General features: G+C 36.0%; 2 protein-coding genes across 6 annotated transcripts in view; both read left to right on the top strand.

Annotated features, from left to right (window-relative positions):
* LRRC9 (leucine rich repeat containing 9) overlaps window positions 1–4,366 on the top strand; it is a 121,996-nt gene extending 117,630 nt beyond the window's left edge. Inside the window, 3 exon segments of the mRNA XM_066272555.1 lie at window positions 1,814–1,958; window positions 3,537–3,609; window positions 3,611–4,366. Coding sequence (XP_066128652.1) covers window positions 1,814–1,958; window positions 3,537–3,609; window positions 3,611–3,701 — 309 coding nt within the window. The 3' untranslated portion in view covers window positions 3,702–4,366.
* A 22,840-nt stretch (window positions 4,367–27,206) lies between these two features.
* On the top strand, window positions 27,207–70,605 carry PCNX4 (pecanex 4). Of its 5 annotated transcripts, XM_066272549.1 has the most exons (12): window positions 27,208–29,693; window positions 41,986–42,730; window positions 47,093–47,137; window positions 49,577–49,756; window positions 49,839–50,353; window positions 50,620–50,720; window positions 50,838–50,960; window positions 55,680–56,040; window positions 59,252–59,355; window positions 60,819–61,846; window positions 62,199–62,385; window positions 69,956–70,605. In XM_066272549.1, exons 2-12 carry the CDS (start codon window positions 42,042–42,044, stop codon window positions 70,205–70,207), a joined length of 3,585 nt encoding a protein of 1,194 aa, XP_066128646.1. In that variant the 5' UTR covers window positions 27,208–29,693; window positions 41,986–42,041; the 3' UTR covers window positions 70,208–70,605. The 5 variants fall into 5 exon arrangements, with proteins under 5 accessions (XP_066128648.1, XP_066128646.1, XP_066128647.1 ...); XM_066272551.1 differs by lacking the exon at window positions 50,838–50,960 and having other exon boundaries at window positions 27,207–29,693; XM_066272550.1 differs by lacking the exon at window positions 47,093–47,137.
* The last annotated feature ends 1,484 nt before the right edge of the window (window positions 70,606–72,089 follow it).

Raw genomic sequence — 72,089 nt, 5'->3', positions numbered from 1 at the left:
AAATTAACTAAACTACATATAAAGAAATCATTTAGCGCAACTTTAAAAATCATAATTTCCAGATTATTAATTGGCTTAATATAGCAGAAAAAGTACTTAAACTCAAATTTTAGTTGATGAGTATTGCATTTAGAGTGTTTCCTTGTTGACTATTTTCTATTTCTCATAATGGGAACTCATTTTCCCATCACTATGCTATGATGTTGTCTTGAGGGATTCTAGACATTTATTGTTGCTGTTTGAATCAGTGCCATATATAAGAATATAAATTAAATTCTTATATGCGTTATCTTATTCCATACATAAACATTTTATTTAAATTTTTTAATTTATCTACACATGGCTAGTAAAGTAAAGGGGATATATGAAGTATTTATTTTAGGAAAACTTATTTTAAGATTCAATAGTAATTTTTATTTTCATGGCTAGAATAAAATTGAGCCATTATTCCTTCTTTTTTTCTTTTTTGTTTTGGGGTTTTTTGTTTGTTTGTTTGTTTAAGTGAGAGGAAGGGAGATAGTGAGACAGATTCCTGCATATATCCTGACCAGGATACACCTGGCAACTCCCCCCATCTGGGGCCAATGCTCAAATCAACTGAGTTATCCTTAGTGCCTGAGGCCAACACTCAGACCAACTGAGCTACCCTCAGCACTTGGGGTCAATGTTCAAACCAATCTAGCCACTCCTGAGGGAGGGGAGGAAAGAGAGAAGGGGAAGGTAGAGGGGGAGAGAGGCAGATGGTTGCTTTTCTTGTGTACCCTAACAGGGAATCAAACCTGAGACATCTATACGCTGGACTGACACTATCCACTGAGCCACCGGCCAGGGCCAAGCCATTTTTTCTTTTAACCGTTTAGAAGACAAGAATACTTTTGAAGTTTATCAGTTCAGTCTAATATATTTTTCTTTGTTTTAGTTGCTGCTGTTCTTTCTTTTTTAACAGCAGATAAAGAAGGGATAAATGAAATCTAAAGTTTTTTTTAAACCAGAACATTTCTGGCGCTCTGGTTTCAGAAGTAAATTTGACAACATTCTATATTAGTGATGGAAAGAGAGTCCTACCAAGGAATTAGGGAACCTGAGCCTCGCTAGCTTCAGTAAAAGGCCTGATGCTTTAGTGTTCATTACAAAGCTGCATTCTTGGTAACACTGAAGTATGAAGGAAATTGGCAATTTTATGCAAATGACAAAAGCCTATGTCTCTAAATAAGTTGAACCATATCTTCATAATTTATAAAGTATAAACAAGATCAAACTTAATGAAGAAGAGGCACAAATTTCTAGGGAAACCAAGGGTCTCCCTCCTCCATTTACTGATTCCTGGAATTCTTTTAAAAGCCTAATAATCCTCAACTAACTTGAAAGTAACCACTATTTAGAGTTAGGACATTCATTAAAGTGACTATAATAAGATGCTTTTTATTTACTTGTTTTTGAAGAATTAATTAACCGCAAGGCTCCTGATGAGGTATTGTGGGGAATACAAAGATGTAGGAAAAGAGAACAAACATTACAAAGGGGAATTTTACACTTCCTTTGTGAAGACCTTTTGGAAAGGGATGGTGCCATCACACTGGCTTCTGGTGATGAACATGATGCAGTCTGAAAAGAGAACATATGTTCTGTGAAAGGTTCAAGACTCAGAGACTGTTTCACAGTTTTTGCCTCATATTAACTCTGAGTTTAAGCAAATATATAAGTCATGACCTAAAGAATTTGTGTTAACAAGTGGGGCTTGTGATAAGAACTAAACCTATCAATTTGAGTTTTGGAGATGAGGGTTCTTAATTGTTTTTATTTTGCTATGTAGCTTCCTCCTGTTGCCAACTCTCCTGTGGATGGTAGATCATTTGGCCAAATGAAAGTTGCTCCCATCAAGATAACAAATGTAATTCTCCCTGGTGGATTTAGCCATTACTTGAGATCTGACTTCACTTTAACTCCTGAAGTTGAAGGTATTTTGGCAGAATTTCAGAGAGAATGTTAAACAACAATGATGAAAAACACTTCGTTTGAAACAAAAATCTCAGTTTAATTTCTAATTCTGTGTAAAATTGCATGTTTTAAATTTGCATTTTAAAATTATATGTTTGTTCAAGTCTCATGTGGCCATGCTGATTTCAAAAAAGCTGTAGTACTTTTTGGTCTTGCTCAACTATTAGTATGTTGTAACTAAACATTTGCTTGCAATTTGAACTTTGTGATACTTGCACAACTATTTCCTGACATTTTAAAGGTTTTATTTCATTTTATGTTTTTCATAGCAAACAACAACCAAGACCAGTCCATTAGTACATCCTGCTAAAAGTAGAAATCAGAGGTTTAAAAAATATTGATAACAAGACTCTTATGGTATAAAGGATACCTTAGAAAGAAGAGACTTTATTCTTGAAACCACAAGTACAATATTCATGAAGATAATACTAGCAGAGTTTCAAGAAGTAGAGCTCTAAAGGAGATAGTATATTTACAAGGGCCGGGCGTGGAAACGGTTCATTCTATTATATACATTTTAATTCAGGCTTAGATCAAACCTTTCCCCTAATTCCAGATCTTCACTGGCTACCATTTTGGTGAAATTGGAAGTAGCTACTCCTTCTCTAAGGGGCTCTCTTCTTCCATTTCTTTCATTGCCTCAAGCCACTGTTGAATAATAAAACTGAACACCACAATAATTGTAAAAATATCTAAGAATCTACTAAAAATAACAGATTGTTCTATGTGATTATTTTTTAAATCAGTAAAATGCAACCTACTCTAAGATATTATTTTTTGTGTAACTTATTTTTCATATTTCTACGGCTTTGAGATTTTAATCATAGTCAGCATGTTTATGCTTTTATCCAGTATATATAATTATCAGTAAAGTTGGATGTACCGAATTATTATTAGGTTCCTCAGCGGTACAGTTTCATCTTCATGAATGTCAGCGATATGTTTTGTTTTGTTCAATTTCGGATTCATCTCCATAACTTCATTTTCAGGTATCTTGCTTCAAGATTCGTTCTACAACTATTTTTTAGGATTTTCTGGTAGAATCCTGTAATTTCTATTTTCTGACTATGTTGCTATCATTTTTATTTTGAAAAGAATGGTCACTTTATACATTTATTATAGCACACAGCTCAGTTCTGGATATTTATATTTTTAACAGTTACCTAGAGGGGAGCAGGTGGAAGAGGGTAAATGAAAAATGGTGACCAAAGGCAACTAGACCTTGGATGCTGAGCACACAATGCAATGTGCACATGATCTATTGTAGAATTGTACACTTGAAACCTATATAATTTTATTAACCAGTGCAACCCCAATAAGTTCAATTTTAAAAATTACCTAGAAAGGATCAAATTGATTCACTAGCTCAGAGAATTAAGCAGCAGTAAGTCCTAGAAATATATTCCAATTCTATATTTATTAAAAATATTTTAATTCATGTTACAAAATATGTATAGCATACATTCAGCTGAAGGACAAATTTTATCATTTATTTTATTACTTAATGTGTCTCATTGATTCATAATTCCTAATTTCAGACCAAGAAAACAAGCAAGCAGGAATTCTGACAAATCTTCGGAGCACCCATGCTGAAATAGCTTTACGGCAACTCAGGGATAAATCTCTCGTCTCTTTTATCACATCAGAATATGGCATCTCCAAATGCACAAATGTACCAAAGCAGCCAAGATGAGGGAAGATAATGCTACTCTGTATTTTAATATCATTTCTCATCATTAAAAAAAAAACCTCCCTAAATTTGTTAGTCATGTATAAAAATAGGAAATATTGTTATATACTGTTGTACATTTACTCTAAGCTCTTAGAGTCTATGAGTTGGGAAAAACTGTCAGATAGCAGAGGGCTTCTTCTCCCACATTTACCAAAACTTTCCAGAAGTCCGCTATATTTACATCCTTATCCAAAAAAATTTAGAAATGGCTACCAAGGTAGAATAGTGCTCACCTAGTACTTATCTGAGGGAAAATTGAAATAATTTCATGAAAACTACTTTTAATTGTAGTCTCTCCCAAATATTCTTTGCATACTCACTGAATATGCAAAGCAATTCACTTATGCTTTGAACAATAGAGAAATTCAACTCTCTGAAACCACAAAGGCCAAGAATTTTGTCAATTCTTCAAATCTCTCCTTATATAGTAGTTCCCACTTGCCCTTCCTCCCTTCTGGACTCCAGCCCTAGAGGCCAGCTCAATGCCTGAGAGCCTGCTACTTCTCATTAAGAATCCACTCTACTGCTCATAACCTGTTTACTTTGGTTTCCAGTTATTACCTGTCTGCCAGCTTGTTGGTAGCCAAGCTCTGGCTCATCTATTAGAGTAGCCTACTCAGCAGTAGATATAGCTTAGTCTTGGCTCTTTGCTGTACTGACTTCCCTACTGTAATCATTCACATCCCACTGAGTCCTCAAGATAACTCATTTTTTAGATAGTCAAAAATTAGGATCATTTTCTCTTTTGTATGTCTTTTTTAATTGTACACATAAAATACAGGAATTATTTACTGCAGAATTACTTTAGGTTAGCTGATTCACTAAGAAATTGTCACCATGTTTTGATTCAACTATTTTATTTCTGACAAATTCTGGCAGCTGCTTCCCAATATCAAATAGAACATAACTGCCTAAAGAGAAATAAACATACACCAGAAACCTATTTCTGCTTTGTTTAATAGTGGTGCAAAACTAGCAGATAATGTCAGTGAAAACAAATTAAGATAACCATGTTACTTATGTTACTGAAGCACTTCAGTTTCATATGAAGATAATCTCTGTCAACCTCAGTGAATTTTATTTAATATCCCCACTCTTAAACTTTCTTTATGGTTATCTTATTCATTTAAATTTCTAGATTATAAAAATCATGCACTATTATGACCTACAACAATTTGAAAAGATACAAGTGACATAAAACAAAATCCAAAGAATCAAATATTTAGTCCTGGTACTGGAAGCAGTTACAGTAGTTACAAAATCTTGTTACAGCCTCTGATATGAAGATACTAAGAAATGTAATTTTAGGAAATAATCATACTTTCACTTGTAGAATAACTGTCATTTGGGGGTACCTAAAACTAAAGCATACAGTTCTTACCAAACACAAGTATTACTGAAGCAAATTCAGTTTAACTAGTTGAATAACAGATTAGGTTTTTGTAGGACTATACCAGGAAAAGAAATCCTCAAACTGGGTCTTCCTTAAGAATTGTTGGAGGCAAACCATGGGCATTAATAATTCTGCCTGAAGGTAGCTAATTGTGAGTGCAACCAGTCATTCATGCTCTAAGAATAAGGGAGTATGTACTACTATTTCAATGAACAAAACTTGTCAATTAGCAAAACTTGTTAATTGTACCCATAATGAAATAATTTTACAAGCAGTTTTAGGCTAAAAAGAACACATGTTCAAAATGAGTAAACATTTAAAATTTGGACCCTTAATAATTACATTTCACTGGAAATAATTTTTCTAAAATATTATATTTCATAGCACTAACACATATTACAAATGAATCAAATATGATTTTAAATGTGCTTGTTTGTTAAATACAGTTCTTCAAGTTAATTAATGACTAAATTACCAGTTATATTTTGATATAAATCAGCTCCACAATTCATGACCTATTTAAAATTTTCAAGTATTGGTTCAACATTGTATATGGTTTTCTATTTTATATTTTCCTTACATAAAAATAAATTTTTACTAAAATATTTGTATTTTATAACCTATCTGGAAATATTTTTAAAGATATTTTGGAAACTAATTTCGATGTCATGCAACAATTTTGTATCTTCTTTAAATGCTGTATGTTTGTAATTAAATCATGTAATAGTTAAAATTTCAAACCTAATTCAGATTGATTTTACATTTCTTACTTAATGTGTGATTTTTAAACTACTATTACTCTTAGGTAGAAATAAGAACCTTTGTTTAAAAAACAACTGTGATGCAGTTCTCACGCTGTCCAGAAGATGTCTTTGTTGTCCTTCAGTTTTGACTAGTACTCACATTACAGTGTAGCCATAAGGGATTTGTTAATAACTAGGCATCATCTGCCTTTTTTTCTTTTATGATAATGGATAAATTAAATACAGAATATATGTTACTTTTATAATGTGTCTTTTAAAATAATTCTGGTGGGACAAATAAATGTAACAAATTTTCACTGGAGAAAAATTTACTAGTAAAGTATAAATAGAAACAACTCATTATCCACTTAATATATGACATATTTTAATAATTTTTCCTATACATTTATAACATATTTGAGATCTGTAATTTTATTATTGTGTACACATTAAATTTTGAGATCTTATTTATTAAATTTAAAATACATCTGAATTTCTCCATGAAGATAATTTAATTTGTAATTAAATAGATATCATACCAAATCATAGATTTTTTCAACTCCAAATCCAATGCCTTTTTGGTTACTACAAGTGAATTGACATTTAATTCTTACTAATGTGTTAATCAGAGTTTGTAGATCACTAATGTGTGTAAAAACTGTAAACTATTAATTTTCTTCCAGTATATTTAGAGAAAATGTATAATTTCTATAGTAAAATTAGTTCTTTGCTCCCAGCAAATGTCTTGATAGATTTATTTTGCATGCAATGTCATATGCATAGTTACATGACTTGTTTTAACTTAAAGGACAATTCCACAAACAACCTGGAAAGCTAAAAATTAGAGTACTTTAACTATAGATTAGGAGCTTACAATGCTGAACTGAATATAGATGATGTCAAACTGATCTTCTGATTTTTATATAAGGAGATTAACTATAATTAATTATTCAGTAAGAACTTCACTTCTATTTTTCAAGTTCTGGATTCATCTTACTATTGATACAAAATCAACTATGGTTGTGAACATACTATTGTGTGTATTTGCAGACATGCATGACTAGTTTTAAAATAATCCTTATTTCTGAGTAACGTCATTTCATTACATATTCATAAACTATCAAACATTATAAGAAATCTTCAATGTTTTAAAACATTAGATCTTACTGTTACTCATGCTGTAGGCTCTTAACTTCAATTAAATGATACTTATATAAGAAGGAATAAATTATTTGTAGCACTTATGTAGAGTTCTGTTGGTTATTCAGTGAATATAGTCAAATCAGGTTTTTTATGGGATTAAAAACTGGCTGTTTTTTGTTTGCTTGCTTGCTTGCTTTTTATTGCTTTGTTATTAAACTTAGAGCTTTTGGATGACCTCCAAGTGCTTAACTACCTTCTTTGTTCATCTTTGAACTTTCCTCCATTATTAAAATATTTTTATAGATAACATATACCAAATTGGAAATGTAGTTTGCAATCAGCCAGAAGTACACAATTATTTTATTAGCAATATTTCATTTCTACAAGTTTTTCTAAGTATATGAATTATAATACTCCATTCTTATTCCTTTTTTCATTTGTGAGCAAAATTGTTTTTGTAGACTACTGAAAAGACATTTCTGGATCTAATTTGTGCATTTTTTATTTTAAAATTTTAATTTGATAATGATTTTTCCTTGTAACTAAAATAGAATGAATGACTTTTGCAACACATAAAATGCTGTAACCTAAAAATAGAATAGTATAGTCAAAGGAACTTAGAAGTAGCTTTGAAACTGTTAATTGTTTGAAATCAAATTATTTATCATTTATGTTTTATTTATTTATTAAAGTACATTAACTATATGCTTTTTTAGGTAAATCAAAAAGCCAATTCATCAACATCATTTTCTATATAAAATTCCAGTGATTCTGAATGGTAATTTTAAAATTAGATTGGATTTTTTCCTTATATTTTATCATAAAAATAAGTATTTCTATATGCTCTGAATAAAAGTGCATTGGGATAATATATTTTGGTAACCTATTAAAACTAAATACATTTTGATCAAACAGTAAAATAGAAATGAATGTGAAGTTCTTTTCACAAATAATATTCTATATTTTCATCTGGTTTTTAATTTTATAATTCTAATTAACTTGCAATCATTTAAAAATATTTTATACCAGCAGATTTCCATTACTAATCAGTAATAATAAGAAAAAAGGTTACTGATGATCTTACCTTTTTTATAAGGCTCTTATGTTTAATGGTTTTGTAAAACATCTATGGTTACATTTATTTTTAAATAACAATATCTATATCTCAAATAGAAAAAACTAAGGTCATGGTTTAACAGCTATAGGTTTTCATTATGATTCTATGTGTTTTACATCTTGCTTATTGTAAAACATTATTTTTTAAGAAAATGTTTCAGATAATTTTAGTAGTTTGGCTTTATTTGTTACATCTTTAATTATAATGCTGCTGCTCCTCATCGCTCCTCTCTCCTGAATGTTTTATAAGGATGTTTATCAACAACAACAACAAAAGACTAATCTGTAAAAAATATATCAATAACATTTTTAAGTTTCCAATTATTTCTTATTCCTATCAATTTGGCTGAAAACAGGTATTTACAAACAATGGTAGCCTACTTTCTTATGGCCTTTCATTTTTTATGAAGTACTTTAAAAGAGTTCAATCAACCTTAATGGTGCATTTTTAGTTAAGGAAATAGAATGGGGAGAAGTCAATTTGAGCTCCCGGATGAACAAGTGTCTTCAGAAAGAATAGGCATAAATGGATGTAGAAAACAGAGAGAGTACGAGTAAAATGCAGTGAGCAGAGCACTCAAGGAAGCCAGATACAATGAAAAGAGTAAAATACTGCAGAGCTTTTTAAGCTATATACAATTGGAACAATGGACTTGATCCAGCCATCTATGTTAAACTGTTAAAAGATAGGTGAAAAGCAAGTTGAAATTCTATAGAGTGTTGAGAAACAGTCGAATGAAGAGCTTTAAATCTAAAGAGAATGAATGCAGTCATTCAATGGGATGGAAATGAAGTCAAAATTGACATATTTCCCTGTATAATTTACCTTCTGAAGGATTTCTGTTCAGTTTTAGGTCTTAAGCCCTTATTTAGCAACAAAATAGTCTTTAAATGGCCACCATTAGAGTTTTTAAGCAACAACATAGTGTACATCTGTGAATTTCATACATACATACCACATATACAATAATATGCAAGTAAAAATACAATATATAGGTCTCATGGCTGTAGTAATTTAATATTATAGTCTATCTCAGTCAGTGCACTATATGTATCAACCTTCCTGTTCTCCCAAAACAAAGGAACATAAAAGGCTAAGTTAAAGTTAGTGGAAAAGGTGCAGGTGTACAATTACACATACTTGAAAATTAATCAAGATAACACACATAACTCATAAAATAGGATGTTTTGGGATGATTGAATAACCTAATGCTTTTAACAGCTGGAAGTCAATCAGAACACTTGTTTTCTAATTTTTTTTTTAAGTAAGAGGAGGAGAGATAGAGAGATAGATTCCCACATGTGCCCCAACTAGGATCCACTGAGCAATCCCTGTCTGGGGCTAATGCTTGAATCAACTGAGTCACTGCAAGAGAGGAAGAAAAGCAGATGGTCTTTTCTCATGTGTGCCCTGGTCAGGGATCAAAGCCAGGACATCTGCACACCAGGCCAACTCTCTATCCACTGAACCAACCCACCAGGGCCTTGTTTTCTAATTTTTGAAAGGTTTTATTACATGTAGTTATAAAAAAGTTTCTAATGTTTTCATGTATAGTAAATGGAAACATCACTATATTATCATATTATGTTTTGAAAAGAAGTGTAAATATATTTATGGAAATATATCCAAAACCTTTAAAAATAGAAACTAAATAAACTAAAGCCCAAACATTTGTTAATGTTAACAAGTTGAGCCATTGTTAACTCTCAAAAAGAATAACTTATGAGAATGTCAGCCACATAATTGTCATCTTTAGTAATTCTGTTATTAAATGTTGAAAATACCTATTTATTCTTTTTAACACAGCATTAACTGACTAATTAATATCATTAAGAATTTATACACCTACAATAGGCTTCAGAAACGGTGAAGATTGTCTAGTATCATGGAACTGTTTTAATATAATGCTATTTTCAGTTTTTTAATGCATTATAAAATAAGAGTAGAAATACAATATGAGTGTTTGAGAGGGAAAATCATCAAAAAGAGTCATTAAAAATAATAAAAGCCAAACTTACATTTTAAAGGGCATTATTTTCATATGGAGGACATAAAAATGAAAAAATGTTGGCCCTGGCCGGTTGGCTCAATGGTAGAGCGTCAGCCTGGCGTGCAGAAGTCCCGGGTTCGATTTCCAGCCAGGGCACACAAGAGAAGCGCCCATCTGCTTCTCCACCCCTCCCCTTCTCCTTCCTCTCTGTCTCTCTCTTCCCCTCCCGCAGCCGAGGCTGCATTGGAGCAAAGATGGCCCCGGGCGCTGGGGATGGCTCCTTGGCCTCTGCCCCAGGCGCTAGAGTGGCTCTGGTCGCAAACATGGCGATGCCCAGGATGGGCAGATCATCGCCCCCTGGTGGGCAGAGCGTCGCCCCTGGTGGGCGTGCCGGGTGGATCCCGGTCGGGCACATGCGGGAGTCTGTCTGACTGTCTCTCCCCGTTTCCAGCTAGAGAAAAATACAAAAAAAAAAAAAAAATGAAAAATGTTTTGATTGGGAACCACTTTTCTCTTGTAACTCAAAACCACCTTTAAAAACTGAGATATTTTGCCCTGGCCGGTTGGCTCAGCGGTAGAGCGTCGGCCTAGCGTGCGGAGGACCCGGGTTCGATTCCGGCCAGGGCACACAGGAGAAGCGCCCATTTGCTTCTCCACCCCTCCACCGCGCCTTCCTCTCTGTCTCTCTCTTCCCCTCCCGCAGCCAAGGCTCCATTGGAGCAAAGATGGCCCGGGCGCTGGGGATGGCTCTGTGGCCTCTGCCTCAGGCGCTAGAGTGGCTCTGGTCGCAACATGGCGAGGCCCAGGATGGGCAGAGCACCCCCCCCTGGTGGGCAGAGCGTCGCCCCATGGTGGGCGTGCGGGGTGGGTCCCGGTCCGGCGCATGCGGGAGTCTGTCTGACTGTCTCTCCCTGTTTCCAGCTTCAGAAAAATGCAATAAAAAAAAAAAATTAAAAAAACAAACAAAAAAAAAACAGATATTTGTGCTTGATCTGTGGTGGGGCAGTGGATAAAGCATTGACCTGGAATGCTGAGGTTGCCAATTTGAAACCCTGGGCTTGCCTGGTCAAGGCTCATAGAGGATTTAATGCTTCCTGCTCTGCCCCCTTCTCTTTCTCTCTCTCTCTAAAATGAATTAATAAAATGATAAAAAATAAAATAAATTTTTAAAAAACTGAGATATATGTTTCTAATATTTGATCTTGCACATATTTTAATGTTTTCTTTTCAGTTATATTCGAAAGATCAATAAAGAATGCTATTATGAGCCTACATGAGGAAAATAAAAACAAAGCAGAATATTGCATTTATTTATATTTGGTTATAAATCAGTTGATCTCCCTTCCTGGGTAATAAACATTTATTTAATCTTGAGATCAATTATTAATATTTACATTCTGTTTTGTGTCCCACTAAATTTTGTCATTTTATTCATTGTTTATGACTCTTTTCAGGATTATTGGAGGGGATAAAAAGTTATTTTTTAAAAATTTCTAAAATCAAATATCACTAGTTTAATTGAAGGTATAACATTATATAAAAATATTAAAACCTTATGAGCTTATACACTTTTAAAAATTGGTATTATTCACTTGATATAAATCCAGTTATTCATTTGAGTGATTAGGCTAAATGGCTTATGTATTAAAGAAGCATTTGAACAGTAATATAACAGAGCACAGAGGATACACAACAAAAAGAATTATGTAAGTCAAAGATCAGTCTTACTACATACTAAATCACTTCTATTACATGACATTATACATTTACTATTTTTTATATTTATAAGAGATTTGCACCCCACCATTGAGAGACCAAAGAAATCAGTTATGTACAGTTTCTGGTCAAATCTTCAATTGAATATATCAGTATAACAGAGAAAACAATATCAGAACCTACCCTCAAGCTCTATGAAATTATTTCCTACAGGAGTTATGAACTTAGAATACCTCAAGGACCTGCCATATAACCTAAAGGAAGGAGGTCATATAGAAGAAAAATTAAGAGTTAGAAATACCATATAATCAACTCTACTTTTACTGAAATAAAGTGCGCTAGTTTCCACTTGCTTTTCCAGATCTACTCTCCACTTTTCTCCTGCTTTCTGACTTTAGAAAATGACTTTCGTGGACAACATCAAGCAGGGTTCTTTCTCTCTCTAGCAGGTAGTTGGATTTAGCCAATGGAAGACACTAGCAGTATATCAAGGAGTGGAAGAAGAATGAGATTATGCTTTTGTAGTAACTGTATTCCTTTACAAGGGCCACATCTCCTTTTGAGCTCTCCTAAAACTCTCTTGATTCTGGTGAACTCTTATCACCATCAGGCCTAAGACTATTGCAAGTTTGTAATGCTTCACCAATCCTGGTTCATTTCCTTTAGTCCTACCCAAACTTCTGGAATAGATCCTTCATCCTCAATGGCCCTATTTGACTATGCCACCTGTTTTCCTGCCAAGACCCTAGTACATATAGTGCCTAACATAAGATAAATATATGTGATATTGGGGATTATATTTAAAATTCAAAATGAAAAAAATACCTATGGAAAAATTTTTATAATTCATTACTTATCTGGTTTTGAACTAGATACCTGACACCTTTTTCTTTTACAAGCAAATGTTAATGTCAAGTTGGAGTTGTGATGTGCAGCATGCAATATAGACTTGAATTCTGGGAACCACACATATTTTAGTTTTATAACCAAAAAAATTATGTTCACAAACAGCAATTTTAATTATGGATAAAATATTTGCCCAGTAGGTTATTTTCTTTATTGAATTTATTGGGTGACATTGGCTAATAAAATTATAAGGTTTCAGGTGTACAATTCAATAATACATCATTTACATGTTGTATTGTGTGTTCACACCACAAATCAAGTCTCCTTCCACTACCATTTATCCCTCATTCCCCTCTTCTACTTCCTCCCACCCCTCTTTACTTCTGGTAATCACCATACTGCTGTCTGTGTTTATAAGTTTTTTGTTTGTTTTTCTCACCCTTCATCTTTTTCATCCAGCCCTTTTAAGTTGTTTTTCTCATGTCGAGTTTTATAAGTTCTTTATAAATTTTGGATATCAACCCCGTATCAGATGTATCATCGGTGAATATGTTCTATTATTAAGTGGGTTATCTTTTCATTTTGTTGATGGTTTTGCTGTGCAAGAACTTTTTAGATGTAATCCCATTTGCTTATTTTATTCTTTGTGTCATTTGCATAAGGAGCTATATCTGCAAAAATATTGCTATCAGAAATGTCTAAAATATTACTGCCTGTTTTATTCTAATTTTTTATTGTTTTGTGATTTTGTTTTATAAAAAAAACTCCTACATTTTTTGTGTTTTATTGTTTATTGATTTGACTCAGAAATCCATGCTTATTCTTGTGCAGAGTGTAAGTTGGTGGTCTAGTTTTTTGTGGGGTTTTTTAAGTGAGAAGAGGGGAGGCAGAGACAGACTCCTGCATGTACCCTGACCACGTTCCACCCAGAAAGCCCACTTTGGGGTGATACTCTGCCCATTTGGGGCCGTTGTTCCATTGCTTGGCAACCAAGCTATTTTAGCGGCTGAGGCAAGGCCATGGACCCATCCTCAGCGCCCAGGGCAAACTTGCTCCAACCGAGCCATGGCTGTAGGAAAGAAAGAGATAGAAAAGAGAAGGGAGCCTGACCAGGCGGTGGCACAGTGGATAGAGCATCGGACTGGGATGCAGAGGACCCAGGTTCGAGACCCCGAGGTCGCCAGCTTGAGTGCGGGCTCATCTGGTTTGAGGAAAGGCCCATCAGCTTGAACCCAAGGTTGCTGGCTCCAGCAAGGGGTTAGTCGGTCTGCTGAAGGTCCGCGGTCAAGGCACATATGAGAAAGCAATCAATGAACAACTAAGGTGTTGCAACGTGCAATGAAAAACTAATGATTGATGCTTCTCATCTCTCTCTGTTCCTGTCTGTCCCTGTCTATCCCTCTCTCGGACTCACTGTCTGTCTCTGTAAAAAAATAAATTAATTAATTCATAGAAAAGAGAAGGGAGAGGGGGAGGGATAGAGAAGCAGATGGTCACTTGTCTTGTGTGTCCTGACTGGAAATCAAACACAGAACATCCATATGCTGAACCGATGCTCTACCACTGGGCCAACCATCCAGGGTCTAGTCTTTCTTTTTCTTTTCCTTTTTTTTTTTTGCATATATATGTCCAATTTTTCTAAGACCACTTACTAAAGAGACTGTATGTACCTTATTATATATTTTTGCCTTCTTTATCAAATATTAATTGACTATTAAGGTATGGGTTATTTCTGAGCTCTCTATTCTGTTCCATTGATTTATATGTCAGTTTTTATGCCACTGCCATGCTGTTTTGATCACTATGGCCTTGTAGTATAGTTTGGTATCAGGCAGTGTGATTTCTCCAACTTTGTTCTTTCTCAAGATTGCTGTGACTATTCAGGTTCTTTTCAGTTCCATATACATTTTTGGAATATTTGTTCTAGTTCTGTGAAATATGTCATCAGTATCTTGATAGGAATTGCATTGAATCTATAACTTGCTTTGGGTAGTATGGACACTTTAATGATGTTAATTTTTCCTATCCGTTAACATGGTATATACTTCCACTTATTTGTATCGTCTTCAATTTCTTTCTTCAGTATCTTACAATTTTTTTAGTACAAGTCTTTCACATCCTCGGTTAAATTTATTTCTAAGTTTTCTGTTTGTTTTTGTTTTTTGGAAGTGTCGGAAATGAGATTGTTTTCTTAGTTTCCCTTTATAAAAGGTCATTATTGGTATATAAAAATGCAACTGATATCTGGATATTTTATATTCTGCTACTTTACTGACTTTATTTTTCAGTTCTAGTAGGTTTTTTTCTTTTGGGTTTTAGAGAAAGTTTTATTTCAGCTCATATCCTGTATGTTATTACTGTCTCTAAGTTGTGGGGTGGTGTTTACTTTTATTTTTTTACTTTAAAATTTTAATCAAAGTCATAATTGTACATAACTTAAAAGTGAAAAATATTTACAGTGCTACACACACACACACACACACACACACAAACACACACACCAGTATTTTGTCACTCCATCTCAGTTCCAGTAGTGTTTTGGTGGACTCTCTATGGTTCTCTAAATACAGTCTCATGTCATCTGCAAATAATGACTGTTTTACTTCTTCCTTTCCAAAGTCTTTGCCCTTTATTTCTTCTTGTTTGATTGCTATGGCTATGACTTCCATTACTATGTTAAAGAAGAATGGTGAGAGCAGTAACCCTTGTCTTGTTCCCCAAATTAAGGAAAACCTTAATTTTTGCCCATTGAGTATGATGTTGGCTGGGTCTGTCATATATGACCTGTATTACATTGAGTGATATTCCCTCTGTTCCCACTTTACTGAGAGTTTTTATCATAAATGAGTGCTGGACTTAACAAATGCTTTTTCTGCATCTAATGATATGATTGTGTGGTTTTTATACTTCATTTTGTTTATGTGGTGTATCACATGTATTAATTTGTGGATATTGTACCAATCTTGCATCCCCAGAATAAATCTTATTTGATCATACTATACTATAGCCTTTGTTTTACAGTCTATTTTGTCTAATATATAAATATTGCTTTCCAGCTTTATTTTTTTATCTTTTATTTGCACAAAATATCTTTCTCCATCCCTTTACTTTTAGTTTGTGTGTATCTTCCATTTGAAGGTGGGTCTATCCTAGACAACATATATATGGATGTTGTTTCCTTATCCATTCAGCTACTCTATGTTTCTTTTTAACTTATTTGGGTGACATTGGCTAATAAAATTACACAGGTTTCGGGTGCAAAATTCTATAATATATCATCTCTATATTGCATTGTCTGTTCACCACCCCAAGTCTCCCTCCATCACCATCTATCCCTCTCTACCCTTCTCCATTTCTCACCACCCTTCCTGCTATCAACCCCATGTGTTTTCATTGAGGCTTTTAAGCCATTTACATTTCAAGTGCTTATTGATAGGTATGTATTTATTCCTTTTACTATCTCCTCCTCCTCCTTCTTCTTTGTCTTCCTTTTTCTTTGTCTTTCTTCTTCTTTCTCCTTTTCTTTCCTTCCTTCCTTCTTTCCTTCCTTTCTTCTTTCCTTCCTTTTCTCCCTCTCCTCCTCCTCCTCCTCCTCTTTCTTCTTCTTTTTCTTTTTCCTTCTTTCTTCTTCTCCTTTTCCTTCTTCTTCTTCCAGGCACTTTAACATTTCTTGTCATACTGGCTTGGTGGTAACAAACTCCTTTAGCTTTTTTTTTGTCTAAGAAGCTCTTTATTTCTCAATTTTAAATGATAGCCTGGCTGGGTAGTCTTGGTTGTGGGTCCTTGCTTTTCATCACTTGGAATATTTCATGCCAATCACCTCTGGCCTGAAATGTTTTTGTTGAGAAATCAGCTAGCAGTCTCATGGGAGCTCCTGTGTAGTTAACTGTCCTTTTCTTGTGGCTTTTAAGATTCTTTTTTTGTCTGTAACCTTTGCCATTTTAATTATTGTGTATCTTGGTGTGGGTGTCTATGGATCCATCTTGGGACTCCTTGCACTTCTTGGACTTATATTTTTCTTTCATCAGCTTAGGGAAATTTTATGTTATTATTTATTCAAATAGGTTCTCAACCTCTTGCGCTCTGTCTTCTCCTTCTTGTACCCCTATGATGTGAGTGCTCTTATGCTTCATGTTGTCCCAAAGGTTCCTTAAACTATCCTCATTTTTTAAATTTTTATTTTTGCTGCTATGATTGGGTGTTTTGTTCTACCTTGTCTTCCAGATTACTGATTTGATCCTCTGCTTCATCCAACCTACTGTTAATTGCTGCCAGTGTATTTTTTTCATTTCTGACTGGTTTATTTTATTGTTTCTATGTCCTTTCTCATTCTGTTGAGCATCCTCATAATCATTAGCTTGAATGCTATATCAGCTAAGTTGCTTGCATCCATTTCATTTAGCTCAGTGGTTCTCAACCTTTCTAATGCCGTGACCCCGCAATACAGTTCTTCATGTTGTGGTGACCCCAAACCAAAAAATAATTTTGGTGGCTACCTCATAACTGTAATTTTGCTACAGTTATGATTCGGAATGTAAATACCTGATATGCATTATGTATTTTCCGATGGCTTTAGGCGACCCCGCCGGGGTCGCGACCCACAGGTCGAGAACCGCTGATTTAGCTCTTTTTTCTGGGAACTTCTCTTGTCATTTCATTTGAGGCCTGCTTCTTTGTCTCCCCATTTTGGCTGTCTCTTTGTGTTTATTTCTATATATGAGATAAATCTACTATTACTCTCAGTCTTTGCAGGATGGTCTCATGTAGTAGGTGTCTTGTAGGGTGCAGTGTTTCAGTCTCCTTAATCATCTGAGCTGAGTGCTCCAGGAATGTACCTCATGTGAATTACGTGGGACCTCCTGTTGTAACTGAGTCTTGATTGCTATTGGCCTATTCATGTATGGGATCAAACCTCAGCCCAGCTGGCTGTGAGGCTCAACCTGACCACTGCATTGAGCTGTTTCACCTCAGCAGAGTTTGGTAAATGCCAAGATCTCCCTTTGGGTATACTGTTTGTGAAGCTAACTGAATCCTGCTCAGGCATTATCTGAAGCTCGCCACTACATGTGTTGGTTTGAGGCCTCTTGGAAGGGACTCTCTGGTGCAGACCAATGTCAGATGCTGCCTGTGAACTGGCCCTGGGCAACTTGTTTGGAGTTACAAGCATACAAACGACCCACAGTTTGTGGTTGTCTCTGCTGGGCCTGAGTACATGCAGGGTAGATTGAGCTGCACATCAAGGCTGATTTCTACTAGCACCATGACCAAGGAAAGGTCAGCAAACGTCTCAAGGCACCGTGAGATCTGCTTCCACCTGCCTCTGCCTGTCGGCTCCCTGTTAGGCTCAGTCATTGAAAGACTCTCTAGCAATACTTGAGTTGCATGAGGTAGGTTCACAGTGAGTCACCAGGTAAGGGTGAATGGTGTTCACCAGATGGATACAAATTCAAACTCAAAGCCAATGCTGGGTCTGAGGCCACTCAGCAAATGTACCCAGACATACCAAGTCAAGCCTCTGCACACTGGGTGCTTACACACCTTTATGTTGAGAATAAGGTCTTATGGAGTTGCCAGGGTGAGACCAGCAGAGTTTATCAGACCCACACTAAGATTTGGCCATGTGAATGATGAGTTCTGCTCTTGTCAGGCATTTGAGGGAAAGTGGCCCCTATGCTAGAGCCATGCAACTCAGTCGGTCCTGGATTCTGCTGGGAAAAGATGGAGCTCATAAGAGTGGGGCAGCCAGGAGTTGGGGGCAGATGGGGCTAGTAGATCTCCCACGAGGGGGGAAGTGCTGGTCATGCTTTCAGGAAGGGGTGAGGTGTAATTCCCACACCAGAGATACATCACTCAGTCTCTCCTGGATTTTGCCCAACCTCGGCAGGGCAGAGCTAGGATAGTGAGGCCTCCATTGTGGGAGCTTCAAGGGTGGGTCTTCCAGAAGCCTGCAGGGTGGTTCTAGAGGACCTCTTTTGAGGGGGAAGCACCAGTAAGGATTACAGGAAAGTAGGGGGAATGGCCCCTGGCCCAAAGCTACACAACTCAGTCACTGATACCACAAGTCTTCCCACACTTTTACACCTTATCCAAAGAAGCTGACTCCTCAACAGGGCATAAACTCCACAGGATGGGGCAAAAGGGAGTCCGGAAGTTGGGGCTATTGCTTTCCCTTAGGCTGATGCAAACACCAGACCTACTGTGTAACACAGCAGTCTACAGTATAGCACAACCAGTTCATTAAGCTCCCAGGTCTACTCTACCCCCAACTATACTGTGATTTATTTTCTCCAATTGTAGGTAATTTGATAATTTTGACTGAGAGCCAAACAATTCTTTTTATTTATCCTTAAAGCTTATTAACTATAGCTTTCAAATATGCTTCAAAATTTTTGTTTCCTTTAATGGCAACCAGTATTAGAGAGAGAGAGAGAGAGAGAGAGAGAGAGAAGGAGGAGGAGGAGGGGTGGATAAACAAATGGCCACTTCTCCTGTATGCCCTGACTGGGAATCAAACCTGGGACATCCACATGCCAGGTTGATTCTCCACCACTGAGCCAACTGGCCAGGGCTCTGAAAATTTTTTGTTTGGTTGTTGATGGTAATTTTTTTTTGTTTTTGGTTTCTGTTGCTGCTGCTGTTGTATTTTTAGAAATTGGGGACCATAAGTCATTCCCCTAACTTCATCCAGAAGTCCCTATATAAAATTTTTCATCTTTTCCAAACAAAAAAAAATTATGTTCTACTTTAGCGTTTGAAATGCTGAGTAAAGCCATATTAATCTAAAGGACAGCTAGTGTATTCATTTAGTTTTTATTAGGTTAACAGAAATAAAATGAGTTTGACTAGTATATTTAAAGAAGTATATACACAGGGTCCTCAGGTTATGACATAGTTCCATTTCTATGATAGTGATGCAACCTGGATTTTGGTGAAGTCTAAATATACCCTAGCCTAAGTCACTCATCTAGCCTAACCCAGTTGTAAAATCATCATCTAGAACATAAAAACACAACTAAGCCACAGGAAAAGGACATAAATATACTGTACTGTACACTGTACTGTAGTAACAGAAGAGAATGACAAAAAATGAGTGTAAAAAATAATTTCTTACCTTTATTCCTGTGGTTGGCTTGCACACTGGAAGGGGCATTGCAAAGTGGGAGAGAGTGACCTATTGGGAGGAGGAAGCTGGAGAGGCAGGCGAACCTGCAGAAGTGCTGGAGATACTGGGTCAGGTGAATCAGGATTGCCTAAGGAACATGCAGGAGACATTGGAGATGATTCTACCTGTACTACAGGTGTTTCATCTCAAGAAGCAGCTGATGTAGAGGATACAGGATCTGTTGCAGGGCTCTCTGTCTTCTTAAAGAATTGTTCCAGGCTACTCTGGAAGGTTGATGACTTCTCTTCCAAAATCTGCCTCTAGCATTGCAAGGCATCCATAACAGCTCTGTAGACGTTACTGAATCTGTCATCGCTGGGGTCCTCAGCCTGAAATTTTGCCAACCCATCCTCTACCATAGAAAAACCTTCTGCCAGACCCTTGGTAGTAAATCTCTTGGGTTCTGGGGTTTCTCTCTCTTCCTCTTCAATCAACTGCTTCTCCAGCTGAAAGAGGTCCTCAGCAGATAGTTCCTCTCCATATGATGTCAGTAGCTCTGTGACATCCTCAGTCTCCACCTCCAAATTAAGCTATTTACCGATAGCAACAACCTTCTGTTACAGTCTCCACTGACTCTTGAAAACCATGGAAGTTATACACAAACTGGGGACACAGTTTTTTCCACACACCATTTAAGTTTGTTCACCTCACTTCATCCTAGGCAAACACAATGTTTTGTACAGCACTTCCTATACATTGCCAAGTGTGATAGTGTCACTCAATTATAACTTTTCTTCTAAACATAAAACATTATTATGGAGTCATTTTCCTAACTTGTCACATTTTGTGGTATCAGAGATAAGCTCTATTTAGCATTTATGTATAAACAAATAAAATAGTATCACCTATACTCAACTCATCATAACCAAATTATAAATCGTTCTAAGTTTTCCTTACTTTGCTTTAATCCTTGTGAATAAACTGCTAATTCTTTGATATTAAATGTGGTGCCTTTTTGTATTTGTCAACTGACTAGCACAAAATATTTTGTACATAGTTGGCATCAGTAAATACTTTGGTATATTTATCATGCTATATATTTATCTCTGTTTGACCTCATTGAGAATAATTCTCAGGACTCATGATAAATTATATATTCATTAAAAAATATACATTACAAGGATCCTGTCTTCATGTTATAGTAGAATAAAATGATCAAATATAAAGGAAGCTTTAAATTATCCTGATATTCAATGTAGTATTCAATTCTTCTTCACAGGTTTTAAATTATGGGAATGTTACCAGAACTGTCAAATTCTCCCCAAAGCAATCTTCAAGCTAATCAACATAGACAATCACTCTTTTCATTTCTATAGCAATAAGAAAATTTTAAGCAGCATCTTTTGATTGGAGCTTTCTTGAAAATGCTTAGTTGGAGGCCTTTTTTAAAGAAATTCAACTAGCCTGAAATATTAAATGTAATTTGTCATGCAGCCCAGAGAAAGAATGAAGCATTTGGTACGTTTTCCCTAATTGTTTCTGATTGCTGCCCGTGTGGTCCCAGCACTTCTCCATCTTCAAAATCACCATCAAGGGCTTCGACATTTCTGAACACTACTTTTAATCAAAGAAACTATACATAAAATAATTTGACTATTATGTAGCAGAAAAAAATCTTAACAATACTGACTTTAACATTTTTACTTAAGTGACCTTTAAAAAGAGAGCCCTCGGAAAGTAAATAGTTGGTACTAAGTGAATTCTGATTAAAAGGACACATTGCATGATGTTAACAGTAACAGAAATCACTGTTCCAGGTAAAGTGGTCAGTACAGAACTTGACAAAATTTAGTTTCCCAGTAAAATCATGTTTTGCTTAGGTCTACTTAATACAGAAATCTCACTCTTATGTTTAAAGTATGGTTACTTGAAAAACTTACACACACACCTTAAAAAAACTGCATAAAAAAATGTTATAGCCTGTCTTCACTTCTACCCATATCATGATAAATTTAACACAAAAATAACAGAACTGCAGAAATGGAGAATTAAATGGAAATTTAGAGATGCAGCCCAATCTCTTAATATTACTGAAGAGAAAACTGAAGTCGCATTTAAATGAATTGCCCACTGTCAAATTACCAAGTTACTTGCTGACAGTGAATTATAACTCACATCTTATTATTTCTGATTAAGTATGCTTTTTATAGAGCTATGAAAATCATTGGCTTTTTCCTTCACAATAAGAGCACTGTTTTCTTAAATTTCCACTATTTTCATCTGGAGTAAAGTTTCCATGTCCATTTATTCAACAAAGAAGAAATCAGTTATTGGGTTCATGCTTTGTAAAGAGTAAGGAAAATATTGGCCAAGTAAATGGAGATGATGAAAAGAGGACAAGTATTTCAGAGTATACTCAGGTAGGGCTGCTTTTGTTTCTGAACAGAATGAGTCATTCTCTTTGGGAGGAGGCAGTAATGGATGGGACACTGGAGCAATAATCAAAAGGAGGGGGAAATCTGCTCAGGGCTCTCCTTGTTCTTATACTGTCTCCACTGCGTGCACCAGGAGAAAAAGGAATAAAAATTCTTTCTGGAAAATCTACATCACATTCAGGTTAGTATTTTTAAGATATACCATATTTTTAAGAAAATGTATGCTGGGTAAAGGAGACATACATAAACAAAGAAAGTCTTTTTTATAGTGTAAATGTAACCTTTAGGTGTTCATAGACCAGTGTTCTAACCCAGAGTACTACAGGGTGTACCAATGATACAATGTTCAGATATACTGAATTGTGGCATTCAAAGCCTCTGCATTAACTGGGTCATTTGGAATAAAAATATTTTATTTTATTATTTCCAATAGATAGTATGAGTATTTGGGAAGCTTGTCTTTAAAATTTTATTCAGTATAGTTGCCAGGAGAAAAAGTTATAAAGTAAAAAATTCACAAGGGAAAAAAAATCCATAGGCTAGTTTTATATAAGGACCTAGTTTTATATCCATAGGCTAGTTTTATATTAAGAAACAATTTAAAAATCCACAGTTTGTTTCTTAATATATGGTTACCTCTACAAGTAAATGCATCTCTTCCTTGCATGCTACTCTTTATGGCATATACATTTTCTACTAATTACAAAGTCTTTAAGGAGGAAAATTCTATGTAAAAATACAAATCTGATATTTGGCTTGAAATTCATAATAAATAATCTTTTAAATTCAGTAAAATATATAATTATTCTGATATTAATCTCTATACACTAGTTTTAATTTAAACTAAGAATGTCGGCCTAATCTGTGGTGGCGCAGTGGATAAAGCGTCAACCTGGAAATGCTGAGGTTGCTGGTTCAAAACCCTGTGCTTGTCTGGTCAAGGCACATATGGGAGTTGATGCTTCTTGCTCCTCCCCCTTCTCTCTCTCTCTCTCTCTCTCTCTCTCTCCCCTCTCTATAATGAATAAATAAAATCTTAAAAAAAATTAAAAAAAAAAAAAAAGAATGTATATAGCATCTTTGGTATAAAAAAGGAAAATTTAATTACTAGAATAAATTTTATTTAAAATTATTGTACTTTAATATTATAATGCTAAAGATAAGCCACATCTGAAAATTTCTTCCATTAATAGTCATTGTTTGTTCAGTAACATAGGACTGCCATGTACTTTATTTTTGCATATTGTTTAACATATATTTTTTAAATGTACAAGTATTTTACATGCATACCTATCTGCGTAAGTACACTAATACATGTATATTTTACATATTCTATACTGAAAATTAGGATTTTATATGCAACACTAGAAAGGAATTCTAATAATATTGAGAATTCATCAATTCAGTAAATGCTCTCATTTAATATGATATAAAATAAACTAGCTTTAAGAATTCCTATTAATGAAGCACTGAAGTGGTCCAGATTCTAAGTGGTCCCTGATTATCAGAGTTCAAAATTTACTGGTGTATTACACATCAAATAAGTTATTATAATTTTTAAACCTAATATAAACCTAAAAAACAATATAGCATTTCCCTATGAAACACCAATAGTATAATAATTCATTCATAGAAACTAGCAACTATATTGTCTAAATTATTTTCTCGATAAAGATAATTATAAAAATAAAAAGCCACATTTTTCTGATTATAAGCAGCTTGATGTTTTTTGTTTATTGTTTTTTGGGGGGAGGGTAAGGGATAAAAAGGCTATTTCTGATTGTTAATTTAATTTTGTTTCTTATTTTAAGATTTAAAGATTATAAAAGCAATACATACTGATTGTTAAAAATATATTAATAGCACAAAAGTAAAGGTAAAAGTTCCCTTTCTTATAAAGTCCTAAACTATTAAGATTAATTTCTTTCATATTTTCATATGTATCCTTCAAAACAAAGCCTATATAAAGCATGCTTGCTCATGAACACATCTAGTTTTTACATAAGATTACACTATACAAACTGTAAAATTGTAACTTTTAGATTTTTTTTACTTAATATAAGGTGGATATACTTTTATAGCAAGTACATGTAAATACACCTCCTTTTTTTTTTTTTACCTAATTTATTTTACCTGTTCCTTACTGGAAAATGTTTTGTGTTTTGCTATTATTATACATGTTCTAAGCGCATCTTTGTATAAATACAGTATTGTTGCATACTTAGGTAAGATATCTGTAAAGTCTATTCCTAGAGATAAAATTTATCTATAAAAGAGAACTGCATTTTAAATTTTGTTAGAGTTAAGCTAAGTTTTAAAATGTACCTGCAATATACCATCCCACCAACAATGGATATTACTGTTGTTATTATTTATATTTTATGTGTAAATTTATTTACCAAATGTGGCTTTATTTTCCCTAAATATTTATCTGTAAATAATCTCCAGTTCTCATATTTTTAAATATAGGTTTATTAAAAATACTGAATTGGGCATCACAATGTTAAGTTGTAGAAAGTAATTCTAACCAGTGTAGATTTTTCATTCAACAGCAATAGTATCACAAGGTTGTGAGAGGGCATCTGAGCTTTCCTCTCTTCCTCTATCTTTAGGCAAATTACACTACATTCTAATTATTTAATTACAAATTCAAACAGAAATCTTATCAGGCAACTTGTTCACTGCACTTCTTTATATATGCATTCTACAAGAAAGTGAAGTAATAGTCACACAATTCTAAACAGTTGGTACATTTATAAACAAAGAAATTATTAGGCAAATGCCAGGAAAAGAACACCTATGTCAGGATACTAACTTCAATATTAGCTTTACAAATTTATATTACTAATAAGAACACATCACATCCTTAATAACACTGTCAATAGAAGAGGTCGTACACTGGGGATAAAGACTATGAAATCTGCAACCAACTCTTAATTATGTGTACCAAATAAAGAGGAATCATTGTAATTAATTCAGATGTGTGTAACTTAATTTTTATAGTGTCAAATTATAAATATTCTTGTGGCTATTTACTGAGTTTGGTTACCTCTAAAATTTGATCTTCCAGTGAAGTTATACTCACAAACTTTTACAAAATTTAACATTATTTTTCAAATGAAAGTCTAGCCTTTAAAATATCCCGATTTAGTAATTTTCAGTCTGCCAATAATTCTACCATGTTCCTTTGAAATAATTATCTAAAATAAGTTTCTATCAGTGACAAATGGTGATTAGACTTATGGTGATCGTATCATAAGGTATATAATGTCAAATCACTATGTTGAACACATCTGAAAACAGTAAGTGTATGCTAACTATATTTTCAGAAATTTTTATGTTTCCAGTGTTGATAATTTTTAAAAATAATATTAATTGAAACACTCCTAAAGTTAAAGATCTAATCTGTGAAATAATGAAATAATGAAACTTAAGAGCTACACAAGAAAATTCACATTTTTTATTCAAAACCAAAATCTGAGAAACTCTATCCTTTCACCCTTTACTCCTCATCAGGAATTACTGTAAGATTTTCAAAAGTATAACTGAAAATATATTGTGTTTCACAACAAAGCTTAAAACCAATTAATGAGAAAAAAAATGAATTAAAAGAATAAATTAAAAGTACATGCATACAATGGTATAATGTGCAACTATTAAAAAGAATGAGGAGTATACATATATAAGATGAAAGATCGTTATTAAATTAAAAAAAGACAAGTTGCAGAACTTTTAAGAATACATTTAAAATGTATTATGAGCAAAAAAATAAAGGTTGGAGCATTGCCCACTCCTCCCCCCCAAAAAACAATTAATGGCAAAGTTATGATTACATTACATATATTTAATGTTTCTATTTATGAATGTTTATGTGGTATGGAATTTTTTCTATATTAATGGAAGTTTTGGTATGAAACTTTGTAATTAACAATTGCTCACACTCCCTGTCTTCTTTCACATACGTACTGGTAACTCAATGTCACTCAACCCACATGCCCATCACATGTAGTCTTTGTGTGCATTTACATGCATAGCATGATCTGCGATGTAAAACAATTGAGATAAATTTCAACAAACCGTGCAAGAAATCAATCATCTTACTTCAGAGTCCCTTTCTTCTCTTCTGATGGTTTTCTTCACGCCCACAATATCCAAATCTTGGCACTGTGTTCCAATCTCATTTCAACTTTTTTTTTTTAATGTAAAGTACTCCCAAATCTATCTTGACCACTCACCCAAAGTCCACTCTAATTATTTCTAACTGGACATTTCCCACAAGCCCTCAAACATGTCTGAAAGTGGCTTATCTTTCTTTCCAAATCCATTCTTCCTCCTGTGCTTATTTATTTGAGGGTACCTCAAACTTTGTTACACCCAGCTTGAAGGTTTGAGTCATCTTTTTCCTTTGGTTTTACCGCCACACGCCACACGCCACTCCCACCCCCAAGCCAATCTTTACCAAATTTTAGCAATTCTATGGCCTTACTGTGGAAGCTCAGCTTCCTAGCTCCATGAGGCCGTTTTACCTCCTCTTGAACTCATCTTGCCCTGCGCTGCAGCTCTGCATGCTTATTTCCAGAGCCCTCTGGTCAGTGGTCCATGGGCAACAGAGCAGAGTAAGGATTTTATGGGTTTTTTGTTTTTTATTTTTTGTTAAGAGGAGTAATGAACGTGAACTGAAAATGAGCATTACTATCACACAGTAACATGTATGCCATTATAATGCCTGTTTACATTTTCTCTGGCTGAAAAAAGAGTTCTAGATTTTTGGTAAAGTTTCATTTTATGTGAATCAGCAGGGTAACAAAAAAAATGTGGATATTGTAGACATTCAGATGTGCTCAATTCCAGATCATATCACTTATTTTACTTTTCATAAGCTCAGATTCCTTATGTTTGAAATGAGAATAATAAGCTATATCATAAGATTAAGATTAAATAAGGTATATGCGTACCTGACTCCATATATGCTATAAATATTGATTGAATGAATGAAGGCACCCATATCTTCATCTAGCTACTTTCTACTTATCTTTTAAAACTCAATTGCAGCCATCTGAGTTTCCCAAGAATGATTTCTGTGCTCCACTTCTCTGCTTGCATATCTCCAGAGCTATATTTGTTTATCACACACTCTGTCATTACTATATCCTTGTCAGTCTTCTAAGTGATATTTTGGTAAATTCCTTGAGGACAGGAATAATGTTTTATTTGACTTGGTATCTGCAGCAATTAGTGTGGTTCCTGGCAAACAGCATCCACTATTTCAATAAATGTTGAATGATTACTTTATACACAGTTAACCAAATGTCTGTGCCATAAGCTTTACTAATTTTATTCTAAGATAAAGCAAACTACAAACACTGGGAAAAGATAGAAATTTAACCACCAAATATCTACTGCAGGTATTTTAACAACAAAAGTTTTCACTCTAGTTGGGTTATTTGTAATTCAGGGTGACAAAACAGGCATTATAAATACAGCCTCTCTACATAGAGATAATAGCTAACTAAGCACTTAAGCTGTGCCAGTTTCCTCACTAAGAGATTTAGTTCTTTGATTTAATACAATCTAGACAACTCTCTGTGGGGTGAGTTCTGTCTCTATTCCTAGCCCAATTTTACAAGATATGGAAACTGAGTGCCAGAGAGATCTTGTAATCAAAAGATCACACAAGTAGTGTACTTAGTGGTGATATCAGGGTTCCAACTCAGGCTTTCTGACTCCAGAGCCTCTACTCTTAACTATATATACTATACTGACTTCCTAGAAGTAGCTGATTTTTCAAAGATGCTTAATGTGGTACTCTGACAGAGGATGGCTGGGGGTTATGTCTTCCCCAAGAGTGGAAAACATTAGGTAGGGATGAACCAGGAGCACATTTCCCCTTTATACCAAACTATTAAAGGTTCTACCTGTAAATTGTGTCCTTGAAGAAAAATATATACACACCATTGATGCTGCAGAGGGTTTTCTTCCACATGCTTCCAATAAACTACACTTTTCCTCTGGACAGTTACATCCTTTTTTTTTTTTTTTTTTAAATAAGCCGTGGATTTCTTTTAATATTAACACACAAAAAAAGTTTTTTCTCCATCATGGCCTGAAAACCTAAATGCTTAAGAACTAAGCCATCATTTCCATTACAGTCAGAAAACAAACAAACAAACAAAAAACAAAAAAGGCCGCATGTATCATTTTGAGATTAGGAGATCCAAAGGAGACAGTCCTAAAGCCACTCAGAAGTCCCTAGTTGTACGCAGAATTGCTACAGTCCCGGTGGCCATCACAAATGCGGGTACAACACCGACAAATTGGCTTCCAAGTTCCCTTCCAGGAACGGCTAAATCGTGAGACCAATTTAAAGCTCTCACGGGCTGCCTTGCAGACTTTCAACCAGCAATACGAAGGGTGACCAGAACATGGGAAAGAAATGAAATTTCATGCAAAATGGAGGCGGTGGGCACAGGGCGTAAGGGTAACTTTTAAACCAGTAAAACTAGGGACTCTGTGGGCATCCTGTAATCATTCCCGGGTATGAAATTAATGCTAAGTAATAATCCACCACAAGTTTTTCTTCCCCATTTGGAACACAGGGGCTTTTCCTTAGGTTCTTAATAAGCAGATAGCATAGTTGCATGTTTCAGTGATAGGCATTTTGGTTCCTCGCATTTAAAAATGCGGTCAAATCCACTCAGGATGGGAAAATTCAATAAAGGAGCTATAGCGAGCACCTTCTGTGCAGTTCCAAATCTTCCAAGCCGAACTGGACGTATGAAGTATCACTTAGAAGCATTTATTACCGTTGGTGTGTTGGATGGTGACAGCCAAAGAGCGTATGGTTCCTGGAGGTCACAGGACCCTGAGCGGCAGGGGTCGCACTACACGCCACAGGGGGCGGTCAGACCACCGGGGACCCGACACTAGCAAAATGGCGGTAGTGCATCTATACGCGCGAGACTACTACTCCGCTAAGGAACGTCACGTTACCAGGGCAACGACGCTCGTGCGTAAGGGTGCGGTCCTGCTGAAAGTTCAGGGCTATCTCGTAGCTGTTGCTGCCGCTTCTGGATCCAAAGGAAGGCCAGGTCCCGGGCGGCTAAGCTCATCTGCGCCCAAGCGAACTTTGTCCAAGTCTGGAGCTTACGAAGGGCACTTCTTCCCCCACTCCTCCTCGCTTTGCGGGGCCCAAGGGGGCCGCCTGGAGCGAAAGCAGGCCTGGGGGCGTGGCAAGCTGATCCGCCCCGCCCGGCCCCGAGCGCGCGCTCAGTTCCGTGCGGACCGGAGTTGACGTTAGCCATGGAAACGTGTATCGGGCCTCGGCGCTGCAGAGGGGAGCTATTTGCCTGGTCGGCACAGCTTCTCAACCTCCCGGTTCTGGCCGCAGGCAGCCTCCCCGCGGGAGCGCCCAACCTGTTCACCTGCAAAAGTACAGTCGGGATGCCTTTGCATCGCCTCTAACCTCGGGGTGACTCGAGGTATGTTCGATCCCCAACACCCACCTGGGGACTTCTTTTGTTGCCTTATTTTCAAGACACGTTGTTCTTCCAGTTTTAATTGCAACAGATTTCTCGTTCTTTATAAAACCTTCAAGTGCGATTTTTGCACCCTTTAAGACTTCAGATGAACTCAGTCACTAGAAGTATCAATACTATATGAGTTTAGCTTTTCTTTTTATACAGGGACAGAGATAGAGTCAGAGAGAGGGATAGGTAGGGACAGACAGGAAAAGAGAGAGATGAGAAGCCTCAATTCTTCATTGCTGCACTTTAGTTGTTCATTGATTGCTTTCTCATATGTGCCTTGACCACGGGCCTTCAGCAGACTGAGTAACCCCTTGCTGGAGCCAGCGACCTTGGGTCCTAGCTGGTGAGCTTTTGTTCAAACCAGATGAGCCCGCACCGGTGATGTCCTCTGCATCCCAGTCCGGGGCTCGCTCTATCCACTGCGCCACCGCCTGGGCAGGCAAGTTTAGCTTTCTTAAGGCGTTTTAGTCCGTTGACTTACAGCATTTTGTTTCTAAGAGACACGTGTGAAATAGAAAATGCCCTTTTAATCCTTGTTTTAGGAGTGGCCATGTTACCCCAATATTAACAAATTATGCCCCTTAGATGGTACTGAACTTTTTCTCTCCTTATCTCCAAATAAACCACTTTTGCCCCAAATTGGTCTTCTTATGGTCTCCTGTCCATGAGTCTTTACCCATTGATCTCCTTTTCTCCACAACTCTGTCAAGGACCTGCGTTTACTTCCATGAATTCTACTTCATTAGAAGTTATTTATCAGGCCTCTGAATTATCTGCTTTATTGTTATTCCTTTCTTATTCAGCTGTGTAATATTCAGTGTTTGTCTGTTCTTGATTAGCTCATTCCTGCAATTAGGGCAAAAGCCATCTTTATGTTATTGGGTATGCTCTGTCACCCATGATAAATCCCCAAACCTTTATCATTCCAATTACAGGTATTGCTATTTCAGTAATTTACATGTTGGGGCATGTACATTACTCTTTTAAGTTTCCTTCTTAAACAGCTGCCTACTAGTTATTAACTGCCACCGAAAATACCAAGTTGAAACCTTTTTTGCAAGAACAATGTTGAGATACAACTCACCCATTAAAACTGTACAATTCAATAGGTTTTAGTATAGTCATAGAATTGTTCAACCTTTACTACTCTACAGTCAATTTTATTTTATTTTTTAATAGTTTTAATATTTGTTTTTATTTTATTTATTAATTTTAGAAAGGAGAGAGAGAGAGAGAGAAGGGAGAGAGAGAGAGAAACAGAGAGAGAGAAGGGGAGAGGAGCAGGAAGCATCAACTCCATATGTGCCTTGACCAGGCAAGCCCAGGGTTTCGAACCGGCAACCTCAGCATTTCCAGGTTTTTTAGAACATTTTCATCACCCCTAAAAGATGCCTTGTACTTTTTAGCAATCACTCTGCCCTGTTCCATTCTCGCTATCCACACCAGTGTAGGCAAACACTAGTCTATTTTCTGCCTTCAGAGATTTGTTTGTTCTGGACATTTTATATAAATGGGATCAAATAATATGTGTCTTTTTGTGATTGGTTTCTTCCACTTAGGATTTTATTTTCAAGGTTCATCCATGTTGTAGCATATTTCAGCACTTCGTTCTTATTTATGCCTAATGATCTAACATTGTATGTGTATACCACTTTTTATTTCATCTAGTTCGTGGACATTTGGGTTGTTTCTATTTTGGGACTGTTAATAATATTTCTGCTATGAAGTTTCATGTATAAATTTTTGTGTAGACTTTTTTTCATTTCTCTTAGGTAAATACCTAGAAATGAAATTTTAAAGTCATGTGGGCACTGTTATGTTTAGCTTTTTGAGGAACTGCCAGAATGTTTCCCAGAGTAGCTGAAAAATAGTACACCATTTTACATTACCACTTGAAGTTTCTAATTCTTCCAAAACCTCACGGAAGCTTGTTAGTCAGGTGGATTGAAGTGGTATCTCCTTGTGGTTTTGGTTTGCATTTCCCTAATGAGTAATGATACTCTTCCCTAATGAGCACTGTCTTGGGTGCTTATTGGCCATTTTCCAAATTAGTAAGGGTGGTGATGCTTGGAAAAGTGGAACTTTAGTATATTTCCTCATGAATTTTTAAAAATACATTTTAGGAACATGGGTAAGTGCATGCTGTTATTACTGTACTGATAGTTTATGCAGGAGTTTTTTAACATAAGCAGGAATTACTTTTTCTTAAGTTTAATTTTGTTTAATAATTTAAGGCTATTTATAAACTTGCTTGTTTTCTTGATAATGAAAATTGAAATGATTTTGGAGTTGCTTTTACCAGTAACAGTTATTTGAGAGGAAAATCATCTCTATCCTACTGGATTATAAACTTCTTCGGGTCAGAGACCAGCCTTATTGCTATCACCTATTAAGTTATTCAAAAGTTTAAATTTGTAGAAAGTACTAATTTATCATTTAACTATTTCTCTATGAAAGAAAAGATAATACATTTAGTCTATATTAACAACGACAAATTGTAATCTTTAATTCTTACCAGCATCCTCTAACTACTTTCACAGCAAATTAACATAGGGGAGAAAAAGGATCCTAATGTGTCAGTGTTAATATCCTTCATATATAAAAAGTTCTTTCAAATTAATAAGAAATGTGAACACTACAATATAAAAAAAGGCAAAGGACACCAAGAAGCAATTTACATTTAAAAATGACATTTAGCTACACATGCAAACATATACATGTGTGTAGTGAATATTTGCAGATAGATTATATTCATGGAATAATTGGGTTCTATAAAAAAATATTAAGAGATTAAGGAAGTACTCTTATAAATTAAAAATAGATTTAATAAAAATTAACAAATAATTAGGAGATAGTAAGTTTTCCAAAAGTACAACAAAAATAGAGTTGAGACACAGTGCAGAATTATTCAGTAAATATGTATGTATCCAGTATAACCTCAGACTTGTTAGGATCACTGTTATGTATTTATTTTACAAAAGATATGCATTGCCAAGGATGTAGAGAAATTTGAGCCCTTATAAACTGGGAATGCAAAATGGTGCCTCTGCTATGGAAAATAGTACGTAGAGTTCTCCAAAAAAAAAAAAAGAAAAATTAAAAATAGAGCAACCCAGCAATTTCATTTCTGGGTATTTATCCAGATACCCAGGATCTCAAAAAGATATTTGAACCCTCATGTTCATTGCAACCTTATTTATAGTAGCTCAAAAGTGGAAGCAAATCAAGTATCCATCAACAGATGAATGAATAAAGAAAATATGGGCCTGACCAGGCAGTGGCTCAGTGGATAGAGCATTGGACTGGACATAGAGGACCCAGGTTCGAAACCCCGAGGTCGCTGGCTTGAGTGCAGGCTCACCAGCTTGAGCACACGGTCGCTGGCTTGAGTGTGAGATCATAGGCATGACCCCATGGTCACTGGTTTAAACCCAAAGGTCGCTGGCTTAAGCAAGGGGTCACTTGCTCTGCTATAGTCCCCGGTCAAGGCACATATGAGAAAGCAGTCAGTGAACAACTAAGCGGCTGCAACAAAGAATTGATGCTTCTCATCTCTCTCCCTTCCTGTCTGTCTATCCCTGTCTCTCCCTCTCTCTGTCATACACACAAAAAAAGAAAGAGAAAATACAGTATATGTATACAATGTTATTCAGCCCTAAAAAACAAGGAAACCCTGCCATCTGCAACATGGATGAGCCTTAAAGACATCATGGTAAATGAAATAAGTCAATCACAGCAGCACAAATAGTGCATGATTCCACTTATATGAGGTATCATCAAACTCCTAGAAACAGAAATTAGAATGATGGTTTTCAGGGACTTGAGGGAGGAAGAAATGGAGAGTTGCTGTTGAATAAATACAAAGGTTTAGTTATACAAAATGAGTAAGTTCTAGAGATCTACTGTACAACATGTGTTGCTAGTTAATAATATTCTATTGTACCCTAAAAATTTGTTAATAGGGTAGATACACTCCTGTTTACCATAAAAAAAAATCAATCTAACAGAACAGAAAAAGAAATGAGTGTATTCAATGAATGAAAGCAATCAATAAAAATAAATGATTGATTTTTAAAAAAGTAACCTTTGCTAAAGAAAATTCAGACAATTGCTAAGACTTCTATTTTTAAGAATCCTATTTGCCAAATTTAGAGGACTATAATTTAGTATAATCCCAGAAAATTGCCACTTTTTATCTTTCTTTGTTTTAAAGGATTTTCAGGCAAGTGTTTTGCATGATTGCTGAGTTAAAGTTTTGGTAACTAAGAATTCCCTCCTAGTACACTCTCTTTTGATCAGGTAATGCATATGAAACAGAGCAAATTCCAAGTAAAGCAACATTTCCATGGCGGTTTTTGTTTCCCCACCTTCAGAGCAGTGTAAGAGGGAAGCATATGGCCTGAGTCAGTGTTAGGATGCTATCTTTATCCCGTCGCCTCCCTCTTCCCAGCTTTTATTTTTTTTCTCTAAGCCTTGAGTCATTTTTCATTTTTAACATGTTGGAGGTAGCAGCTGTATAAATGCATCAATCTGTCTGAGAATTAACAGTCTTTCAAAGAGTGTGCCAAATTCTCATTCACGGATTAAATTTTAATTATTCTGATTTTATTTTTCTATAATAGTAATCCAGATTAAAATTTGGAAGATCTCCATGTAAATGTAATTGTTGCTTTCTACAAAGAAAATATTTTTAAAATACTCCAAGATCTGTAATTAAAAGTCAAACAGTGTCAATTTATCATAATTTTTGCCCTATATTATTTTCCAGTATCTAACATGTAATCTTCTTTTATCCTTAAGAGAGTAGAAAAAAACAACAACCATACTTTAAATTGGTCTTTTAGCAACCTATACTTGCTACCTTCAAATAAGCCCAATAATTTTTTTCTTGTGTGCCTTTGTTCATGACATTCCTCCTTGACCTTTTATATTCTCCTTGGCTTAGCTAAAATTTTAAGGTCGTAATTGAAGCCCCAGCCAATACTTCTCAAACTAGTTTCCATAAAAACACTCTACACATTAGATATCATGGGCAAAATGGGTTTCATAGTCAAATAAATTTGGAAAACTCAGATTACATATTTTAAGCAGGTTTGCTGTGTTGTTCTTTTAACTTCAGAGATGTTTCAAAATCTTTAGCTTGCTGATGCTCTTTATGACTCTTCAAGATGACAGTCCAGTGTAGAATTTCTCAAACTCCTTTGACCGTAGACCCCTTTTCAAGAAACATTGTTTAAGGCAAGTAATCCTGTACCCTTCAGCCTTTCTTTTTCATTTTTCTTTTATTTTTGTCTTTTCTTTCCTTTTCTATACATTTTTCCCAGCCTTTCTTTGAAAGCCTATTAAATACAAATTACCATCCCAATATCCTCCCTCATGCTTCTAAGGCTTCTTGAGGGAACTCAAATTCTCCTTATATCAATACTTCTTTGTCTGTTCTGACTTCATTATTGATTGTCCTCCCCCCCCCCCTTTTTTTTCCTCTTATGCCTATTGTTCTACCTCTGCTTTTCTCTCCTGGTATGAACTAGCTCCTCCATCTTCACCATAAAGGAAATTAAAGTGTAGCATAGGACAAAGAACAAATTGGACTTTTGACATGTTAAAATTTTCCAGCCATTTCCTTCTCCAGTGGAGAAACCTGGTCACGTTTCTCACTCTGGCAGGTCCTGCTCCTGTATTGCTTTGGGATATGCTGCTCTAGGCAAAATCTTCTCTGACCCAATAAGACTATCAATAAATACCATTATTTATTTCATAATAAAAATTAGTGAAGATTCTTTCCAAACAATTAAAACCTGGGAATAAAGTGTTTATGGGCTTGCTGTTTTGAGTGGAGGAGGATATGCTGGAATTTTTTTTTTCTTAAATAAGAAATGGAGAGGCAGAGACAGACTCCCACATGCACCCGACCAGAATGCATCTGGCAGGCAAGCCCACTAGGGGGTGATGCTCTGCCCCACCTGGGGCCATTGCTCCATTGCAACCAGAGCCATTTCAGTGCCTGAGGCAAGGCCATAGTGCCACCCTCAGTGCCCGGGCCAACTGGCTCCACTGGAGCCTTGGCTGCAGGAGGGGAAGAGAGAGATAGAGGGAAGGGAGATAGGGAAGGGTAGAGGAGATGGTCACTTCTCCTGTGTGCCCTGATTGGGAATCGAACCCAGGACTTCCACATGCTGATGCTCTACCACTGAGCCAACCAGCCAAGACCACAACTTCCCTTTTAAATACCAATAGTTAATGTTTCTCAACTTTAATCATCTCATTTAAGCTATGCCATTAATGTATTACATGCCATTTCATGTCAGGTTATTTTACTAAATATTATGGAGAATCAGAAGTATCTCAAGAGTTGGCCCCTACCCACAAATAATTTTTTAGTAGAGGAAAAAAGACGTATGAAAAAATAACATGTGAAAAGGTGAATACAAGAAACACCTTATATTGATACATGTTAAAAGATGAGTAGTATGAACAAGCAGTGTGTTTGATATACAGAAAGAAGAGGGGCATGGCCCAAGTGTTCTGCAAAATTTTCAGAAAAGAGTAGACTGAATCTTGAAAGTTTCCTAAGATTACTACTTAGGGAAGGAAGTAGAGGGTATTCTAGGCAAAAGAGAGCGTTTGAGCAGAAGTGCACAGAATGTTTGCAGGGTACGGGGTTGAGAGTTAGAGAGGATACTTCATAATCTGAAGAAATGTGAAAATGTTATATGGGCTCTGGCCAGCTGGCTCAGTGGTAGAGTCTTGCCCGGCGTGTGGATGTCCCAGTTCAATTCTCAGTTAGAGCACACAGGAGAAGCACCCATCTGCTTCTCCACCCCTCTCACTTCTCTCTCTCTCTCTTTTTCCCTCCTGTAGCCATGGCTCAGTTGGAGCGAGTTGGCCCCAGGCACTGAGGATGGCTCCATGGCCTCTACCTCAGGTGCTAGGAAGAGCTTGATTGCTGAGCAATGGAGGAATGTCCCAGATGGGCAGACCATCACCCCCTATTGGGCTTGGGGGTAGATCTCCGTTGGGGCATACATGGAAGTCCATCTCTCTTCCTCCTCTCCTCTCATTGAATAAAAATTAATGAAAAAGAAAAGAAAATGTTATATGTAAAATACAAACACTGCATAGTGTATATGCCTTCTGAAACTTTTTACTCCTATACAACCATGTATACATACAAGAGTATGTACTATTTTCAGAATACAAACAGGTCTTGAGTGTAATTGCTTTACTTTCCAGTATGTCATGGGAATCTTTTCATGTTTCCACATCAACAGTAGATCTTTAGAATATTTTACTGTTTGAAATAAAATCACAGAGTATTCTATCCAAAGGATAAGAACATTTAAACCAGCGGTTCTCAACCTGTGGGTCGCGACCTCGGCGGGGTCGCCTAAAGCCATCGGAAAATACATAATGCATATCAGGTATTTACATTCCGAATCATAACTGTAGCAAAATTACAGTTATGAAGTAGCCACCAAAATTATTTTTTGGTTTGGGGTCACCGCAACATGAGGAACTGTATTGCAGGGTCACAGCATTAGAAAGGTTGAGAACCACTGACTTAAACTAAACTTTACAAAAGACTAACAAATGCTAAAAGTTAAATGAGCATGTGTAGTAACATGCAGCTAGATAATCTAGTTTGTAAGTGGCTTGCTTCAGTTTTGGGCTCCCTTTCCCAGCAAGCTATCTTACCCTGTTCCTCACTTGCCTCAGCGGAGCAGGAGACACCAGCTTTTTCTAACTCCCTGTGGAAATTGCAAGCTATCCACAGTCTTCAAAAATTGCAGGCCAGCCATCCAAGTGTATTTTCCTGTCTGATGACATCCTTCATAGATAAATGAAATCAGAACGTTTTCCCCTGCTCACAAGAATGTGCCTTTACTTACCCTATGGCTTCTATGGAACAATCATATCAGAATACAGTACTCTGAGCCTGACATCAGTACAGGAGATAAGCTCATTTCAAAGGGCAAGGAGGCAGCAAAGGACAAGGAGGCAGTCTGTTCATTTCCTCAATTGAACCATCAACCACACACATTCCCTCTGATTCTGCTGTTTTGTGAGTTACTTGCAGGGCTATCGTGAGTAAAAGCTGTAACTTGTTCTGTGCAGAACTAAGACCAATGGCTTGAAGATATAAGACAGTATTTATACTTGAAAGAACTTCCTAACAGTATAACAAGAGGTGCTGTAGGCAATAAATTTTAGTGGTGACCTCAAAACCTTTTGTGATACCCGAAAGCTCTCTCCAGGGCTAATTTTGATTGGGTAGAACTGACTTGCAGAAAAACTATTTTAAACTGACAGGAAGAAAGGCTGTTTTAAAGATGGCTTTGAATTTTATGTGTCGTTAAATACATATAACAAATTTTATCATCTTAACCATTTTCTAGTGTACAGTTCCGTAATATTAAGTACATTATCACATTGTTGTGTAGCCATCAACACCATCCTTCTCTATGACTCTTTTCATCTTGTAAAATTCTATACCCATGGCCCTGGCCGTTTGGCTCAGTGGTAGAGCCTCAGCCTGGCGTGCGGGAGTCTCGGGTTCGATTCCCGGCCAGGGCACACAGGAGGAGCGCCCATCTGCTTTGTGAGTTACTTGCAGGGCTATCGTGAGTAGCCTTGCAACTCCCCCTCTCCTTCCTTTCTGTCTCTCTCATCCCCTCCCACAGCCAAGGCTCCATTGGAGCAGAGTTTGCCCGGGCGCTGAGGATGGCTCTGTGGCCTCTGCCTCAGGCGCTAGAATGGCTCTGATTGTGGCAGAGTGATGCCCCAGATGGGCAGAGCATCACCCCCTGGTGGGCATGCTGGGTGAATCCCGGTCGGGCACATGTGGGAGTCTGACTGCCTCCCCGTTTCCAACTTCAGAAAAATACAAATACAAAAACAAACAAACAAAAAACCTCTATACCCATTAAACAATAACTCCCCATTCTCCTGCCCTCCTTGCAAATCACAACCATCATTCTACTTTTTATCTATGTTTTGATTATTCTAAGTACCTCATATAAGTAGAATCATACAGTATTTGTAATGGTACTGGCTTATTTCACTTAGCTTAACGTTCTCAAGGTTCATCCATGTTGTAGCATATTGCAGGATTTCCTTCCTTTTTAAGGCTGATTAATATTCCCTTATAAGTATATACCACATTTTGCTTATCCATTAATCCTTTGATGGACATTGGTTGCCTCCATATTTTAGTCATTGTGAATAATGCAGCATTATTATATATATATAAATATATATATATTAATATATATTAATATATATATATTTATATATATAATCTCTTTGAGACCCTGCTTTCAATTCTTTGTGGTACATATAATCAGAGGTGGAATTCCTAGGTTTTACAGTAATTCAATTTTTAAGTTTTTGAGGAACCACCATATTGTTTTCCACAGAAATTGTACCATTTTACATTCCCAACAACAGTGTACAAGAATTCCAGTTTTTCCATATTGTGTTTTTTTGTTTTTTTGATAGTAGCTATCCCAATGGGTATGAATTATTAGTGGTGTTGAGCATCTTTTCATTTGCGTATTGGCATTTGTATGTCTCTTTGGACAAATGCCTATTCATGTCCTTCGCCAACTTTTGAATTGGGTTGTTTTTGTCGTTGAATTTTAGGAGTGTGATAATGTACTTAATATGCATATTAACCCTTATCAGGTATATGATTTGCAAATATTTTCTCTCATTCTTTGGGTTGCTTTTCACTCTATTGATAGTGTCTTCTGATGCACACACTTTTTAAATTTTTATTAAGTCCAATTTGTCTATTTTTTTCTTTTGTTACCTGTACTTTGGTGTCATATTCAGAAACTCATTGCCGAATCCAATGTCAGAAGCTTTTCTCATGGATATTCCTCTAAGAGCTTTATTGTTTTAGGTCTTAGATTTAGAGTTAGTTTTTGTATATGGTGCTAGGTAAGGGTCTGACTTCATTCTTTTGCATGTGGATATCCCGTTTTCCCAGAACTATTTGTTGAAAAGACTGCCCTTTCCTCATTGAATGGACTTGCACCCTTGTCAAATATTTGACCATATATGTAAAAGTTTGTTTCTCGGTTCTCTGTTCCATTGGTCTATATGTTTATCTGTATGAAGATGGCTTTTAAAAAACATATACAGGTTTTAGGTGCATGATTCTACAGTACATCATTTGCATTGTGTGTTCACTATCCCAAGTCAAGTCTCTCTCTACCATCAAGATGGCTTTAAATAATTTTTCTTTTCTAGCACAGCATATGATCCCTGAAGTAATACTCTGCTAACTGACCTTGTGTCAAGCAGCTGTTTTTCCAAATAAGCATCTGAGTGTATTCTAGAAAAAGGAAAAATTGAAAATAAGAGAATCCACATTATATGATACATAGATTTTTGTGGCCCTTAAGTTAAAATAATCTAGGCCAGTGATACTCAACCTTTTTCATCTCATGGCACACATAAATTAATTATTAAAATTCTGTGGCACAAAAAAAATAACTTTTTTGCCAATCTGACAAAAAAAATAGGTAAAATTTTGATTGCATTGTTATTTTAAAAAAATAATAGTAATTACCTACCCTTTTTGCTCCGAAGTGACTTTTTAAAAAATCAGGTACTTATACTTGTATATAAGGACTTCTGGTACCAAGAATTAACCAATCAGACACAACCTATGTGACATGACCAATAAGATTCAACTCTGTTGTTTAGCCAATATATGTATTTATGGTTCAAGACAGGGCATTCACACCAGACAACTATTGTTATGTTGGCTGTTGTCATTGTTTTATTTGACAATCGAAGGGAAAAGAGGTCATGCCCCTGACTAGTCAGGTATTACATGTTTTAAAAATTCTTAGCCCTGGCCGGTTGGCTCAGCGGTAGAGCGTCGGCCTAGCGTGCGGAGGACCCGGGCTCGATTCCCGGCCAGGGCACATAGGAGAAGCACCCATTTGCTTCTCCACCCCTCCGCCTCGCCTTCCTCTCTGTCTCTCTCTTCCCCTCCCGCAGCCAAGGCTCCATTGGAGCAAAGATGGCCCGAGCGCTGGGGATGGCTCTGTGGCCTCTGCCCCAGGCGCTAGAGTGGCTCTGGTCGCAACATGGCGACGCCCAGGATGGGCAGAGCATCGCCCCCTGGTGGGCAGAGCTTCGCCCCATGGTGGGCGTGCCGGGTGGATCCCGGTCCGGCGCATGCGGGAGTCTGTCTGACTGTCTCTCCCTGTTTCCAGCTTCAGAAAAATGAAAAAAAAAAAAAAAATTCTTGCAGCACTGGTGGAAAGTCTCTGACCTACACTGAAGCATGTATGGGTTGTCTCAAGTGCCTTCCTAGTGCTGGTAGAATTTTGGAAACTGACAACAGAAAGAGATTAAAATTTGAATCATGAAGTGGTTTGCCTGTGTGGTAAAGTAGCTAATAATAAGCATTACTCTGATACCTGAAGTTTTGATTTGAACAATGCAGTCATTATTTTTCCTACTACATATTGAACTGTAGGATTTGACTTTTTAAATTACAGAAAATCCTAAATTTACTGTAATTGTTAAGTGATGTTACTAACACTCAATATTTCTCTTTACCCCTTCTATTTACAATTTAATTTAAGGTAATTATAGAGAATATCCTTATTTTATAGGGCAGGGGTTGGTAAACTATGACCCACAGGCTACATCTTGCCCACAGCCTGTTTGGGTAAATGCTGAGAAGTTTTATTGGAGTACAGCCACCCCTGTCCATTTATATATACCTATTATCTGTGGCTGCTCCTCTGCGGCAACAGCAGGGGGCAGTCATTGTCACGGAGACCACATGGTCCACAAAACCTGAAATGTTCGCTGTTTGGCCATTTACAGAAAAAAATTTCTGATCTTTGTAATAGAGGAAAAAGTTAATCAAACTACAAAAGCTCTCAGGGAAATGATTATTAAACCAGATTTGAGGTTTTGAGGTGAGAGTACTAGCTTTTTTAGTCTCAAAATCTAAAAACGTGAGTTAACTTTAAGATCTAATTCCAGATTTCAAGTACTAGATAAATTAATAATGTTTTTCAAATAAAAAACAACCACTATTTGTTTAGTGCCAAGTATGAGTCAGGCAATGGGGAGGAGGTCGAGAAATGAAGCTTTCAATCCTGCCCTTGAGGAATTAAGGAAGTAAAATAGAAATGGTGGCTTTCCCCCACATGTTTTTAAATTACTTTTTAAATAATGACTTCTTTCTCTTTCTGCTTCTTTTTTTTTCCAGAGGCTGCTGTGTTACAGAAAAGGATGTGACTTTCAGGATACCCCTGAGTGAGAAGGATGAGTCCTGGCGTGCCTCTACTGAATGATTACAAAAAGGACTTCCTTCTGAAGCGCTTTACACAGACTGTTCTTGGAGGCCCTCGACTCAAATTAGGCTACTGTGCCCCTCCCTACGTATATATTAATCAAATTATCCTCTTCCTGATGCCATGGGTTTTGGGTGGAATAGGAACATTTTTGTACCAATTAGGCATCCTGGAAGACTATTACACAGCAGCACTCTCAGGCGGACTAATGCTCTTCACTGCATTTCTCATCCAGGTCACAAGTTTCTATGCCAGAAACAAATCAGTGACGGTAGAAAGAATGCTAAGGACAGATATCTTAGCAGAGGAAGATGAGCATGAATTTACAAGTTGTGCTGGTACTGAGACTATCAAATTTCTAATTCCTGGCAAGAAATATATAGCCAATACGGTTTTTCATTCTGTTCTTGCTGGGTTAATGTGTGGTCTTGGAACGTGGTATCTGCTCCCGAATAGAATGACCTTGCTGTATGGCAATGCAGGAGGCACTGTTCTACTGTTTTTCTTTGGATGGATGACATTATGTACTGGAGAATACTCGTTAATTGTAAACACAGCTGTAGAAACTGCGACTTTCCAAACCCAGGATACTTATGAAATCATTCCTCTTATGAGACCTCTCTATATTTTTTTCTTTGTTTCTGTAGATCTTGCATACAGGTAATAAGCTATCAGATACTTTATAATTTGCTTTGTTTTTAAGCATACATAATAGGAACACTCTCCTTAGTATTAAAAAATGTATCTATAAATTGGAAGTCATCAAGACAAATCATTGGATAACTGTTTTGATGATTAATCTCTTAGGACTAATCTCTGTTAAACATACTAAAGCAGTAATTAAATCTTATTGAAGCGTAAAAAGACCATATATAAGTCAGCAAAATTTCAATTCTGTGTTTCACTTTAAATAAGGAGCTGTGCCTATAAGATAGCTGGCTAAAACATGTGGAAAGAGATGGAACTTCCTGGTAAGGAGAACATGAAGAATTTAAAATTTATGTACATAAATATTATGTACAGATTGAGTAAATTAATGGTGAATAGAATAACATCCAATTTTGTTATAATAACTATTTAAAGGAAATATTGTTTTTAAATCAATTGGCTATGAAAGAAAAATAGAAAATGTTTGTTTACAGAATTGTTTGATAACCCCATTTGCTTGCCTTTTCTAAATCTGACTTTTATTTCTTTGTTTCTGTAGATTGCAGCTTTCTCTTTTACAGGTTAGTGTCCAGGTAGAAATGGTCAGTCAGGTTACAGACCGACTGTTTGTGTTCCCCCCAAATTTGTGTGTTTAAATCTTTATCCCCCATGTGATAGTATTTGGAGATAGGGCCTTTGGGAGGCAATTAGTATAATAAAGGTGAGGCCCTAGTCTAGTGGGATTAGTGCCCTTATAGAAAGAAATACCAGAGAGCTTGATCTCTTGAGGATACAATGAGAAGTTGGCTATCTGCAAGCCAGGAGTTGAGTTCCCACCAGAACCTAACCATAATGCCACTCTGATTTCAGACTTCCAGCCTCCAGAACAATGAGGAAGAAATTTCTGTTGTTCAAACCACCCAGTCTGCAGCATTTTGTTATGACAGCCCAAGCTGACTAAGACATATTTTCATACCTAGAGGTGGGGGTGCTCTTGTAACCAATAACCTCAAAGTGTAGAAGTGGCTTTAGAACTAGGTAGTGAGTGAAGGCTGGAAGAGTTTTGATGTATATACTAGAAATAGGGACATTAAAGGTGATTCTGTTGAGTTCTCAGACAGACATGAAATCATGTTATTAGAAAGTGGAAGGTTGGCGATCCATGTGTTAAAGTGGCAAAGAAGTTGGGTGGACTATTTTCTAGTGTTGTGTGGAGGGTAGAACTTGAATGTGATGAGATTGTGTATGTATATGAGGAGATTTCTAAGCAAAGTGTTGAAGAACAGCTTGATTCCTCCTGAGTGCTTATAGTAAACTATGAAAGGGGAGAGAGAAATTGAAGAAGAAATTGCTAAGCAAAAAATAACCAGAACATGAAGACTTGGAAATTTTTTGACCTATTTATATTGCAAAAATGAGAAAGCATATGCTGAAGAGAATACCAACAGTGTGGCTGAACTATCACTGAATAGTTTGTGGAATTATACAAGATGAATGAAGGCTGTTAGACTTCTTAGATTTGACAGGATGGAAGACCTGTCAAATAATAAGACCTAGCTGTCTGTGAATAAGCTCTATTCTTTAAGAAGAGGGAAACATGACCCTGCAAGTGATTCAGAGATTACCCTTGGTTTCATCAGGCTAGAAGGCCACAGCTGGAATCCTTGAACTGACACAGCCCTACTGAACCGTGGGGGTGGGACCTTTACCTAGAGAGCTGTTTGGGAGACACTGTCACCCTGTGGGCCTGAAGGATTACTCTCCAGCCTTAAGACCTAATGAAATTTGCCTTGCTAGGTTCTGGACTTCATTCAGACCTGTCACGCCTTTCTTCTTTCCTGTTTCTCCCGTTTGGAATAGGACTACTTATGCCTGTTCTACCACTGTATTTTGGAAGGACATAACTTGTCTGATTTCCATAGTTTCAAAGCTAGAGAGGAATTTTGCTCAGGATCAGTTGTACCAACAGTCTCACTTATGTCTGGATGTAGATGAAACTAGACTTGAGAATTGATGCTGAAATGAGTTAAGACTTTTGGTGCTGTTGGTATGGAATTAATGTATTTTGCATATAAGAACATGAATTTGGGAGACCGGAGTGGAATATTATAGGCTGTTCCCTCAGAATTCATATGTTAAATCCCTAGTCCCCAATGTGATGGTAGTTGAAGATGGAGTCTTTGGGACGTAATTATGTCATTCAGGTGGCCCTAGATGGGATTATTACCCCTATAGGAAGAAACACCAGAGCACTTGATATCTCTCTCTCTCTTTCTCTCTCTCTCTCTCTCTTTCTCTCTCTCTCTCTCTCTCTCTCTCTCTCTCTCTCTGCCATGTGAGGGTACAATGAGAAGTTGGCTGTCTGCAAGCCAGGAAAAGAGTTCTCATTAGAACCCCACCGTAAAGGCGCTCTGATCTCATACTTCCTGCCTCCAGAACTGTGAGAAAGTTCTGTTGTGTGAGTCACTTAGCCTATGGTGGCGTGTATAAAATGGTATGTGTGGTGGCCTGAAATATAATGAGGCATTTAAAAATATTTAGCAAGCTTGTGCACTGAAACTGACTTTTGCTTAAGTGTCTGCTGTTTCTTAACTCTTAATCTCTTCTAATTATGCTACATTTGTTAACCATTGGATACTATAATATCCTTGTAGTTCTTCATCTAATCAAATTTATGGGAAAATCATTTATAACTGGTTTCTCAGAACCACTACCATTTCGTTACTGTAAAATATATTACAGTTAAATGCTTGGTTTTGAAACAGTAGCAGTAAAATTGAGTTTAAAATATATGTACATTTGACTGCTTTTAAAAGGTTTAAGCTGATACGGTTATTGTTTTCAGAGTACAAATTCTTAAGTTACTATCTCACTGTGCTACTTATGAAATCAGAAATTATACATCTTTGCATTTAAAATTATGCCCTAGGTCAGTGGTTCTCAAAGTGTGTGTCAGGGTGCACTGGTGTGCCCTAGAAGATTTCCAGGTGCGCACTACGGTATTCCAGATAAATATATACCTGTTGGGGACCAAAAAACCAACAGGATATTTGAAGTTTAGATTTTTTGGAGAACAGAGGTGTGCGGAATTGGCTATAAGCTGACAGTCTGCCCAACCCCCCACCTCACTTGCCTGATTAGGTTGCAAAAGGCTGTTAAGCTGTGGTGCTGGACTGTTTACACTACCCCCCATGTTCCCCGGAAAGACTGGAGGCAAGTTTCTTCTATCCTTTGTTTGGTGTAAAGTTAAGATGATATGTATGGTGGGGGTTTTCTGCACTGAACACAATTAAGAGTAAAAAGAGAGGAATTCTTCAATGTATTTATGAGGAAATGAGAGTTTGCCTTTCAAATATATGCCCAAACATTGAAGAAATCGCTAGGACACATCAGGTCATGTTTCTCATAAACACAAGAATGAAAAAACTTAACACGTTTGCTCTGGGACCTGCCAAATTTACTAAATCATACTAAGAATGTATCTATATATAATATAAAAAAGATAACTTTTTTGTTGTTTTTTTATTTTTTAACCCCTTTTTTACGAATTCTAAAAAGCATAACTCAAAAAAATGTAACAAAATGTTTTTTAATGTCAATTTAATTTTGTATTTATTTTGTTTAATTATCATAAAAGCACGCTTGGACTTTATATTTTTTTCTTTAATATTTGACTTAATTATTATATTTCTCAGAAATTTGTATATAGTGTACCTACAATTGTTTGTAGGATTTTAAATGCGCTCCAACTTCAAAAAGTTTGAGAACCACTGCCCTAGGTTCTTTAATTTTCAAAAAATCTCAGTTAATTTGGCCCTGGCCTGTTAGTTCAGTCGATTAAATATGTCATCCTGAAAGGACAAGGTTGTGGGTTTCACTCTTTGTCAGGGCACACACGGGAAGCAAGCAATGGATGCACAACTGAGTGGAACAACAAATGAATGCTTCCCTTCCCCCACCCCCTCTCTCTTTCTTCCTCTCTCTGTCTCTAAAAGTCAATCAATAAATAAAAGAATTAATCCTTGGCCGGATAGCTCAGTTGGTTGGAGCATCGCCCCAAAATGCAGAAGTTGCTGGTTCGATCCCCGGTCAGGGCACATATAGGAGCAGCTCAATGTTCTGTCTCTCTCTCCCCCTCCTCAAAAAAAAAAATTTAATTTATAAATTGGTTACCTTGATTTTCTGTATTACTCATTTCTTTAAAAACATAAAATTTTTTTACTCCATTGTATTTCGATTTCATATAGTTTTAATGTTTACAGTTTAATAATTACAGAGAGAAAAATTAGCTGAAAGAAAGGGAGTGTTCAAATTTATTTTTAAAGAAAAATAATTATTTTTGTTCAGAAAAATTACCTCCCATTTCATTTTTAGAAAATACCTTCTTATTAGAAAAATAACAATCAAGATCATTCTATGGTAGGTATGATACTACAAATAAATAATATATGAAATGTGTACAGTATTCAAATATGGACAACTGTCATATATATCAAATTGTCTTAATTTTATTTTGAGAATATGAACATTGAAGAGCTGAGTCCTACAGTGTAGTGATCTTTTCTTTTTTCCCATTTTTTTATTCTACCCAGTACAGTTGTATATTAATAATTTTTAATGACTCATTCTGTGCAGTTTTACCAAAGTCAAGTGCTACATCTGCAGTGCGTTGTTCACAGACTCAGGAATTGTTTGAATGAATGATGCATATTTATAGCCTCTTATCCACTATAAAGAACATCTTTTTTCTGGGCATGTGGATTCTAGTGAGTGTATAGAATTTGAAATACTTCTATGGCTGTTGGAGTCAAAACAAAGTAGTTGTTTTGTGTTTCTTGAGGGCTCAGATTTTTTTGCCATAGAAAATCCTTACCTTATCAGAAAAATTAGAATTTCAACATTTTTTCATATAAAATAATCATAATTATCTATTTAGAGCTGAGTCATATACAAAAATGTAATCAGAATGTTTGGTCACCTTAATTACATTTGCTTCTATTTATTTATTATCTCTTTGTATATAAATACTTTTCTGTGCCATTGCTCATTGCTTCTGATAAGAACAAAAAGATTTGGGAAGTAAAATCTAATTTGGATAAAATAGTGTCCTGAGTATACATTATTTTTACACGTTATCATATACCTTGACTATATTAGCAAGAGAAGCGTTATCTTAAAAAAATAATAATAACAGTATATATCTCCATGTTTTCTTTGTCCCTCCTGTGGCTTATTTTGTATGATTTGATTTTCTTTTTTGTTACTTCAGTGTTTTCTCCTCAAGATACAATGAATCTTATTTTAAACTATCCTACACAAAATATTGTTCTCTAATTTAGCATCACATTGTTAACCTTATTTTCATTAATTTTCTGCTTATAAAAATTTGAAGGACATACATTATGATGCAGAGTGCATTAGCTGGCATAGCCCTGGTATGCGTGTGGCCAAGCACATTAGACTGTTATTATATCTGTAGTTTTTTATACATTTGCTTCTGGATTGTTAACATACATTTAAGTGGTGATTATAACCGAAGTTGCCTTTCTCCTTGACCTTGATTTCTAGCAGCTCAAGTATTCAAGTGCAATTATGCTATAAATTTTGAGATTTATGTCTTCTGAAAATTATCTCTGGAAGTATATAACTACTATTACATTATTGCTTTTCAGACAAACTGTTTAGCCTCATTCCAAAAACTAGTAACATATTGATGTTTATTCTTTTATGCTTTAAAATTATTGAATTATTTGAAATAACTTAATAATGTTGTATTTAACTGGTCAGTACTGTATCAAAAACCAGTTTCTTCACTTAAGAGAAAAGCCATCTATAATTTATGAGATTGCACTGTATATACCTGTGTTCTCAAATCCATACATACCACTGTATATACAAAACAGAAGCAATATTACAAGTGCTAGTTAAGTTTCCAGGCTAACCCACAGAGACATTCATAATCTGATGTTGCTGACTTCTACTATCTAAATTCAAATTCTGGGACCTGGGAGCAAGACAGTACAAGAGAGAGGGGAAGAAAGAGAAGAACGTCCTGTCTGCCAGCTGCTAATGGGTGAACAGCAGTAAGGCTTTCCTAGAGTTACTTACAAATTTAAATTAAAAAATTTAGAATCATTGGTAGCCTGACCAGGCAGTGGCGCAGTGGATGGAGCGTTGGACTGGGATGCAGAGGACCCAGGTTTGAGATCCCAAGGTTGCCAGCTTGAGCACGGGCTCATCTGGTTTGAGCAAAGCTCACCAGCTTGGACCCAAGGTCGCTGGCTCAAGCAAGGGATTACTCGGTCTGCTGTAGCTCCACGGTCAAGGCACATATAAGAAAGCAATCAATGAACAACTAAGGTGTCGCAACGAAAAACTAATGATTGATGCTTCTCATCTCTCTCCATTCCTGTCTATCTGTCCCTATCTATCCCTTTCTCTGTCTCTGTCTCTGTAAAAAAAAAAAGACTCATTGGTAGAATTTAGCCAATGTAGCTTAAACATTTAAGGGAGAGATGTTTTTGCCCTGGTCTCAGTTTTACAGACTGCTAAATTTAATTTCATTCAGTAAGTTATTTTTAATTATATCTTCCGTATTTGAATCCACATATTCTCTAAGTGCTAACTTTGTACACTGTTGGGTAGGATAGTTCCTGGTATAAGGAAAGGACAATGATCACAATTTATATGTGTTAATCTTTTGAAAGTTGGGACTAGGACTTTTCTGTAAGTGTTCTTTTGTTTGGGGGGAGGTGTGTATGGCAGGGGGAGAACGGTGTGTGTATGTATTATTTTTCCTGAAAAGATTCTCTGCTATATATTATTTTGTATGACTTAAATGTTTTCTTTTTCCTATAGGTTTATGGCAAATATACCAGCTCTAGAACAAATGAATCAGATTTTACACATCTTGTTTATATTTTTACCCTTTCTGTGGGCACTAGGGATTCTGCCCCCACCGGATGCACTTTTCTTATGGGTAATGGAGCAGATTTTAGAGTTTGGCCTTGGAGGCTCATCTGTGTCAACCCACCTACGGTAATTATTTTAAAAATAAAGTTATATGGAACTTACTCTTAAAGACACTTCTTTTCAAGCAACTCCTTTTTTTTCTCTCCAGGTTATTAATAATGTTCATCATTTCTGCCGGAACAGCTGTAACATCGTATTTCATTCCCAGCACTGTTGGAATGGTTCTCTTCATGACTGGACTTGGGTTCTTATTGAGTCTTAACCTAAGTGAGATGGGGTTTGCCTTCAAACACAGTGTAGCCAGACACAGAGTTCGAACCAAATCTAAGGCTTTACCCAGTGGTTCAGAAAAACAGTTTACTCGGAAGGAATACCTCTTTTACATCATTATATTAGTCTTGGCTCTCTTAGAAAGTGTTTTGCTGCATCACTTTGCTTCTTGCTCACAGATCTCCAAAAACAGCCTGCAGGCTATTGTTGGCTATGTTTTGATGATATTATTTTTAATGCTGTGGATACTTAGAGAAATTCAGAGTGTCTATATCTTTGGAATTTTCCGAAACCCTTTCTATCCAAAGGATGTGCAAACTGTGACATTATTCCTAGAGAAGCAAGCAAGGCTCATGAAGATTGGTGTTGCCAGACGGATTTTGCTAAATCTAGGTAGGAAGGTAAAAATCTCACCTTGTAATATATATATATATATATATATATATATATATATATATATATATGAAGTGTACTGAAATATTATAGAATTCCTGTATTTGTATAATACACTTCATATAAGCATTTATTTTATGTTTGGGTTTATTCATATTTTTCTTTAGCTAATTGCTTTATAAAAAAACCTCATATTGGCCAAAATAAAATATGGTAGAAGGGGTTACTTTGCCTTAATTAACTTTGTCTTATTTTGTTTGTCTTAGTGTCACCTTTTGCTATGATAGCATATCTTTCATTGGACAGTTCCTTACAAGGGCTCTACTCTGTGTCTGTCTCCATTGGATTCACAAGAGCTTTTAGAATGGTAATCTTAGTATGCACTTAATATTTTCCTATTTCTAAATTTAATTGTGATTTTATTTAATAGTTTACACAGATTATCAAATTTTCCCTAATCAAGTGGGTAATTTGTGTACTGCAGGTATGGCAGAATACAGAAAATGCCTTATTGGAGATAGTCATTGTATCAGCAGTGCACTTGTTGACCTCTGGTATAGACATGTGGTGGAACAGAAGCCTAAACACAGGAATCAGACTCTTAGTGGTAAATGTTTTTTTTCTTTTTAAGATTTTATTTATTCATTTTAGAGAGGGGAAAGAAAGAGTAAAGGAGAGAGAGAGAGAGAGAAGGGGGGAGTAGCAGGAAGCATCAACTCCCATGTGCCTTGACCAGACAAGCCCCGGGTTTGGAACCAGCAACCTCAGCGTTCCAGGTCGACACTTTATCCACTATGCCACCACAGATCAGGCCAGTAAATGTATTTTTAACAGCTTTATTGAGATGTATTTCATATACCACAAAATCACCCATTTAAAGTATGCAGTTCAGTGGTATATTTAGAATTTTGCAGCCATTGCCACCATCTAATTTTAGAACATTTTCTACATCCCCCAAAAAACCTCATGCACATTGTCATTTCTCATTCCTGCTCTCCATCAAATGCACCCCTTATTCCAGCCCCACCAACCATTAATCTACTTTCTGTTTCTATGGATTTTCCTATTCTGGACATTGCACACAAATGGAATTATTCAATATGTCGTCTTTTGCATCTGGCCTCTTTCACTTATGTTTTCAAGGTTCCTCCATATTATAGCATATACCAGTATTCTTTTTTGTTGCTGAATGGTATTCGGTAGTATGGATATAACATTTGGTTGGTTCATTCATTAGAAAATGAACATTTAGGTTGTTTTCACTTTTGACTGTTATTAGTGATGCCACTATGCACATTCATGTATAAGTTTTTTACATGGATATATTTTCATTTTTCTTGGGTCTGTGTATCTAGGACTGGAATTTCATTCATGTAGTGATACTGTGTTTAGCCCATAAAGGTATTGAAAATTTTTTTCCAAAGTGGCTGCACCATTTTACATTCCCACCAGCAGTGCATGAGGATTCTATTTTCTCTACATCCTCACAAACATTTGTTATTATCTGACCTTTTCATTGTAGTCATTCTAGTGAAAATGAACTGCTATTTTGTGATTTTGATTTGTATCTCTCTGAATGTTAATGATGCACCTTTTTATGTTTATTGGCCATTTTTACATTTTTTGGAGAAATGTCTATTCAAATCCTTTATCCACTTTTATTTGAATTATTTGTCTTCTTATTGTTGAGTAGTAAGAATTCTCTATATATTCTGGATACAAGTTCCTCAACAGGTACATGATAAACAAAAATTTTCTCTCTTTCTATAGGTTGTCTTTGACTTCCTTGGTAATTTCCTTTGCAGCAAAAGAATTTTTATTTTGGTGAAGTTCAGTTTATGAATTTTTCTCTTTTTTCACATATTTTTGTGCCATCTCTAATAAACAGTTCCTATTCCAAGATCATAAAGATTTACTATGTTTTCTTCTAAGAGTTTTACAATTTCAGCTCTTACATTTGATTCTATGATTGCTATTTTTATATATGATGTGTGGTCGAGTTCCAGTTCCATTCCTTTGTATATGGATGTACAATTGCCTCAGCATCATTTATTGGAAAAACCATTCTTTCCTCAATGACTTCCTGGAACCCTTGTAAAACACCAGATGACAAATGTGAAGATTTAATTTCTGGACGTTCAGTTCCTTTTCATTCATTTTTATACCTATCTTTGACTAGACTGTCTTGATTACTATAATTTTGTAGTAGGTTTTGACATTGGAAAGTGTAAGTCCTCCAGCTTTGTTCTTTTTAAAAGATTTTTTAACTATTCTGGTACTATTATATTACCATATAAATAATGGTTTCAGCATTTAATTTTTTGCAGAAAGGCATATGAGCCTTTGATAGGAATACCCTCAAGTCTGTAGCTCAATTTGGGGAGTATTGCCATGTCTAATTTTTCTTATCCATGGATATGAAATGTCTTTACACTTATTTAGATATTCTTTATTTCAACAATGTTTTGTAGTTTTCAGTGTACAACTTTTATGCTTTTATTAAATTTATACCTAAGTACTATATTCTTTATGATGATATTATAAATGGAATTATTTCCTTAATTCACTTTTGGCTTGTTCATTGCTACAGTGTAGAATACAGTTGATTTTTTAGTATTAATCTTGTATATTAAAACCTCAGTAAATTCTTATTCTAATAGATTTTTAGTGGATTTCATAGGATGTCCTGTATATATTATTACCTGCAAATTAGATATAGTAAATAAAGTTTTACTTCTTCCTTTCCAATATACCGTAGATATCTTTCATTTCTTTTACTTAATTGTCATGGATAGAACTTCTAGTATAGTGTTGATAGGAGGAAAATTGTATGTCCTATGAAGAAAGCATTCAGTCTTTCTACATTAAGTTAATGTCAGTTTTTTATCATTAAATCTGAGATCAGCTATTGCTTTTTTTGTAGGTGCTCTTTACCAGTTGAAAATTTCCTTTTATTCCCAGTTAAGTCTTTTTATCATGAAGGTTGTTGGATTTTGTCAAATGTTTTTTTCTGTGTCTGTTGAAATGGTCATGTGATTTAGGTCCTTTATCAACCTGATGTAATACATTGATTTTTGTTTTTAAACCAACCTTGCATTCCTGGAATAAATCCCACTTGGTCATGGTATATAATCCTATTTATATGTTGCAGGATTTGGTTGGCTAGTATTTTGTTGAGAACTTTTATGTGATATGCCTTTCTTTTCTTCTTATGTCTTTGGTTACATATAATAGTAATGACTTCATAGAATAAGTTGGGAATTTCATATTATTTTTAGATGTTTTGTAGTAGTCAATATATGTCATAAATATTTTGTAGTATGTAGTAGTTTTTAGTATGGAAGCCATCTGGACCTCAGCTTTTCCTGTGGGTAGCTTTAAAATTATTAATTCACATTCTTGTTACCGGTCTATTCTGATTTTCTATTCTTGATCAGTTTCAGAAATTTATGTCTTTCTAGGAACTTTTTAGTTTCATCTAAGTGATCTAATTTATTGGCATACAAATTGTTCATTGTATTCTTCTAATCTCTTTTATTTTTTCTGTAAGATAGTGTTACCTCTTTCTTTCCTGATTTTAGTAATTTGAGTCTTCTCTTTTTTTCTTATCGATCTAATTAAAGGTTTGTCAGTTTTGTTGATCTGAAAAAACCAGCTTTTGGCCTGACTGGTGATAGCACATAGTGGATAGAGAGTTGATCTTGAGCGCTAGCTCTCCAGTGTGAACACAAGGTCACCAGCCTGGTCGCTGGCTTGAGCCCAAAGGTCACTGGCTTGAATACCAAGGTAGCTGGCTTGAGCAAGGGGTCACTGGCTCAGCTTGAGTCCTATGGTCAAGGCATGTATGAGAAGCAACTAATGAACAACTAAAGTGACACAACTATGAGTTGATGCTTTTCATCTCTCTTCTTTCCTATCTCTCTTTCTCTGTCTCTGTCTCTCTCAAAAACACAGCTTTGGTTTCATTGATCTTCTTTGTTGTTTTTCTCTATTTTAGTAATTTCTGCTCTAATCTTTATTTCCTTCCTTTTGTTTACTTGGTTTCGTTTGCTCTTTGTTTTTTAATTTTTCTGGTGTCCTAAGGTAGAAGATTAGGTTATTGATTTAAGATCTTTGTTTTTGCACTTAATACAGGTATTTAAAGCTATAAATTTCCTCTGGGCACTGTTTTAGCTGATACATAGTATCTTTGTTTTATTCATTTCAAAATATTTTCTTAGGTATCTTATGATTTCTTTTTTACCTACTGGTTATTTAGGAATATGTCTTTTAATTTTCAGATTTCTATTGATTTAATTGTGTTTTGGTTAAAAAACATTTTGTGTGATTTGTGTGAACATACTTAGTATGAGTTCAAGCTATTGAGGTTTGTTTTATGGCATGAATTCTCTTTCTTAGTCTGTAAAATGTTCTCTAAAATAAGGATAAATTAAAAATAGTAGCTTGAGCCCTGGCCAGTTGGCTCAGTGGTAGAGCGTCGGCCTGGCGTGCAGAAGTCCCGGGTTCGATTCCCGGCCAGGGCACACAGGAGAAGCGCCCATCTGCTTCTCCACCCCTCCCCCTCTTCTTTCTCTCTGTCTCTCTTTTCCCCTCCCGCAGCGAGGCTCCATTGGAGCAAAGATGGCCCAGGCGCTGGGGATGGCTCCTTGGCCTCTGCCCCCGGCGCTAGAGTGGCTCTGGTCGCGACAGAGCGATGCCCCGGAGGGACAGAGCGTCGCCCCCTGGTGGGCAGAGCTTCGCCCCTGGTGGGCGTGCCGGGCGGATCCCGGTCGGGCGCATGCGGGAGTCTGTCTGACTGTCTCTCCCTGTTTCCAGCTTCAGAAAAATACAAAAAAAAAAAAAGATAACAGAGAGTACTAAAGAGAACTGTTAGTACTACCCTTTTTTAAGGGAGCCCAAACTATTAAAAATATAGTCTCATTTATTAATTGTGAGGTTAGAGAAAAGTATGACAAAGAATCTCATATAAAGGATCTATCCTCTGAAATATTGGGGCAATAATAAGATTACCGTTTTCCTTTTATGATCTTGAAAATTCATGAAATAGAATAAAGAATAAGAATTTAAAAATATTTTTAAGAATAAAAAATACATATAAAAGATTCTTTTGTTTTAATTGTACTTATTGCTTTTGGAGAGAGAAGAAGGGAGAGAAAGAGAAAGAGAGAGAGAGGAACAGAAACATCAATCTGTTCCTGTATGTGCCCAGATTGGGAATTAAACCAGCAACCTCTGTACATCAAGATAATGTTCTAACCAACTGAGCTGTCTGGCCAGAGCAGATTCTTTAAGAATAAAAATATATATTATTTTTATGTCTCTGCAGGTTGGTATCATGCGTGATCGTCTGATTCAGTTCGTCTGTAAATTGCAGTTTGCTGTGGCTATACTTTTGACATCATGGACAGAGAAAAAACGTAGAAAATCAGCCACCACCTTATGTATACTCAACCTTGTTTTCTCTCCATTTGTGTTGCTCGTCATAGTTTTTTCTACACTACTCTCTTCTCCCCTACTCCCCCTCTTCACCCTTCCATTGTTCTTGGTGGGGTTTCCCCGACCTGTGCAGAGCTGGCCCGGTGTGGTGGGCACTGCCGCCTGCATGTGTGCAGATACAGTGTACTACGACCAAATGATCCCAAGTTTGACCACTGCATTGCAGTCTGCAATGGTGGCTGGAAGTTTAGGTAAGTAGAAGGGTATTCTTAAATCCTCACTAATGCATTTTTAAAGTACAAAAACGGGAACACACAGAAAAATAGTCTTTTGAGCTAACCATTATACAAATTCTAATACTTTGATGTGTAGGCAGAAAGACTAAATATGAAGTAGTAGTATATCTCCTACTCCTTATTTTGAGTTAAAGTTATAAAATAAAAATAATAAGGGAAAATTTAATTAAGGTAATTTTTTTTTTTTTGTATTTTTCTGAAGTTGGAAATGGGGAGGCAGACAGACAGACTCCCAAATGCGCCTGACCGGGATCCACCCGGCATGCCACCAGGGGGTGATGCTCTGCCCATCTGGGGCATTGCTCTATTGCAACCAGAGCCATTCTAGCACCTGAGGCAGAGGCCATAGAGCCATCCTCAGCGCCTGGGCCAACTTTGCCCCAATGGAGCCTTGGCTGTGGGAGGAGAAAAGAGAGACAGAGAGGAAGGAGAGGGAGAGGGGTGGAGAAGCAATGGGCGCCTTTCCTGGCTGGGAATCGAACCCAGGACTCCTGCATGCCAGGCTAACGCTCTACCACTGAGCCAACCAGCCAGGGCCTAATTAAGGTAATTTGACAAAAAAATATATCCTTGTGTAAAATCAGGTTGTAGCCTCATCATTTAAACATAAAAATACCTTATCTTCCAAAATTTTTATGTATTTATAATGAGTTCATATCAAGTAGATGCAACAGTTTTAGACTCATAAAGAGTGAAAACTAGCTTTACATAGTATCAGATTGAAGAGCTTAAGGGAGTTTGCTTATCTATTATGTCAGGGGTCCCCAAACTTTTTACACAGGGGGCCAGTTCACTGTCCCTCAGACCGTTGGAGGGTCAGACTATAAAAAAAACTGTGAACAAATCCCTATACACACTGCACATATCTTATTTTAAAGTAAAAAAAACAAAACGGGAACAAATACAACATTTAAAATAAAGAACAAGTAAATTTAAATCAAACTGACCAGTATTTCAATGGGAACTATGGGGCCTGCTTTTGGTTAATGAGATGGTCAATGTGCTCCTCTCACTGACCACCAATGAAAGAGGTGCCCCTTCCGGAAGTGCGGTGGGGGCCAGATAAATGGCCTCAGGGGGCCGCATGTGGCCCGCGGGCCATAGTTTGGGGACCCTTGCATTATGTTATATAGCAATTTAACCAGTCTGACACAGTTACAGGACAAAATAAAATAAAGGCTTTGGTGAATGATTGGTTACCTCCCAAAATGAAGTTCTGTGTAAGTTAGCAAGATTTTTGATGAGAATGAACTGATTATATGGTAATCATAATGTTATGTAACTTTTATAATTTTGTCATACACTAACTGAAAATTCAAATATATTTCTCAATGTTTGTTTTAGATAAGGTATAAGCTGATGACAACAGGGTATTGTCTTCTACCATAAGCCTTAGCCCCTGAAACTTGTTTTAGAAATGTCTGATGACTTCCTAGCCAAGTGATGCAAGGAAGACTAGCAATTTAAAATTAAAATTTAAGTGAATGTTTACTTGGGTTGAACTTTTCTATTTATCTATAATTATGTTAGATAATTTAGAAAAAAAATTTATCTTTGTAGTACAAATTTTTTATGAATAATTATTTTTCTTTCTTATAGGAAGTATTCTATACTTTTAATACTTGTATCCAGTTCCAATTAATTTTTATTATGCAGTGCTGTGCCACTTTTTAAAATACCTACCTGTAAGATTAAACTTATATCTGAATAATAACTAACTTGGTAATAAAGTAGAAATTATATACGTTATTACCAAATCAATTACACTAAACCAAGAAGTGTGTTATAAACTCTTTTCTGGAAAAAAAAATATGGTAATATTTCACACATATTTGACTGGCAAAAATGTAAAAAAAGCCTGGCATTACCAAGTATTGGTTAGGGTATGAGGACCAGGAACCTTTAAATCTTGCCAGAATGAAATGTGTAAATTTGTACAGCCATCTTGAAGAATAAACTTGTAGTCTATAGTAAAGATGTATGAATCCCATCGCCTAGTGATTCCAGTTTTAGAGTCCATGATCCTGTGATTCCAATTCTAGAGAAACTTTTACTTACCTGTTTTGGGATCCACAAGACCATTCCTAGGTTTGATGATTTGCTCAGAGGGCTCACAGGATTCAGCATAGAGTTGTACTAAGATGTTTTATAGTTAAAGGATGTATAGCAAAATCAGCAAAGGGAAAAGTCACATGGGGTAAAAGGGACTAGATGCAAATGTCCAGGAGTCCTCATTATAGTCCACAGAGAAGGTGCTTAATTCCCCAGCAATGCATTGTGACGACATGTGTGATATGTTGACTACTACTTATTGACAACAATAAGCTTATTTGAGACTCAGTGCCTAGGGCTTTTATTGGGGCTGGTCATGAAGCACCCTCCCTGCCTAACACATACAAAAATTCCAGACTCCCAGAAGGAAAGCCAGTGTTTAGTATAAACTGTATAGTTTGCTCTGAAATTCTAGTTCCCAGGTGTCAGTCAAGAGCCAACTTTATAAGCAAGCCTTTCACAGCATATCAGTTCTGCTATGTCTGCGCTTTCCTGCACAACACCTTGTACAAGCAGACTTGCACAAAAATATTCTGCAGCATTATTAAAACGGTAAAAATTAGAAGTGTCTGAAATGTTTGTTAAATGGGAAATTAATATACAACTATATTCATACAATGAATTCTCAATGCAGTTATAATGAATGACTTCGAGCTGTTTGCAGTCAACATGGGAAAATCTCAGAGACATAATGTTGAAAGAAAAACTAAGTTTTAAAAGTATTTGTACAGTATGGTAGATAGCATTTTATGTAAATTTTAATACTACAAAACATTTTTATGTATAACAATGTCCATAATGTAAATCATTAATGTTAAGTTTTATGTATAATAATTAATACTTTTCCTAATATATTTAACATATAGTTAGGATTTTATATAGCAGGTTCTAATTTATTGTTTTTCTAAATATCTTTGACTTTTTATGTATTATCACCTGTAGAGAACTTAATTTAATCCTCATGATAGGCAGTGAATAGTCATTTCTATTTTTGACCTAGAGGGTCGAAGGAGTTGTGAATTATAATAGTTCAAATTATGTTCCTCAATTTTGAAGATTCACATGGCAAAATAAGCTTGAACAATTACTTTTCTTTTTTTCAAATTTCTTTTAGGTGTCCTCTTACCTGGTTCTCATTACTTGGGCCGTTTTCAGGATCGTTTAATATGGATAATGATTTTAGAACATGGCTATACTTACTGCAGTATTAACATTAAGGTCAGTGTGCATTTGAAACCTCCCTAGTACTATCATATTTTTATAGTACATCTGTCAAGTTTTACCTGTTCTGTGCATATCACTTAATAACTCAATTTGATAGAGTATCTTTTAGTTACCCGTGAAAACACCCAGGGATTTTTAAAGGATATTTAAATATGATAGGCAGACTAGTATTGATTGTGTAATAGAGCATAGTAACAAAATTATCTTCCTCCTTTTTGTTCAGTCCTGTTCTTTTTATCCCTATGTAGTTGAGCATCTCAAAAGTATGACTCAGTAATATTTTTTCACACTTGATCATATAAGCATTCTCAATTTAATGGAAACCGTCTGACCCCACTGCTTCTACCCGCTACGCTCCGTTTTTCTTATTCCTTTTAGAGTTAAGTGCCTTATTAGAGTTGCTTATAAACCTAATAATCAAAATATGTTTAAAAGTAATATAAGAATGTGTGCATAACATTTATTCTCTCAACATATATTTGTTGCATACCTAGTGTGTGCCATGTACTGGTCAAGGCACTGCAGAGCTAGTTGTAACCAAAAGAGAGCTGCTTTATGAAGCTCACATTATAGTTTGAAGCAACAGACAATAATCAAATACATAAATCTGTATTATTATTATGTTATTAGAGTAAAAAAAACTGAAACATGAGAATGGTTAAATAAATTATGCAATATCCATACAATAGAATAATGCTCTCACATAAAGTAGGATGGGAAGGATACAAAACTACCGTGCATATTGTGTAATTCTAATTTTACTTTTTTCCCTCCAAAATTTTTTTTTTTTTACAGAGACAGAGAAAATCAGAGAGAGGGATGGACAGGGACAGACAGACAGGAACAGAAAGATGAGAAGCATCAATCATTAGTTTTTCATTGTGCATTGCAACACCTTAATTATTCATTGATTGCTTTCTCATATGTGCCTTGACCGCGGGCCTTCAGCAGAACAAGTAACCCCTTGCTCGAGCCAGCAACCTTGGGCTCAAGCTGGTGAGCTTTTGCTCAAACCAGATGAGCCCTCGCTCAAACTGGCGACCTTGGGGTCTGGAACCTGGGTCTTCCGCATCCCAGTCCAACGCTCTATCCACTGCGCCACCGCCCGGTCAGGCCCTCCAAAAACTTTTATAATTTAAAAGTTTTGAATAAGGGTGATTCAACCTTGACTACAGATATAGTCTTTTAAAATTACGGTCATATTCAGTAAAATTGTTTTGTTAATTTCTAGTGGACTTTCTGTAATTTCTTTTGATATTATGAGATTATTTTTTATCTCTGCACCCAACATCAGATGTCTTAAATACCATTCAGTTTGAGTTAAGGTGTAGCTCTTGAGTTAAAATTATATTTTTAAAATATTTATATTTTGAGAAACCAGTTCAGTAACAAAACTAGTTGCTTTTCTCTGTGTAATAAGTGATATAAACTTGAGTACCTTTTTATTTCCGTTTCAGGGGTTAGAATTGCAGGAGACATCGTGTCATACCGCTGAAGCTCAAAGAGTTGACGAAGTTTTTGAAGATGCCTTTGAACAAGAACACAATGCAAAAATATCCATTAATGGACACTTTGGAAATGTCTTGACACCCTGTACTGTTTTGCCTGTGAAACTCTATTCTGATGCCAGGAATGTTCTTTCTGGTATAATAGATTCTCAGGATAACTTAAGAGAATTTAAAGGTGACCTTGTTAAAGTACTTGTATGGATACTTGTTCAGTACTGCTCCAGAAAGTCCAGCATGCAGGAAAATGTTCACAAAACTGAAAAAGAGAAAGCATCTGTGGTAATTTTGCCCGATTTGAATACTTCACCACAAAGCAAATCCTCAGAAGATACACTTAGTTTAAATTCAGAAACTTTAGATGACTGGTCTGATGACGTTTTGGGTGATGAGCCAACTACCAAAAAGATAAATGAAGTAAAAGATCAATTAAAATTTTTACAAAGTATCAATTTGCCTCTTCCAGGGTCAGTAGAATCACAGGTGTTTGGAGATCATTCTGTAGGCAAAGTTCCTGAAGATAGTCTTTACAAAGCGGTTTTATTGGGATACCCTGCTGTTGACAAAGGAAAACAAGAAGACGTGGCATATATTCCTCTCATGGAGTTCAGTTCTCATTCTCACCTGTTAAGCTTACCTGAAGAGTGGAAGTCTAACTGTTTGCCTAATTACAAAATGAGAGAGATGAGCTTATTGTTTCCAGAAGACTGGTACCAATTTGTCTTAAAGCATTTGGAATATTGTCCTTCAAAAGAAAATGTTCCAAATGTACTGGAAGAAATTGCAAAGGACAGAGTTTTAAAAGACTTTTATGTTCATGCAGTAATGACTTGTTATTTTAGTTTATTTGGAGTAGAAAATATGAATCCTAGTCCTGGTCATATATTAAGAGTTTACAGTGGTGTTTTGCCTTGGTCTCTTGCCTTGGATTGGCTGACTGAAAAGCCAGAACTGTTCCAACTAGCACTGAAAGCTTTCAGGTAATTCATTCTGATTATATACAACTTGTAACATTTGCATAAATGTATTGAGTGTTTTAAATAACCTAGAAGGAGATACACCTTCATTTCTAATTTTAAGAAATAATCACTTTCCTAAAAATGAAAAAGTTGCTTTAGTATGTATGGTGATTATATAAGGAGTACACTTCCTTTTGTATTCTCTATATGGGGAACTTTTTTTCATTTGAATTTCTTTATTTTATCAATTCTCCCTTTTTAGCTGAAATCCGTATGTATCATTTCAATTTACTGTCTTACTAATATTGATTGAAAAAGTCTATTTCACTTATTTATAAAGTTGATAAAAATTCTTTCTTTCTTCATTTTTTAGGTATACCCTGAAACTAATGATTGATAAAGCAAGCTTAGGTCCAATAGAAGATTTCAAAGAGCTAACTAACTGCCTTAAAGAATATGAAAGTGACTGGTACATTGGTTTGGTATCTGATGAGAAATGGAAGGAAGCAGTTTTACAAGAAAAACCATACTTGTTTTCTTTGGGGTATGATCATAATATGGTAAGGTCAAAATGAGGTTTTAAATGTTTTTGTATATTATCTTAAACAATGGAAATCAGTTATAAAGTATTTGAACTGAGTGATAGAGATATGACATTCTACATATTAATTACAGTTTTAAGGCATTTGTAATCATGACTTTATGGCCAACATAGTTCAATCCTAGAATGACTGATTATTTACTTTTACAGACTTAATTGGAGCCAATTAAAAATGTTGAATAGTCATATAGTCAAGTAAATGTTATTTGTTATAGCATATTTGATGAAAAGGATTGTATTTCTGTGCTGAATTCAAGTAGGTGAATTAACACTTTGGAGTGGACTCCTAGGATAAAAATTAACTCATAAGTGGCAAAGTATTTCTTTTTATACTTTATTTGAAGTGTATCTGACCAGTGAAAATTAAGAGACTCCAAATAGTGAATAACATTTTTTAAGATTTAGTGCTTGTTTTCATTGTATTTAAAAAGTCATTGAGTGTTTACAAGTATGAAAGATTCAATGTTATGAGCTGCTTATGGGTTTCATGTCTGGCACAGAGCCAGAGACACTCTGCAGATGTGCTTCCCAGTGAAAATGATGAAAGGTTTTTGTTTGTTTTGTTATTTTTGAGAGGGGGAGACAGATGAGAAGCATCAACTCGTAGATGCTTCACTTTTACTTGTTCATTGATTCCTTCTCATATGTGCCTTGACCAAGAGGCTTCAGCCAAACCAGTGACCCCTTGTTCAAGCCAGTGCCCTTGGGCTTCAGGACACTGACCTTTGGGCTCAGGCCAGTAGCCATGGGATCATTTTGATGATCCCATGCTCAAGCCAGCGACCCCACACTCAAGCTAGCCAGCCTGCACTGAAGCCAGTTGAGCCCGTGCTCAAGCCAGTGACCTTGGAGTTTCAAACCTGGGACCTCAACATTCCAGGTCAACACTCTATCTACTACACCACCACCAGTCAGGCTGACGAAAGTTATTTTTAAAAACAAGCATGCATTTAAAGTCTTAGAAATGGTCCTAAAAGCTTACAAGAAATGAAGAAACATTTAGTTAAGAAAATCAACTAAAACCCAGTAAGTATAATGAGACACTGCAGTATTTGATCCAAGACCCATTTTTCTCCCAGCTCAGTAAGACAGAATCATTCATTCAGACAAGAACACTGAGCCCCCTCTCTCCTCAGTTGCCACTTGGAGGACTGTTTTCCTGAGAGAGGCAGGACTTCGGCATTTCTCATCTTATTCTCAGCTACCTGTTGTCAGGCTAGGTTCTGAGCATGTGTAGTCAAGAAGTGGGAACTCCTTTCTGGATAATCCAACTCATTGGATTGAGGCTTTAACCTTGGCGTGGTGCCACTGAGAATACTATGGCGCTGATCATCTTTGCCTACCTGTAAGGTGGAGGTTCCACACTGGGAGAGGCTTAAACAAGAAGACCAGAAGCTACTGCTCCCCCTCTACCAAGCACTTATCTCTTAAAGCAAAGGTGTCACTCAGAGAGAAGTACATCATTCTCTCTCCTTCAGATTCAGAGCTCTGACTCAGAGATTTTTTGCTCAGTGGGAGAAGCAAACCATTAAAAAAAGAATCTCTTCCCAAAGGAAGTACATAATGTTATTTGCAAAACAGTTTGAACACATTGACACCTAAGATTCTCTCAGAAATGATGGAGATTGTGATGGAAAGTAATTAACAGGCAGCTGGTAAATTCATTAGAAATATAAGCTAAACTATAGGCTGGGTGGATTAACAGAGAACAGCAGAGAACTGTCCTGGGGAGAACAAATCTCAAATATTCATCTCCAAAGCTGTTCTTTCAAAGGAGCCCAAATTTAATTGGGTCAGTCTATGGAGCAATGTATACTCTAGGTTATTGTTGGAAATGTAGAATAATCAGTGGCACTTAACAACTGGATGTGAGAACTTAACAAAGGGAGCTCTGCCACAACCACTGCTATCCCATGGTAACTGGGCATTCACAAGACAGCACTCCAACGAGCAACATGAAAGAAGACTTCACACTTGGAGGGAAGGTATGGATTAACTTCACTACAGTCATCCAAGAACTCACTAAAATATTTTATAATAAGCAAATAACAATAACAAGCCCTGCCTGACCAGGCAGAGGCGCAGTGGATAGAGCGTCAGACTGGGATATGGAGGACCCAGGTTCAAACCTCGAGGTCGCCAGCTTGAGCATGTGTTCATCTGGTTTGAGCAAAGCTCACCAGCTTGAGCCTAAGGTCACTGGCTTTAGCAAGGGGTAACTCGGTCTGCTGTAGCTCCCCCACCCCCGGTCAAGGCACATAAGAGAAAGCAATCAATGAACAACTAAGGTTCTGCAACAAAGAATTGATGCTTCTCATCTCTCTCCCTTCCTATCTGTCCCTCTCTCTGTCTCTATAACAAAAAAGCAATAACAAGCCCTGCGGTAGGGAGAAGCAAAGGTCAATACCCAGAATTGCTACAGTGTTACCTAAAATGTCCAGTTTTCAACAAAAATTATGAGACATGAATAGAAATGGGAAAGTCTGACCCATACACCAGAGGAAAAAAAGACAACAGAAACTGCCTGTGAGAGTGACCAGATGTCAGATTTAACAGAGATTTCAAAATAGTCATTGTAAATATGTTCAACAAACTGAAAGAAACTATGCTTTAAAAAAATCAATAGAGTAGGCAGCAAAATGGATATAAAAGGAATATATACCTTAACAAAGGCCTTATATGACAAGCCCACAGCCAAGATTCTCAACAGTGAAAAGCTAAAAGCTTTCCCTGTAAGATTAGTAACGAGACAAGGATGACTGTTCTCAACACTTTATTTATTTATTTATTTATTTATTTATTTATTTATTTTAGTAGGAGGGAGGGAGACAGAGAGAGAGAGAGAGAGAGAGACAGGAAGGGAGAAAGATGAGAAGCATGAATTCACAGTTGCGCACTTTAGTTGTTCATTGATTGCTTTCTCATATGTGCCTTGATGGGGGGTGGGGTGGGTTAAGGGGTGCTTCAGCTAAGCCACCGACCTTGGGCTTTAAGCCAGCAACCTTTGGGCTCAAGCCAGTGACAGGGTGGTCATGTCTATGATCCCACGCTTGAGCTGGTGACCTAGCACTTCAAGCTGAGAAGCCATGCTCAAGGCAGCGATTTCAGGGCTTTGAACCTGGGTCCTTAGTGTCCCAGGTTGATGTTCTAACCATTGTGAAACCACCTGGTCAGGCTCTTGCCACTTTATTTAATACAGTATTGAAAGCCTTAACTAGAGAAATTAGGCAAGAAAAAGAAATAAAAGGCATCAAAATCAGAAAAATAAAACTGTCACTACCTGTAGATGATATGATGTTATATATAAAAAGCCCTAAAGACTCCACCAAACTAAGTAAAGTTTCAGGATACAAAATTAACATATAAAAGATCTGTTGCATTTCTGTAGAATAATAATGAACTATCTTAAAGAGAAATTAAAACAATCCCATTTACAGTTGCATCACAAAGAATAAAACATCTTAATAAATTTAATCAAGGAAGTGAAAGACCTATACACTGAAAACTCTTCAGACATTGATGAAAGAAATTGAAGGAGATACAAGTAAATGGAATTAGAAGAATTAATATTATTAAAATGTTCATACTACCCAAAGCAATCTACAGATTCAGTGCAATCCCTATCAAAATTTAAACGCCAGTTTTCACAGAAATAAACAACCTAAAATTTGTATAAAACCATAAAAAACCCAAGTAGCCAAAGCAGTCTTGAGAAAGAACAAAGCTGGAGGCGTCACACTTTCTGATTTCAAACTATTAATATATTACAAATCCATAGTAATCAAAAACAGTATGGTATTGACATAAAAAAATAAACATCAATAGAACAGAATACAGAGCCCAGAAGTAAACTCATGCATATATACTCAATTAATTTACAATAGAGTAGCCAAGAATATACAATGGGAAAAGGACAGTCTCTTCAATAAATGGTGCTGGGAACATTGGACAGCTACCTGCAAATGAATGAAATTGGACTACTATGTTACACTGTACATATAAACTACCTCAATGTATTTAAGACTTGAACATAAGACCTGAAACCATAAAACTCCTAGAAAAAAAACATAGCTGATAAACTCCTTAACATCAATATCGGTGAAGATTTTTTGGATAGGACACCAAATATATATAAAGAGCTCATACATATCAATAGCAAAAAATAATTTAATTAAAAATAGGAAAAGGATCTGAATAGACATTTTTCCAAAGAAGACAGACACATGGCCAACAGGTGTATGAACACCAATCATCAGGGAAATGCAAATCAAAACCACAGTGAGCTATCATCTCATACCTGTTAGAATGGCTACTATCAAAATGAGAATAAAATGTGTTGCCAAGAATGTGGAGAAAATGGAACCCTTGTGTACTATTGGTAGGAATGTAAATCCAGCAGCAGCTATTGAAAACAATATGGAAGTTCCTCAAAAAATTAAAAATAGAATTACCATATGATTCAGCAATCCCACTTCTGGGTATTTATCCAAAGGATATGAAAACACTAACTTGTAAAGTTATATGGACCCCTATTTTCACTTCAACATTATTTACAATAGCCAAGATAACAGGATATGGAAGACAACCTAAGTGTCCATTAATAAATAAATGGATAAAGAAAATTCAGTAGACACACACACAGGAATATTATTCTGTCATAAAAAAAAGAAATCTTGCCATTTGCAATAACTGGGATGGACTTTGAGGGCATTATGCTAACTGCAATAAGCCAGACAGAGCAATGCAAATACCATATAATCTCACTTTTACATGGAATCTAAAAAAAATTTTTAAACCCTCATTGATACAGAGGGTACATTGGTGGTTGCCAGGGATTAGGAGATGGCCAAAATAGGTGAATGTACAAAAGATACAAGTTTCCAGTTACAAAATAAGTCTTTGGAATGTAATGTATAGCATGGAGACTGTACTTAGTAATAATTAGTAGTTAATAATACTGCATTGTATATTTTCAGGTTGCTAGGAGAGATCTTAAAAGTTGTCATCACAAGGTGAAACAAAAGTGTAGCTATATGTGATAATAGATGTAAACTAGACTTACTGTGATCATTTCACAACATACAAATATCAAATAATTATGTTGTACACCTGAAACTAATATATGCATGTCAATTCTATCTAAATTTTTAAAAATAATTTAAAGGAACAAATAATGACAATCTCACATCAAATAGAGAAAGAATATTGATAAAGATAGAAATTATTTGTAAAAAAAAAAACTGAATGACAAATTTACTAGAGGGAATCAACAATAGATTTGAACTGGTGGAAGAAGGAATTAGTGAACATGAATATTTTAGATCAACAGAGATATGCAATCCAAGATGAGAAAGAAAAAAGAATGAATAAAAAGGAAAAGAGCCTTACAGAAATGTGTACCTTTCTGTAGGACACCATTAACTCCCCAACATACACATAATGAGGGTGCCAGAAGGAGAGGAGAGAAAGAAAGGAGCAGAAAAAATTATTTGAACAGATAATGGCCAGAAACTTCCCAAATCTATTGAAAAACATTAAACATCTAGGAAGCTCAGTGAACTTCAGGTAGACTCCAGTCATCGTATTTAGGGCTCACCTAAGTAAGGATCTTCCCAGGATTCTTAACTTAGTTACATCTGCAAAGATCCATTCCAAATGAGGTCACAGCCACAGGTACCATGGGTTAGGGCTGGGATATATTTTCTTTGAAAGATGCTATTCAACCAACTGTAGACCCTTACTTCAAACTATATTATAATGAACTCAAAATGGCATGAAGACCTAAACGTAAGAGCTAACACCATAAAAATCTTAGAAGAAAGCAAAGGAGTAAATCTTCACAGTCTCAAAGTAGCAATGAATTCTCAGATATTACACCAAAAACGGGAAAAAAATAAATAGGACTTCAAAAGTAAACCTTTTGTGCTTCAAAAGATACCATCAAGAAAGTGAAAAGACAGATCACGGAATGAAAGAAAAATTTGCATATATCTGATACGGAACCTGTTACTGGTATATATAAAGAACTCTTACAGCTCAATAATAAAATAACAACCCAATTTTAAAGTGATCAAAAAATCTGTATAAACATTTCTCCAAAGGAGATGTACAAATGGTGCAAAAAGCACATAAAAATACATCCAACATCTTTCATCATAAGGGAAATGTAAATCAAAACCACAATGAAATACCACTTTATAAACACTAGGATGGCTAAAATGAAAATGTCAAATAATAGGTGCTGACAAGGATATAGAGGATTTGGAACTCTAATACAGTGCTGGCAGAAATGTAAAATGGGGCAAACACTGAAAAACATCCTGATAGTTTCTCAAATGCTTAAACAGAGTTACCATCTGATCCAGTTATACTACTCCTAGGTATATACCCAAGAGAAATGAAAACAGATACAAATAAAAACTTGTACATGAATGTTGATAGCAATTATTCACAATTTCCAAAAGATGAATAACCCAACTGTTCATCAACTGATGGATACACAAACTATGGTATATCCATGCAATGGAATATTATTCAACCATAAAAAAGGAGTGAAGTACTGTTACATGCTTGACATGAGTGAACCTTGAAATCATTCTGCTAAGTTAAAGACACCACTCACAGAAGTCCACATACTATGATATATGATTCCATTCATATGAAATTTCCTGAACAGGAAAATCTTTGGAGTTAGATAGTACTTTAGGCACTGTCCCTTCCAGGAGTACACCTGTGCCTTTCTCTTCTCCTCCTCCTTCTTCTCTCCTTCCTCACCCTCTGGCACATTTTCCTTGCCCCTCTCTCCTAAGTTCTAAGGGACCCCCACAAGACTTGCAACTAGGGGAACAGTGGGCAGCAGCAGCTTGTCCTGGGCTGACCTCTGAACTTGTCTCCATGGTCCTCTTTCCTCTAACATGCTTCTTACCTGGCCAATAAATTCTTCCTTTGCTTGCTGCAAAAAAATAGAAAAAAATTATAGAGTACTTGAGTGGTTGCTTAGGCTTGGGGGAATGAAGGGATAGAAGGATAATAGTTAAAAGAGTACAGATTTCTTTTTGAAGTGTGAAAATGTTTCAAAATTGACGAGTGATAGTTGTACATATATGAATATACTGAAAAAAGCTGTTGAATTACTGAATACACTTTACATTAAATTGTATGAACTGTGAAGCTGTTTTTTAAAAAAGCCTATTGTGTGATTGTCCACTGACTAGTATTTGTGACTAATGCATTCCTGAGACCAAATGGGATGAAGGAATAGAGAAGAAAATTAGTAAGATTTTGCTGTTCTGTTCACTGAATGAAATGACTGTCAGGGAATTTTTCTTCTCATATTTATTCAGAGAATTACCAAATAGAGGTGACTTGGGTAATTCTGAAGACAAGCAACTTACATGTGTACATTTTAATATGCCACTTTAGGTTTAAGTTTGCCTCCATATAATGGAATTTTTTCCTAAGTTTATAAATAAAATACAAAGGCCTAAATATAATCTTTTTCCCTTCCCCACCCTTTTTATATTTTAAAGGAAGTTTACACTGGGAGAGTACTTACCCTTCAAGAATTATTGATCCAAGTTGGGAAGTTAAATGCTGAAGCTGTTAGAGGTCAGTGGGCCAATCTTTCGTGGGAATTGCTTTATGCCACAAATGATGATGAGGAACGTTATAGTATACAAGCTCATCCACTACTTTTAAGAAACCTTACAGTACAAGCAGCTGATCCTCCCCTGGGCTATCCCATTTATTCTTCAAAACCTCTTTATATACATTTGTATTAGAGCTCGTTTTGACTTTAAATGTATTGTCATCAAATGAGATGCCTTTATTGTTTCATTCTAGAAAAGTAACCAGGTGATTTCTCAAACTTCACTGACCTTCCCTCACTCCTCCCACAAGTCAGATGCCTGGGAAAAGCTAAGCCCTATAAAGTTGATTCTCTTGGCTATCTTAATGATTTTAAAAAGTTTGTCGAACATAAAAGTTGTAACTATTAGCCAATACTTGTGCCCTATGGATTGTGGTAGGGTTTGTTAAATATTAATATTTGTGTGATTAGATAATGAATTTTTAAATGTTTTCTTAAATGTGATAGGTGATTTGCCTTACAAAAGTCAACAACTATATAATTTTTATATACTTAAAAGATATACATATCAATGTTTTTAAGCCTTGATTAATGGATATATAATGTATATATATTTATTTTAAATACAATTAAACTTTATATTTTCAAACTTTGTGCTGTTTTATTTTAACATTTAACATGGTCTGAATATTTTCATAATTGTTTTCTTTTCATATATACCTCAATTCAGAAACCATAAAATTTTTTAACAAAATTTCTTCCAATAAAATTTTTTTTCTTCCACATTTCTTCCATGTTTTTTATACATGTAAAAGGAAAGGGATTTATCCCATTCATCACTTAATACAGGATAAGCAATATTAGGGTAATCTGAGTATGATTGATGGAGGTTGTTCTGATCTGGTTCCTTATGCACTTTATTTTCAACTGAATATATTGCTTCTAAAGAATGACCTATCCAATAGAACTACCAGCTATTAGTGTCTTAACGTATCTAAGCCAAAGGCAAAAAGAGATGGGAGAAATTTTTTCATAATGTGATTAAGATTTTATTTTCATTCTCTAGCTGCTTACAAACTTTTTACAGGTACTTATAATGAGGATGAACAGTAAATCTGCATCACTTGAGACATTACAATCCTCTATCCATTACGTCTATCTAAATCTGTTGTAGACTCGTAGGTTGGTAATACAGTAATATGTTCTCTTTAGAAATGACTGAAATTGTTTGAAATGTAGTGATTGGGTTTTTATTATTATTCCATTTATTTAGTATATGGAACAATTTGATCCAGCAATGTTAAAGGATAACTTTCAGACTAATTTTTAATTAATGAATTTGTAAGGTATGTATGTTAGTCCATTTAGGGGAAGCAATATAGTTATTAAGAAGATAGGGCTTGTGGCTTGATGGGTTCAAGCAAATCGGCCCCAGGCACTGAAGATGGCTCCATGGAGCCTCTGACTCATGCACTAAAAATAGCTTGGTTACGAGCATGGCCCATTTATTTTTTTCTTTTGGGGACTCTCTGAAACCACATTATCTTCATTTGCTTCCTATCTCCCTGGCTACAACTCAGTCTCTCACTGCTTTTCGTTTTCTACCTGACCTATAACTTTTGAAACTTCTCACCAATTAGTTCCAGGCCTGCTCTTCTTATTCTACATTCACTATTGAAGGGGAAAACCATGCATAAATATGAATGGTAGCTAACTTCAGAGCAGGGGTTACTTGGAGACGAGGTCTTGGAGTGTGCTTATTATAACAGGAGACTGGCCTGGGGTCACTTGAATGCAAGTACCCAGGATTCTTGGAGGAATGCCTTCAAGAATCAGAGATCCTTTATGATTGATAAACTCTGAGACTTGGATTCTTCTCGTGACCTTGATCATGAAGGAAAACAACAGTAAATGGGCAGGATTGGGGATGGTATGGTTGGGAAAAAAAGGCTTTTGTAGCTTTCTAGTTTTATCTGCTGAGCTGTGGCTTTTGGAACTCAATAAATATGCAATGGTGCAGTTTCTCCAGGCTGATTCCACCTTATGAGTTTCAGCCCTCTGCTTATACTACTTCC

The sequence above is a fragment of the Saccopteryx bilineata genome, chromosome 4, assembly GCF_036850765.1.
Source record: "Saccopteryx bilineata isolate mSacBil1 chromosome 4, mSacBil1_pri_phased_curated, whole genome shotgun sequence".
Taxonomy (NCBI): domain Eukaryota; kingdom Metazoa; phylum Chordata; class Mammalia; order Chiroptera; family Emballonuridae; genus Saccopteryx; species Saccopteryx bilineata.
This window is presented reverse-complemented; position numbering and strand designations above follow the sequence as displayed.

Bases quoted from the DNA above. Each gene is read 5' to 3' on its own strand.
- PCNX4 (XM_066272549.1), top strand. From the start codon at position 42,042: ATGAGTCCTGGCGTGCCTCTACTGAATGATTACAAAAAGGACTTCCTT. The intron at 42,731-47,092 runs GTAATAAGCTAT...TTTCATTTTTAG, and splicing joins TCTGTAGATCTTGCATACAG to AAAATACCTTCTTATTAGAA. The intron at 47,138-49,576 runs GTAGGTATGATA...TTTTTCCTATAG, and splicing joins ACAATCAAGATCATTCTATG to GTTTATGGCAAATATACCAG.